The sequence below is a fragment of the Ictidomys tridecemlineatus genome, chromosome 9 (assembly GCF_052094955.1).
Source record: "Ictidomys tridecemlineatus isolate mIctTri1 chromosome 9, mIctTri1.hap1, whole genome shotgun sequence".
Lineage (NCBI taxonomy): Eukaryota > Metazoa > Chordata > Mammalia > Rodentia > Sciuridae > Ictidomys > Ictidomys tridecemlineatus.
The window spans coordinates 34,932,688-35,004,776 of record NC_135485.1 but is presented as its reverse complement, the minus strand read 5'-3'; positions in this window follow the sequence as shown (position 1 = coordinate 35,004,776).

The window sequence follows — 72,089 nt, the reverse complement described above, 5'->3', positions numbered from 1 at the left end:
AGAAAAGCATATGGTTCTTCCAAAGTCAAATTCTAACCTTAATCTTAAGTTCTTTGGGCAAACTTGTTCCTCATATGTGGGTGTTCTGTGCTTGGCCAGCTACATAAATTTGAGAAAGCAGAGCAAAATAAAAATACAGTTCTCTTTATTCAAAAAGCAGAAAGGAAAACTGTTCTTGAAGGTATAAAAATATACAACTTTTTACTTTAAACATAATATAATACTTACAAAATATAATGGAGTAAAAGTGGTCCATGCAGAACAAAAATCATAAGTCTGTATTTAGTGTCATAATCTTATTCAATAAAATGAAGAATAGTATTTATTAATGTGCTATTTTTACTGATGACAAAATTTGTATGACTTGCTTTTCTAAAGATTCATTAGTTACATCATCAGAATTTGTAATTTCGGCAATTTCATTTTACCAGATGAATTAACAACAACATTGATTGCTATTGGTACACATTAAGTCAAATAAATTTTATTTTGGAAAGAATTTTTCTGCTAATGCCAATATTACCAAAACTGTTAATAATATTATTTATATGGTGCCAACATTGAGATACATTTCTGAAAAATTATTTTGAAATATAAATTTTAGTACATCTAGAACTGACTATTCTCAGAAAATATTTTTGCCCCTTGAGTGATTTTTCTAAATCCTCTAGGTTTTGCTCAGGTCTGAACTTTCAGCTCTCTACAATGGCATCAAAGGTTTCCTTTCTATAACTTACGGATGTCACACAAGGACTCAAATTGACTTTATAATCTGAATACAATTCAAACTGCCTATTTGCATATTTACTGGTACATTTTTCATCATAAGAAAAATGATTTAAAAATTGTCTTCCTTGTCAGTGACTGGTTTATCCAAAAGTTTATTTGAAAGTAGTACTTTTTTCTATCAAGTGTGATTTCTGTTTTTTAAGCCTGGGGATATTTGCTTTTAAATATTGTAGCATTTTTTTTAAGGTCAGAGATTCTAATTGATTTGAAGAATTCAAATAACTGCCTGATACATCTTAGGGCAACTTACATGTGTAGGGTTTCAGTTTTTAGTATCTTACTAACAAAATTTATTGACTGAGGACCTGCAATTTCTGACCAAACACTCAAGTGGGGAATAAGTATTTGTATAGATAAACCAGGGATGGGTGTGGGGAAAGAAGGGCCAGTTGGCCTCCCACCATGATCGATTCTGTGGCTCTTCATGCTGCTTCCATGCAAAGACCCTCCTCTCCTTCTTGGAGCTGTGCAGCTTCTTCTCCTGCTATGGCTTGTTACCACGGCCAATGGTAGCCAGTTGCTTTGGGGTCCCTCAGTGCCGCAAATTGACTCCAGATAAGCACATTGCAACCTAGGTATTATGGTTTGTATGTGAGGTGTCTCCAAAAGCTCAAGTGTGAGACAATAAAGGTTAAAAGGAGAAATGATTGGTGTACTGATAGGATTGAGTGGCAACTGAAGGTGGGTAGGGTGTGGCTGGAGGAAATGGGTCATTGGGGGCATGCCCCTGGGGTAGATATTTTGTATCTGGAGAGTAGAGTCTTTCTGGTTATCATGTGAGAAACTTACCTCCACCACACTCTTCTGCCATACTTGACCTCAAGTCTGGAGGAATGGAGCCTGCTGCATATGTGGACTGAGACTTCTGAAACTGTGAGCCCGAAAATAAACTTTTCTTCCTTTATAATTGTTCTGGTCAAATCTTTTAGTCACAGCAGAAAAAAAAAACAAAAAAAAAAAACCTCACTAAAACTGAAAGGATAAAAGAAATTGAAATTGAAATGTAAAGGACCAGGTTTTGCAAAGTTTCTAAGCTGCACTCAGAACCTGAAATTCCTGTGGCAGTTAAGACAATTCCCGGAACTGCCCATTAGATGTGTGTTGAAATCTTCTCTGACCACCTAGTTACTTAACAACCCCCTCCCAGAAACCGTGCAGCTCAGCACGTATACATCTCAGGGCTTCAACCAATCAGTTTAAACGTATACCCCTTCTTAGGACTGACCAGTCACCCCCGCCCGACCTGTTCCCGCCAGTGAATGTGCTAATCATGTTTTAGAGTTGTTATTTGATTTTCCCGCAGTATGTGATGATTTGCTAAGGGATGCTATGATGTATGTAAAGTCCCTGCCCTCTCCAAAGAATGTATATAAACTCTGCTTAAGTTGTTCTCGGGGCTCTTTGTTCTCTGCTCTTCTGAAGTGAGCTCTGAGCCCCAGCATGCTGGACCCCCAATAAACCCTTTGCTGTTGCATAGGACGGTCTCTTGGTGGTCTTTTCCTCCAACGTTCGCCAGACCTTTTCAAAACAATAGGTGATCTCTATGGCTCACACTCTGGCTCCATTATCTTGTCAGACTTCATTTACCAAATACAAGTTCAGAGACCAAATTATCAAGAAGGTCTTCATGGTGTCAGTAGACCATCAAATCAAGCATCACGTACCAAACATGGGGCCTTTCTAAATTGCTCAGGTCACATCTGCAAAGACAACTCATTCTATGGCAAGAAAACAAACAGATGATTAAAAAAAAAAAACAGAATTATTTACAAAACAAAGGCAAAAGTCTTTTACATTAAATGTGTTATATTTATTGTCTTTTGTGTGACTGAAAGGTTACAAAAGATCAAAGACAAGTAAATTTAGTCATTAGTACGCCATCATTTGTTGATGAACGAATGATATATGTATTAGAAATAAAAACATAATAATTCAGAAATGATGTTATATATTCATTTCATAAATTTTTTAAACTTCTTTTCCACAAATATTTTTGTTGTTATAATCATGATTTGCACATGATCTGTTTTCTCTCAACAATAATGTTATAAAACATTAATATACAATATGTAATTTTTTGAAAAAAGATACTCAGATTAAACATTTTTATCCAACTTTAAAATTAAAATATAAGTAAAAACAAGGATTATTTTCATCTTTATTTTCTCCAAAAGGCAATTTTTCTTTTAGATATTTAAAATTATGTATTAAGATTTAAAGGCAAAATATGTGTGGTAACTCATAAAATTAAAATCTAATTGTAAGTTATTTGAATTATAACTTTTTATGCTTTTTGAGAGTTTTTATTAAATCTTATGAAATCTATTTACAGAAATAAACTTTTAATATTCAGTACCTATTTGATTTTCATAGAAAGGATGGGTATCACACTTTACATGTTTTTGCTTAGCCCTTTGGTTAAGCAGAATATTAATGATCTCATAAGGTAAAAGGTTTCATTGCTTCTTTATTTGCAACTATTGTGAATATCCCACTAATTTGAGTACACTTAGAACAATAAATTGATATAGGAAGAAAATGAACATTTGGCAGTCCCCAAAGACACAATAGATTATGCAAGAATGTAATTGCAATCTGATTTCTGAGAGGAGGGTATGACAAGTTCATACATTTGTCTTTTCTTCAACCTAAGCCCATTGTGCACAAATAAACCACACCCTCAATCAATGTGTTTCAGACATTGATAAGCACAAGTCCCAAACCTTCCTGACATTTGGGCAGATTTGCTTCTGTTTTGTGATCATAGGACAATCAATGTTGAACCAGTGCTACTGATACGCAAGGTCATGCAAAGTCATGTGTAATCTGAGAATCAGGGTAGTAAGTCCTTCTAGCATTTCTAAGACTGGAAATCTTTGAGTTTAAATAAGAATGGCAGTATCCTACAGAGTTTTAAAAGTCAGTCAATTCTACTAACTTTTCAGAAACCCAATCTCTTATTTGTAAAGCAATCCATAGAAAGGAAGATGGTAAAGAATACTATTCTAGGGATTCATTCTTAAAGGAACATGACTGCAAAACATTTAGATTTTTATGTAGCTTGTAAATATTTGCAGAAGAGATGACAGAGGAAATCTCTAGCAGATTAGATGAGACTGTAAATATGAGTTGATCTCAAACAGGAATTCTAACTCTGGATGCCTAAGGTTCCATTCTTTGTTTTAGCATACACAAGAATATCCTGCTCTTTAAAGGAAAGATTGTTCACATAAATAAGTTGCAAGAAACTGAAGAGCTTATCAAGCTACACATGGGGATTACTTTCAGACTACAGATAAGAGAAAGGTGGAAAGAAAGAAACGTTCTGAGATAGAGTAGGAAGGAATCTAGTGTGCTCAGCTAATGTTCACTTGAGCAGTGGTTGGTATTTGACAGGTGTTGGCCATTTTCCCAGCTCTGGGTAAAGAAGTTGAACAGACTTATCTTGCTGATTGCATTTCTGTAGGCCCCTCCAAATTTGAATAATCTCCTTGCTCTCTTCCTCCTCAAACAAACAACCATGTCTCTGACTTGAGCAAACTTTTTGCTTTCTGTCTATTCTCTTTTTATCCCATTTTTTATGGAGTAAATAAGTTTTGTATGTCATTCTTTCAGAGTTTTTCAGACATTTTTTTCCATATGATCACAAGGAATGTTTTTTAAATACTGCTTCAGAAATAAACCTCAAGGGCTCATCCTAGGTTATTGTTAAATTTGGACATTACTTTTTAGTGTCAATACTATGTCCAACCTAATCTTCTCTGAGGATTCAATTAGGACCCCCTAATTGAATAATGTACTAGGAAATATGAAAAACAAATGTATGTTAAATATTTTAGTATCTTCTTTTAGTACTCATAATTAATTATGATTTCATGGTGGCAAGAAGCCATAAAACCTATGATTCTGCAAAGTAGAAGTATAATGGGGACTTCTTCCTAGATACCTCTCAAATATTTCAAGGTGATTTGCTTGATATCTTCATAATTTTTAATGTGGAAAATAAAAATAGCTTAAGAGATCACCTTTTAATTTGTGAGATGACTGAAAAGAGGTCTAGACTTTATTTTGTATTTGTATCCTAAGCACCTAGCATACTATCTGATATGCCCACAGTGTATAAAATATTGGTTAAAGAGATCATGATAATTAGTGTTAATAATTAAGCAATGTGTGTATATATGTTTATGTATATCAAATCATGACATTGTACAGCTGGAGAATATAGAATATTTACTAATTAAATATTTTAAAATAATTAAAAAGTTTATGAGTTGACAGTTAAATTGAGTGATTTAAGAAACTGTGATCACTGTAACATGTTTCAAACTGTAGAGTGCACAGGTCAGACTATATTTTACAGAATGATAATGCAGCAAAGGTCAGGGTCTGCCATTTATAAAAAATGGTTCTTGTCAATCCCTGAATTTGTACCATGTACACTGTGTGGAGTTTATTCTCTGTTGCAAAAAAAAAAAATTTCCAATGTCCCAATGACTAAGATTATTTTATTCACATCATTTTTACTTTATTTTGTTTTAAAATTATAGCTTCTTTAAAGAAAGAAGATATATCTTTGTACCACAGGGCTGAGTAAAACTTTTAGGTCCTTATAAATTTATCCCTGCTGAGAACAATGCTTTTGGAATGGGTCCTAGAAAACACTTGAAACATGATTTTGGAATAGGGAAGGGAGTCAGTGAAAAATAAATAGTAGGAGGTTTTCAAACAAACCAACAACAAAAAAATATCTTTCATTTTATTTTTCTTGTGTGATAAATTTCCCTTGAAGAATCTATTCTCCCTGAAGGTTAAGTCATAAAGTTCTTTAAAAACAATCTTTTAAGTGAAAAGAACAGATATTGCCATGATCTCTTTCCTCAGATGGGTAGAAGAAAGGGTGCACCGGCTGCTCCAGGGAATGGTAAACCAGGATCAGAAATTCTCACCCCCATCTGCTGCTGTCAGCGGTGCTGTCAGAAGAACAGTGCTTGCATTCTAGGCAGCCAAGGTGCATCAGTCGCGTTTAGACAACGGAGACAGCCGCTCTTCCTGCTGTTTAGGGAGTTGCTCATTTGATTCGCTTCCTAGTGCCCTTCCTGCTTATGGGTCCCATAGTACTGCCTGTTAAATGCCTTCTAATAATCTCACTGGATGGTGCCCTCGTGGAGCATTAATTACAGGCACATGAGCAACTCAGATAGCTTGAGAAAACTCTAAATGACACTACTAGTGATTATGGAATTGTTAAGGAACCCCAGAGAAACTTCCAGGAAACACACTCAGCCAGAGTCCTGAAACTCTGAGTCCTCTAGAGCTAGAAGAAGGCATTAGGAGAGCTCTTGACACTATCCCAGAGGAACACACTGAAGCCTGACATCAGACTCCTTTTATAAAGCAAACAGAGTTACATAGATCAGTTTGAAAGGTTGAAAGTCCAAAATGGGGTGGTCCCATCTACCCAGCCTCTGGTATTGGCCCCTTTGGCTGTGACACAACAGGGCAGAGACCCAAAAGGGAAATATTCTGCTGACATTTGAAAGAATCGTGGCTACCACTTTCCCAAAGGTGTTACAGATGATCAATTATGATGTGCATGAATAACTTTGGAGGACTATGAATTATGACATAACTGTGAGAAAATAACTGTGGTAGGGAAGAACTAGCAAGTAGTTATAGTACCATCAAGAGAAAGATGATCACAGCTTCTTTGCTCCTTGTATTATTATCGTTTTTTTTTTTTTTTGTAAGGCAGACCCTGTACTTTTGAAAATTCTCCACCCATTAATTTACCACAAAAAAAGAGCTCATTTAAAAAATTTAATCTCTTTATTGAACTTTGCAGCCCTGAAATAAAATCAGGTTAACAACAAAGAGGAAACAGATCTCTGTCTTATGTCTTAATTTGAAAGTGCATTCAAGTCTTCACTTTGTCTAGTATATATTTTGGGTTTGATGCTAGGTATTATCGATTCTTCCTTTCTTTTTTGTAGACAGAATTCTTGAAATGTACTAGTAGACATAGTCACTTTTTCCACCCTATAATTCCTAAACTATGAGTAGCTCATTCATCCCTATAAGATCTCACACATTCATCGACTCCCTCCTTACTACCCACAAAGGAACTAAACTTGGATTTATTATATAACATTATAAAAAGATTTGACTTAATTGTCAAAATGCCCTTAGAATCTTCCCATGACAATAACATCTACAACAAAACAAAACTGCTGTAAATCCACCTTTTTCTTTCAGGTCCAGCCTGACTAACATCTTTGGTGGCACATTTTGACTAGGACAAGAAATAGAAATCATATTCTGTTTCCAAGGAAGACCCTGAGGGGAAAGTGAGAAAATATAGAAATATATTGACTAAAATATTCAAAAATACTCCCTTAAAAAATATTTTTAGGAGAAATCCAGGGATTTAGGCTCCCATTATATATATATTCAACTTGAGTAACTTTGTTTTTTTGCATGTAATTGCATTTGCTTTTATATCTATAAAGAAATGTTGAAATGTTTTAAAACTGATTTTCATCTTTATTCATAAGTTAACTTTGGAATGAAAGGCCCCTAAAGTATACAAGCTGCCTACTTCTGCCTGTGGGCTTAGAAAACATTCACATAATGAGGATGCCTCTGCTGTCTTCCAAAGTGCCACTCTGTGGTGCTCCAAGTGAAATTCTAGTGATCATGTTTCAAGGTTTGCAGTAAATCCATTTTTGTCCAAAGCATACAATTTTCATTCTTCTCTTAATAAGGAAATAACTTCAAGTAGGAAACTGAGACTTTTGATCAAATGTAATGTTTACTGCTCTTTCAGACTTCAAATGTAAAGAATTGTTTCACAAATTTATCTGTGAATGAGAATTTCCAGAATAGATATTCTAAGGTTCTACTTGTATAGATTTTGATTCAGTAAGTCAGATTTGAGGTTCAGGAATCTGAATATTATCAGAAGGGAACTTATCACGGGTGAAGTGGGAAATAATGAGGCATTTTAAAATTATATTTGTGTAAATATTTTAACATAAGATACCATGTAGCTTATTGCTTGAGAACATGGTCTCTGGTGTTCAAGACAATTTCAAAACATGGCACTGCCCTTTGGTTATTCTATGATGTTAGTTAAGTTTCCTCATAGGATAAAAATAGTGCTACTCCATGGGATTGCTGTATGACTTGAATGAGATAATCCATGAAAAGTACAACAAACAAGCACCAAATAGTGGTAATTAGTAATAGCTAACCATAGTCCTCTTGTTATTGGCATTATCACTACTAGCACAATCTTGAGCGCATTCCAGTTACTTTAGATGCCCTATTAAAGAGATAACAATAAAGTCATAGTTCTTTGCTAAAAGGTCAGGATCTTACCTGAATAATGAGAATTTGTGCTGCAGGGAAACCATCAAAACAGCTGTATCTCTGAAAAGGAAGATGGAATAGTCAGGAAAAACTTTAGGCAGGCTTCAGAATGGAAATAAAGTGCTCTTGTCTTTGATAAAATATTAAAATATTTGTGGAGGAGTCTTGATTGTTGAAATGTAAGAGAAAGAAGAAGAATAAAAAAAACCATTGTTATTGACACTGTAATTAATTGCCGCAGTCCGGCTGCAGCAGAATAACGGGGGGGGGGGGGGGGGGGTGTAACAACTTCTGTACATTGATACAGCAGGAATGGGAGCCATTTATTGTAGGACAACAGAGCTATTTATACATTCCACACAGCTTATCTAATTAACATAAACTAGATACATCAGTCAACCAATAAGGAATCTCCACACTTAATGGTTCGATTTTGTTACTTCTCAAACCACTCCCTCTGGCATTTTGCCAGACACCATCCAGACTTGTTTACGAACTCTAACATTCCCCTGGCAAAATACCAGGTGTTATTTTGACTTGTTTACAGACTCTAACAATTAATGTTCAACTTTCACTGATTCTGATAATGTACAGTTGGGATGAGTGTGGATATCCTTATTGAAAACAGTCAAGAAACTTGTCTGAGTTCACATGAATGTAGTAGAAACAACATTTCAGCTATAATTTTCTGAAAGGCTTTTCCTTGGTTCATGTATTTATTTTTTAAAGTTAAATTTGTAATTTGTTTTTAATTAACAAATATAAATATTGTATATTTTTTTCAAAAATGATATTTCAAAAACTATATACATTGTGGGATGGCCAAGTGCAGGTTACTAACCCTAGATTCATCTACTAACTTATCTATAACTTATCTACTAACCTCATAGACTTATCAATGTTTTTGTAGTAAGAACACTTAAAATTCCTTCTTTTAACAATTTTCAAGTATATGATACCCTTGTAATCAATTTTCTAGAATTTTTGAGAGTTTTCCAACTTGAATGCATTTGCATATGGTTGGAATTTGGCACTAAATTACATGAGAAAGAAAGCAAGGTGCAAGCCATCTATTTTAATGGTACACATTATCACTTGGTTGCATGGGTGAAGCTTCCTGCTGCCATAGTTTACATGGCTCCATATCAGTTCTCCACTTAGTGGGAGAAGCAGTGAGGTTCTGGGGCCTGATTTGTTCTTGAAAGTACAATTAGAGGTCATCCAGTGGATTTTATAAGCACCCCATATTTTTCTTCTTTAATTATCAGACACTTTCTTTTGTTTTTAACAGAAACCATAAAGATATACTTGTTTTTTTTTATTTTAGTTTTTTTTTTTTTTTTTTGCAGAAGATGACATGAGACCTAGAGAGTTTAGTGAGTCGCCTAAGAGCATTTCACAAGCACAGCGTACTCTAAGAGATGTCTCATGACAGTAAGATTAATGACAGCCATAAAGCTCACTTAAGCGTCTTACAGGCTGATACTACATGTCTCTCAGCAGTATGATGCAACCTGGCAGAGGAATTTCCACCAGACAAGGCCACTTTAAAACAGATGAACTCTTTCTAAATCTTAAAGCTTTACCTTAAAAGAAGAGCTTGAAGTCCTCTTACAAAATAAATACTTGGTAACTGACTCTGAGTATAGGTATAACAAAAAGATAAGAATCCCTCAATCTCTGAGAAGGGTATCCATATTGAGATGTTCCTAGTGAGAAGGTCATCAGATCCACTGACCTGGTCTGGCTCATGCTACTGGCCTGCTCCCACTATCTATCTTTTAGGAGTCCTTGAACATCACATAGTGTCTAAGACTCATATTTGGTTCAAATTAGACCAAAAGAGAGAGAAGTTGTGCTTGGGAAACTGGTCAAGTTGGGACTCTCAAACCTGGGAAGTTGTGAACACTAGAGAAAGAATATAACTATGTCTGCATGCTGAACCGAAAGTAAATCTCTTTATATTCTTGTCCTAGGAGTTTAAAGGGAAGTATATTCCTAAGAATTTGTATTTTTGAATCCAGCAGTAGTTAATCATTTGTGAGAGTATAGTAAACTGTAGAAAACTGATATTGAAGTATTGGACAGCTCAATCTTTGCACTTATAGATTTCTCCTCCAAAATCAATCATATAAAATGCTGAATTTTGCTTTATTAGCAATTGGAGTTTTCTGTTATATTCTTACTTACTTGGGACAGCATTATTATGCCTTGGACCTTTTTCTTGTTTTAACATATGATGATAACAATTCAATGGCTTCCATAATCTCCTTTGATTTTTTTCCCCAATAGAAGAAAATTACATATGAAAGTCAATGTAGTATAGTTGTTTAAGTTCTCCTGAGATGAACACAGTTAAGAGAACATTGAGTGATTTAAACATAAAATGTGGAATTAAGGCATGAGCCCTAGTCCTAACTTTATGCTTTAAAACACACATAATCTAAATTGTTACCTAATTACCTTGACAGTCTGTTTTCTTACCTGTATATGGAACAATGATGTTGTTGACTTCAGGTGTCAGGTGTAAATTACGTAAGTGCTATATAAGCTTCACATCCATGCACTTCTTATTGCATATACTTCCTTATAAAGAATGAGAAAATATAAAATTATCAATTTAAAATCATATAGCATTGCTGTCTCCTTATGAAAGAACATTTTTAAAATTATCTCATTCTTTTCATTGTCATTTTAGTGTACCCAGACATAAATTGTAGGGTGGTGATTTTAAACGTACATAGAATATTAAGACGTATCAACTGTCAAATTTGGTACAATAGATACAAAAGTAAATAACTATTTATCTTAGTCCATTTAGACAACCAAAATAGAATACCATAAACTGGATGATTTACAACAGCAGAGATTTGTTCTTCACAGTTATGGGGTCTGTGAAGTCTAAAATTCAGTGAGTGGCAGATTTGGTATCTGGTGAGAACCCACTTCCTGATCAGATTGTGCATTCCTTTGTGTCTGAAAAGGTGGAAGAAAACATTATGGGTCTCTAGTATTCCTTTTATAAGAGTATTAAACACATTTCATGAGGACTCCATCCTTATAATCCAATTACCCCCAAATCTCCCACCTCTTGATAACTGCTACCTTGATGATTAGTTCTTAACACCTGATTCTGTGAGGAGATGAGTCTCCAGTTCACAGCATCATTCAATATATGAGGCAAAGAGAAAAAATAAATAAATAAAGCCCTGACAAATAGAATTATACTGAATTCAGTAGGTTTTCAATGAACATGCAAATAGATTCCCGACTGTGTAAAATGCTATTGGCAGTTTCTTTAGTTCAAACACAATGACAAAATCAGTAAATTATTGCTCATTAATTAAGAACTATATTGTTAACACTTAAGAAAAATGTCTATTGTTACTTCCAGTTTGTTGTACATCAGAAATAAATTGGTTGGAATCAATACAAGAGCAGACATGTCTTTTTGTGTGAATGTGTTAGTTGAAACAAATAGGACAATTATGTAAAAAGACATCCAGAGAAGGATAATGATTCCGTGTTTCAAACAGCCCAGGACATATTGTTAAAACTGATTGAGCCTTGCTTTATTTTATAGTTAATTATCATGAATGTGCTATCAGTAATTTAGGAACATGTTTCAGGTTTTCAATAGAGGTAGCTCATTTTCAATAAGAAGCATTAGACATTAATTGTCTAAACAAAGAAATAATTTTATGAAAAGAAATTAGAAATATAAAATAGGGGAGAGGGAGTATAACATTTATTTTGCATGTATCCTGGATGCTTTACCTCATTTAATTTTCACAACAATCCTTTTTGGTATAGTTCGAATTAGGTCATTTACAAATGAGGAAACTGAGCCTCACATTGTTAATAAGTGATACAGATAATTTTTTAACCTAGGTCTCTCAGGTACCAAAGCCTTATTGTACTCATCATAGGACCTTGCCTTTCTTAAAAGGTAGTCTTTGGGCCTAACATGAACCATTTTCTTTCCTGCAAGAACATGATCATACATTATTTTCAATGTAATAAACTCCACAAAGGACTAACATAGTGGCATGCTTCCATTACAGAATAAACTAGTTTTGGAAGAAAACATAATATTAAAAACTGGAAAGGACAACAAGGATCATCTACACTTACTGTCTTAATTTTTATAAGAAACATTCATGTATTAGATCATTCTGTTGAAGGACACTTCTCTTGCTGGACATTCTGCTAAATACTAGGAGGCCTAGATTGGTGAAGGGTATGTGTAAGTAATTAGGACAGACATCATTACAGGAACTGAGTTCCAAATCACTGCCTTATGTCTCTGGTCTCCAAGTGCCTTCTTCACCTGAATTCAGCTATCAAAACCTGTGAACACTCTTGCTTCTTAAATATACATTAATGCATGTATATACAAATATGCAAACAAGGAGTTATGGCATTTTATGTTGCAACATCCTAGTTTTGTACACAATCTTTTATTACTTAATATCTATATTAATATATGCTCACCATTATTACTTTCCTTCTCTGTGTGTATCTAAGTATGTATGTATGTGTGTTTGTGTGTGTGCATATATAGATATACCATAATTTATATATACCTGCAAAACAGAAACATATATTTTAATACTCTATCTGCTTATCAAGAAATTTGTTTATTTATTCAACATTCAGAAGTATTTACTGAAGAACTGTGTCAGATGATATTCTAGGTGTTTTGGGGAAATTCAGTGAATAAAAACAGAAAAAAACTCTTTCCTCTTGTGAAGCTTGAAAAGTGTATGGAGAATAAGTGGTCTGAGTGAGAGGTGGGATTGCAGTTTTCATAGGTGGTAAGTGGAAACATCTAGTGCTGAGTTCCTAAGAGGAAAACATATTTAACATAAATAATTGGTATGGAATTACAAAAAGACTAGCTAACTTATTAAACTTTGCCCATAACTATAGAGATGGCCATATTTTTTCCTTTTGTTAATTCCTATCCTTAAGTAATCACAGGTAAAGTTGTTAAGAGGAGATGCTATTCATAGAAAACAAGCATGCTTTGTGCATTTTGGAAAAATAATGGGTCAATTTGCCTTACAGCACCATCTGGTTTCTAGTTATTTAACTCATTTAATCATTTTGTTTATATCAAAAAGTCGCAATATTTTGAATCAAGGTATATGAAACACAATGCAAAGTGACATTTAAAATTCTGCTTACATTAAACATTTTGCGTTGGATTGTTTTAAAATGTTTTGTGCATTTTGCAGTATAAGAAATCAGGCTCACATATTTTAATTGTCTTAGCCATTGGAACCCCCTTCTAAGTGTAAGAGTACCAAACCTTAATAGTTTTATGCTAAATCATTTGCTCTTTGCACTACTTCAGAGAAATGTTTCCTCTGACACTTTGGCTAGAGGTATATTTTTTCTTCTACGTATTTTTATTTTTTTTAGGGAGTACATTTTGTCTTCAAATACTTTCACAAGTACATTTAAAAGGCAAAAACACAACAACAACAACAAAAGGGAAAACAGATGGTGCCTTCTTTATAATTCCCTAGCTTTTCAAACCATGTCAAAGGTATCAGGAGACAAAATCTAGTATGCTCTATATCTATAAAAAGCAGACATTCTGGAGAGTTTTCATAATGTTCCCTTTTGAGTTTACAGTTCCCCAGATATTCTACATTAGAATGATTGTTCATAGGTGTTATTCGAGATGAGAAGAACCTTTTATAACTACTTAAAAACACCAATTTTTATTTTTCTAATTGTATTTTTATTGTACTATATAGAGGCAAAAATAAATAAATAAATAAACAGCATGTTTTCCAAATCTCAACCACACTGAAAGCTAGGCCATAAGATGAAACTGAAACCTTTTATAATTTTCTTTTAATGTAGATCATTTTATGATTAAGACTGCAGTGGGTACATTTTTGAAGCACTAAATTTACATATATGTAATATATAAATAGAGAATAAATGTAGACATATATTGTGTAATTTCTTCCAATGTGTGTCAGTATGCTTTCAGGCTTAAAGGATAAAACCCCAACTCAAACTGACTTGTACTATGAAGAAATGTATTATGTGACATAGTAAGTGTCATGCAGTTCATGAGTTTTGAGTTTGGTTAAGTAAGTTAACGAAATGATGTCCAGAAAGATTCATGCTTCTTTTATTAATTTATGTATTTGTCTGAGCTCTCCTCAGAGTTCTAGCTCATTATTCATGGTAGTGAAAGGAATGCTGCAGCTCCAGATACCACATACCTACAAAGCAATAAAAGCAATGGTCAGGCAAATCTCTCTTTCTCTTTTTCAGTGCAAATACAGGTGTGAAAAAGAGTACAGATATTAACTATACAAGTGATTTGGAGAAACACATACATTGGTGTAGTTCATTCGCAAATGGCAAATGGTATAGAACATAGTAATGACCTCAACACACTCACCAAATTAGCTTTCAGGTAATTCTGACCCCAAAGATAAGAAATTATTTTCTTCTGTCACCATAGCTTAGTTTTGCTTATTCTTAAATTCACTTTAATAAGTCATATGACAGATTTTCTTTTGTATCTGGCTTTTTTCCCTCAACATATTAGATTAATTTGTGTTATTGTATATACCATTATTATATTCTTTTTTTTTAAATTGCTAGGTGACATTCTATTCTAGGAATATAGAATAATCTAATATTTCTTTACCTGTTGCTTTTGTTTGTGTTGTTTGCAAACCAAATTATAAAAAGTTATTGTAAAGAAAGATACTATACATATTATTATATATTTATTTTTGTAAAACTGTGTGTCCACTTCTCTTGTGCAAATATGTAGAAATGAAATTATTGTAGAAAAGGATAAAATCATAATAAATAGATGATTAAACTAATTTCCAAGGTGATTTGCTATTTTGCACTTCCACCAGCACTATGGGATGATTTTGGCTTATCCAACATCTTTGCCAGCTTTTCTTGTTGCTTTTACTTGCAATTATTGCTGATAAGTGACTTTGATATTTTGTTTGGTTTTTTTTAATTGTAAGACCATATGGTTAATAATGCTGATCATTTTTATAAATGTAACCATTAAGTACGTCTTTTTTTGTGAAGTTTCTGTCTTCTGTAGAATTTATTGAGTTGTTTGTCTTATTAATATGAATTTTTAAAAACACATTCTACAGGATTTTAAACTGCAAGTGCTTTGTCAAATACTTGTGTTATAAATCATTTTCCCAGTATGTGTCTTGAATTTTCATTTTCCCTTAAAGTTTTTTTTGATGATAATGTTTTTTAATTTTATGAAATCTAATTTATCATTTTTTTTTGCTTTCTGTTTTATGTCTAGGAAATCTTGTCCACTACAAGGTAATAAATAGGTTCTTCTATATTTTTTTCAGGTAGTGCTATATTTGATCTATACATTTAGTTCTGTGGCCATCATAAATTAGTATTTTTATGTATAGAGTAAAGTAGAAGTCAATATTTAGTTTTTTAAATTTGTCTCATATTTCTTGAAAGCATTTCTTATTCTGCATTAACTTACATGATATTTTTGTCAAAATTAATTAACCATTTATATGTGGCTATATTTCTAATCACTTTTTTTCTGTGTCAGTAATTTACTTGCCAATAAATCAACTTACAACAACATGGTGTTGTTTAAAAATAAGTATAGAAGTGAAATAGTTTCTTCTTTTTAAAGTCAGAATTGCTATTATAGGTACTTTGAATTTCCTTATTTAAGAAACTAATTTTCAATTTCAATAAAAAGATGGGATATTTACTGACACTATATAGCATCTGTAGATCAATATTAAGATGCCTCATATCTCCCAGTGATCCATCGTTTATATGATCACCACCCCTTGAATGTGGGTAGAACCAGTAAATAACAGTAATGCTTATTCTATGATTATTCTAAATGGCAAAACTGCAGATAGTAAGCCCTATTCAGTTGATTTTGAGTTAATCAGAAGGATAAATATTGTGGGTGGGCCAAATTAGTCAAGCTAGCACTTTGAATAAAGATTCAGCCTTCTCTGAACTCAAAGAGATTTTCCTGCTGATGTGTAAACAGCAAGTCAACATCAATTGCATAGGTGCAAGGAAATTAATTCTGCCAACAGTTATATGAGTTTGGGTGAAGATTGCTATTCTCAAATAGATCTCAGTGTCCCTGGTGGACGCTTTTACTATAGCTTTGTGAGACCCTGAGTGGAAGATCCAGTTAGGTCTTGCCCTGATCCAGGATAGTGTATGGATGTTGTTGTAAGCTGCTAATTTTGTGGTAGTTAGTTAAGCAGAAAAAGAAAATTAACAATCAATTGTCTTAGATAGCAGGAATCTTAAAGTGGTAATATCTAGACAAGATGGCAGGATCAAGAAAAAATTCGTAGGTGTTGGACATGGCAAATTATGAAGCTTGCTAAAAAATCCTGTTTTTTTCAGATGGAAAATAATTAAAAGACTAGAATATGAAGAAAATTTGTGAAGTTTTCTGGAAAAGCAGAAAATACATAAGAAATCAACTTGATCTCACAATAACCCATGATAGATTCCAGTTCTGTGTGTGATGCTGGACATGCAGAAGAATAATTAAGAAACTGTTCTGCTCTAGGATATGAAAATTATTAGCTTTATTTAAACGTGGGAAATATGGGTTCTTTAGCAGACACAGAAATAATTGATGCCATTTCTTTCAGCAGGAAGAAAAATTACTTTAACACTTTCATGCTGCATGAAGGTGTTAGAAAACATGTATGGGGACTACAAATGGAGAAAAATATAGAATGTAGAATAGCTGACCTAGGAAACAGTACTATTCCTATATAATATAGAGAAGGCAGGAACATGACTGAGTGAAATGAATTAATTACTTTATAGTTTTAATTCTTACCTCTTTCTTCACCAGAAGAGGAAACAACAGAGGCTCCCCACTTTTTACTGGAAAGTTGAGACAAAAAACAAAACAAAACATTTCTTCCTCCATGTATTTTAAGAAAGATTTCTTGTTACCATAACAAATACTGGAAGCAGGCAATTTATGAAGAGACTTTAGTTACCTTGCAGTACCTGAGGCTCAAGGGTATGGCGTATGTGTGGATTCAGCAGTGTTCCAAGCCTTCTCACTACATCACACCATGGCAGATAGTAATGATTGGAATAGCATTGTGGCAAGCGATCATATAACCAGACATGAAGCAAGAAGGCTGGATGAGGCCACACTCAAATTTTTATAATAACTCCTTTGTGAGAAGAGCCAAGTGGCTGCATGAGAAGCACTGTAATTCCTTCTCAAGAGAGTGCCCTGCATTGACCTAAATACCTTCCAAATGCACTATCTCAGAGTTTCCACTCATCACCCACCAATACACTGGGAACCAAATCTCCAACTCATAAACTTTTGGGGGACAATCTGTTATATCCAAACCATAGCAGTTATCTACAAAAAATATTTGGAGCAGACTATATGGCAGGGGAAAGTGGTAATGTCTCCTGAGGGCAAGGGAATCAAAAACTCAACCAACATATCATTTCAAAGATCTTTTAGAGAGTGCTCCTCAGGTTGCATATTCATGAGGTCTGAAATTAAAATTAAAATTTAAGAGTTTTTCAGAGTCATTAAGAATCATTCATATAATACTTAAAAATGTGTCTCTGGGATTTCGATTGCAATTACATTACATTTTTGTATTACTTTGTAGAAAATTTATATTAGTTCAGCATCAAGTACCTTACCAGAATAAAACATCCAAAAAATCTTTACGTTTCTTCTTAGGTATCTAAGGGAAAATATAATTTTATTCATATTTATATTTTTGTTCACTTTTGTAATATTTTGGCTGCCTTTTGTTTTTATTATTTTTTATTGTTGATATTATCCAAAGCATTTTTTCACATATAATCTTTCATTCATTATTTAGTGTATTTCAAGTATCTCCTTGAAATCACCAGAATTTTGAAGTAAAAGGTAAAACTCTTGCAAATAGTATAATTTTTAGATTTGATTATGCATATTCACAAATTTTGTCATTTATTTAGATCACTCTTAAATTATAACAGTGTCTTGGTACATAGTAATGGGGATGATGTGAATACTTGCCTTTGTATTTTCTTTCTACTCAAGATGATGGCTTTTGTAATTGCCTACTAGATAAAGGCTAGAAAAAATATTAGTCCTATCAAATTTTATATAGATTAACTAGAATCAAGAAACTATTAAAATGTTGATGTTGACTTTTAGAAGAAATATAACCTATGTTAGGATCTTTTTAATTTTCAATTTGTAGGACATTTTAAAAAATAGTATAACACACCTTTATTGAGATGAATTATAAACTTTATAATGTATGCAATATGTTAATATTAATGTTCACAGAGTTTTATGACCCTCAATACTAACAATTGTTAAGGTCCATGGACCTTTGAGTTGTTTCCATTTTTTAACTATTATGAAGAGTGCTTCTATGAACATTCTTATCTAATTTTTGAATGGTTTCATGTTTTTACTTTTGTTGAGCATGCAACTATGAGTAGGATTTCGGGTCACATAGCAATCCTATATTTAGAATTTGGAAAGAGGATTTGCCATTTTGTAATCAACAGCAATGTATGATACTTGTGGTTTCTACAAGTGTTTGCTATCTTAACCTATTTTATTTATGTTTTTAGTTATATGAGTGTGAAATTATTGCTTAATTTGATTTTGACTTGGAAATACCTATTGGCTAATTATGGTAAATATCTTTGGGTATGCCTAAAGGCTATTTTAAAATATCTTCTTTTGAAAATTATAAATTTAAATACCTTGCCCATTTTAAATAGATTATTCTCCATTATATTGTTGAGTTGTACGAGGTCTTTATATATCCTGGGTTCAACTTTATTATTACTATTTTCAAATATGCTTTCCCATTCAACAGACTTTCTGTATATATTCTTAATGGCATCGCATGAAGAATTAGTTTGATTTTGATGTACCACAATAAATCTTTTCTTTCTCTCTTCCTTTCTCATTTTCCTTTTTGTAAACTGTTTTGGTAGTATTGAGTTTGGATCTGTAACATCCTTCAAAGCCTCATGCTTTGCACATTTGGTGATATTATTAAGGAATAGGAGAAACTTTAGGAGGAAAGGTATATAGTTGGAGGAAGAAGGTCACTGGAGGAATGTTGTTGATGGGTATATGTCTTTGGTCTCTTGTCTTTGGTCCCTTTCTCTGCTCTCTTTCTTTGCTTCCTGGCCTCTAGGAGATAAGCAACTTTGCTCCACCATGTCCTTCCGCCCTGATATTCTGTCATAGGCTCACAGCAATGGTGCCAGATGACCATAAACCAAGACCTCTGAAGGTAAGAAACAAAATAAATATTTTCTCCTTTAAGTTTATTTTCTTAGGTATTTTATCATTGTTGACAGAAAACTAATAGAAGAGTCACACCTAAGATTACCTAACACAAAGTCACAAAACTTTACTCCTTTTCCTTCTACAAATTTTATAGTTTTAGTTGACATAGTTTAGTTTATAATTAATTTCAAATTTAATTTTGTATGTAGTGTTTCTTTTTTTCTTCTTTTTTCTATATAGATAATTAGTTGTCTCAGCATCATTTGTTGGAAAGACTCCCCCTCTCCACTGCTGAATTTTCTTGTGCTTAGTCAAAAAACAATTTTAAAAAGACAATAAATGGAAGGATTTGTTTCTGGACTCTCAATCCTGTTATATTGATATTTATATTTGTTCTTCCACCAGTACTATGATTTCTTGATTACTATGACTTTGTCATAGGTTTTTAAAATGTGAAATGTGAAGTCATCAAGTATTCCCTTTGCATATATTTTTTAGGTATTCTGGATGTCCTGTATTTCCACAAAATTTTCAGAATTAACTTGTTATTTTCTTTAGTAAGATAGATACAAATTTGCTGGGATTGTTTTGAATATAGCGATAAATTTGGGAAGAATATCCATCTTAACTATAATATGTCTTCCTATCAATGAATGCAAGTCTTTAAACTTATTTAAATCTTTTTTTTTTCTTTTAACCATATTTTATTTTTTCAGGCAACTGTTCACTAAGTGAACTTTGATAAAGAGGAAACAAATATTTAACATAAAAAATACTCAAGCACAGTTTTTTTTTTATTCTCATCTTTTCTTCATGACCTTTCTGGTTCCTTTTCAAATCTTTGCCACACTTTTCCTTCCTACCTGAGAATTTCTTCCCTTTAAGGCTACTTCAATTTGGATTCAAGTTCACCTGCCTATTTCTTTGATTTTTCATTTGTGTGCTTCTATTTTTTTCCTTTTTGTTTGTATACAAATAACTGAAACATTAATTTTTTTCTCTCTTCATACCCATTCATACTTTCCATGAGGTCCAATTCTGATAGACACTTCTGTTTTCACTGGGCTCAATTTTGTACATGTTTTACCTTTTGCTCTTCCAAAAGCTGTATCAGCACAGTCATAGACTCTTAAATGTGAAATCCCAGAACAATTTGTATTAATGCTTCAGAAAAAGCTTACACAAACATGATGCCTTTGTACTCTCTACTCCATAAAGTTAATTCAGGCCCCCATCACAGTTATGCTAGAGATTACTATTGTTTTATTCCATGTCTTTTTCACTTTGAACTTTTCTAAATTGTATTTTTTTATTCTTATGATTTTTTAAAACATTTTTTAAAAAGTGTAAAAATAATAAAAACAATAATATCTGTGCACCCTACATTCAACTTTCAGCAGATCTTAACATTTTGAAATGTTTGCTTAAGGCTTTCATGTTAAAATAGGTATTTAAAAATAGTGTTGAGGTGTGCATAGTGTTACATGCCTATAATCCCAGTGGCTTGGGAGGATGAGGCAGGAGGATTACAAGTTCAATGACAGCCTAATCATTTAATGAAGCCCTAAGCAACTTAGAGTTTTGTCTAAAAAAAATTAAAAAATAAATAAAAAATAAAAAGGCTGGGGATGTGGTTTAGTGGTTAAGCATCCACTTAGTACCCCCCCCCCAAAAAAAAAATACAGTGGAAACTTCTCTGTCCCTTTCATAATCTCATTATTTAAACATAAAGTTGGTGTTTTTATTTCATCTTCATGTCATGTACGATTACTTTGTGTGTGAATCCACTCACATACAGTTTCTGTGTATTTCAACCTTTTACTAAATAATATAATACTATCTAAAAATTTAGCCATGAATTCAATTCTTATTTAGAAATTTAATATGTGTACCTAAGTTAATTCAGTATAACTACTGCACTTCATTGTATAAATATGTTACACTATAACCAGTTTCCCACAGATGGCTGTATAAGTTGTTTGTGAAGGCAACCACTACTTCAATAAAACAAAACAAAGAAAATGAAACCCTCATATTTTTGCTATTATTTCGAAGAATAATTTTAAGCTTTTTACTTGAAGTAATTTCATAATTTTAGGAAATTTACAAAAATTGTAAAAAGTAATTCTTTGTATCTCACTCAAATTTGAGTGCCTTTCCTAACCACAGTAAGGGTGTCTTTCCTAACCACAGTAAAATGATCAAAACCAAATCATTAACATCTGCACCATATTAACAAAACAGGGAAGCCCTTCAAATTTCCACAATCTTTCCACTGAAGGACTTTATCTTTGCCAAGACAAAGTCCAAGATCCCTTATTGCATTTCATTTTCCTATCTTTTCTAGTCAGCTTTTTTTTTTTGCTGTTCTGACTAACGGATCTGACCAGAAAAACTGTAGAGGATAAATAATTTATTAGAGGGTTCATGGTTTCAGAGGTCTTGGTCCATAGAAGGCCGGCTCCATTCTTTGAAGTTGAGGTGAAGCTCAACATCATGGTGGGAGAGGTGGCAGAGGGAAGCAGCCATATCAAGGTCATCAGAAGCCAAGAGAGAGACTACATTCTCCAGATTCAAATATATTTCCAAAGCCACGTCCCAATTCCCACCTCTCCCAGCCATACCCTATCACTTCACTTGCCACTCAATTAATCCCTATCAGGGGATTAAATCATGGATTGGGGTAAGACTCTCACAACCCAATCATTGCCCCCTCTTAACCTTCTTTCACTGTCTCACATGTGGGTTATTGGGGGACACCTCACATCCAACTGTAACAATATTTTATTCATTTCTAATCTGTGACATACCTCACAGTTCCCTTATCTTTCATGACCTTGAAACTTGCTTGGATTATTGGCTACTTATTGAGTAGAATGATGTTCCACAGTTGGGATTTTTTATGGTGTTTACTCATGATTAAATTGAAACTTTGTGTTTTTGGCAAGAACACCACTGAAGAGTTCTGCCCTTGTTATGTGCCTTAGATTAGGAAGTTTATTATGGTGTCAATTTGTGTCAGTGGTGATATTACCTTGATTTCTTGTTGAAGTGGTGTCTGCCAAGTTGTTCAACATTAATGTTCCAGGATTCATCTGGAATAAATGTCTTAGAAAAAATATTTCTAGAATGTAAGTATTCTATTTTTCTCAAACTTCCAACCACTAATTTTAGTATATGGCAGTGGATTTTACAATTATTAGTGTGATTTCTTAATAATGATTTTCCACTTATCTCATCACTTCTGTACTTATTAACTGTTCTTCTAAGTGGACAGGCTCGGCTTCCTTCTTCCCTCTTTTTATCCAATTATTTATTTATATTAGTATGGACTCATAGATATTGGACATTTTGTTGCATGAGTTATAGTCTATTATTATGGTTTATTTTTACTATTTAAATTTTACTGATTGTTATTTGGAGTTATTGCAGGTGACTTTTTGTGTTTCAATTTTTTTTCTTTTAATTTTAAAGCAGTACACCCTCTGCCTATCTTATTTTCAAAATAATTTTCTTTACTCTCTGGTACCACAAGTTCCTCTAGGATTATTATGTGTCTTCTCTTCCCCAGCTTTGAAACCATCCTAGCGAATTCTGCTTTCTTTGGTTGGATAATCATATTCTATTTAGAAAACGAAGAGTTTGATGCTAGATTTGCAAAGATATTTAATAGGTGTGTAGTGCTACAAATGGACTTGCAGTCTCTAAAGCTAATGAATGTTTTCAATTTCATTACATATAGTTAAATTGCTAAGCAAAGTAGCCCTATAATTCCTTAGGAAGTCTGGAAGGATGCTGCTTGATCTATAATTCCATCAACATTTCAGATTATCAGATCTAAAATATTTAGCAATGTAATAAGTACAACCTTTCCTTTATTTCTTTATTTACCTGAAATAAACATTAACCATTTGATTTTTTATCTTCTATACACTGCCTTTATATCTTCATATTGCCAAAAAGTGTCTTTGCCAACATACTTTCATTGCACTGTTAGTCTTTTAATTATTGCTTTTCAAGTATTACCTATATTTTTCCGGGTAAAAAATGTTTGTTAATGTAGTAGGATTGGAGTTATATACATGAGAAACTTTATAATAGTGACTTATTGATATTACAAATTTACTTATTTTTATGCAAAGAAGGCTGAAGCTGATTCTATTGGCATGTATGATGGATCCTATATAAAATAAGAAATGTATCCATCTTTTTTTTTCACTCCATTATTCTCAACACATGGGTGTCATCATCAGTATATTTCATGGTCCAGATGACTTTTGGAATTCCAATAATCAAAATCATATTCTGAGAAAGACAGCAATTTAGAAACAAATGGTTTAAATATTTCTTTTAAAGGAGATTTCACAAGGATATCTTAACATTTTCCCTGTTATATCTTATTGATACTGGGAATGATTACCTTTTAGATGAAATGGAGTCTGGGAAACATAGTCTTTTGTTTTGAGGGGAAGATACCCACTAAATACCAGAGTTCTCCTACTAAAGTGTATACTGTTTATAATTATTGGGATAGAAAAATAACAGTCGCTCCACAATTACCTGTGTTTCCTGTCAATTACCTAAATATCTCACAAAAAAACACCCCAAAGCTTATATCCTGAATTCAGTACCTTTATATTAGGTTATGATTTTTGGGGATGGTTATTTGACTATGATCAGTTGAGTTCTGATTTTGGTTACTCAAGTATTGTGATTAGCTTAGCATAACTAGACAGCTCTGCTTTCTGGTTGTTTTAGTCAGATTTTTCACTACTGTAACCAAAAGTCCTGACAAGAACAATTTTAGAGCTGAAAAGTGTATTTGGCGGCTCACACTTTCAGAGGTCTTGGTCAATAGATGGCCTATTCCATTGCTCTGGACCAGAACGGAGCCAGAAGAATGTAGAGGGGGAGAGCAGCTCAAAATATGGCACCAGGAAGCAGAGAGAGAGAGCACTCTGCTTAAGAAGGAAAAAATACAAGACCTAAAGGCAGGCCCCCATGGACTCACTTTCTCCAGCCAAACCCTTTCTGCCTGCAATTACCACCATGTTAACCCTTATCAGAGAATTAATGCTTTGACGAGGTTAAAGCTCTTATAATACAATCATTCATCTCTAAACCTTCTTGGCATTATCTCACACATGAGTTATTTGGGGACACCTCATCTCTAAACCATAACATCAGGATTCTCCCCTTCTAGGAGGCCCCTTATATCTTCTTCATTTAGTCTTTTATTCTCTACCCCAAATTTCAGATTCTTTCACATATAAGCATCAGATTTCCCAGAGAATGACCAAAAGTGTTCTAGTCCATTTGAGGCCCATGCTCAGACTGCACATCTTCTGTTTCCTTTCATTTTGCTTGACAACACATACTACAAAGTCAGACTAGAACCAAGAGTTCGAAAATATACTCTGACTCTTTATTGAAGGACCTGCAAAGTCCCATTTCTAGAGAATAATAATGGGTAATTATAGCCATTTCAACAGTGTACTACAATCACACACCAGCTGCTGAAACTATGCATGTTTGGTCTCCTAAGTTTGTTTGTAGCTGTTGCTTCCTTGCTCTTACTTAGGTGTCTTTATAACTAATCTGTTGTCTCTCTCTTATCCCCCAACCAAAATAGTACCTGTAATTGAGTTCAATTGATTATGTATGTATGTGAGTGACAACACATACAAGAACACATAGATAACAGAAGATTTTGCTCCATAACCTTTGACAGTTTGCAAAGCATTCCATTCCTTTTTCAAATATATGTGTTTATGTATATTATATATATATATATATATATATATATATGCATATTTACATACATATACATATGTGCCATATTATTAATAGCACTCTGTTTATACACACATATATAACAGGACAACTCAACTACAGGTACTTTCTTAGAGTGGAGGGTTAGGGAGGAAAACTGTTTTAATAAAAGGAGACAAAGAAATAATCAAAGCAATATATATGTGTGTATGTATGTGTGTATGTATGTGTGTATGTGTGTGTGTGTGTATATATATATATATATATATATGTATAAGTGTATATATATTGACAACAGAATGCTATGCTTTGCAAATTGTCAAACATTATGGCATGGAAATTTTATTATTCATGTTATGTTTTACCATGTACAAGTTATAATCATCCCCTAGAAGAAATCGAACAACAACAACAACAGCAAAATAATTATGTACAGAATTACTTCTTTATGGGTCAATTAGAGCTTAGGTTAAAACTCTTAGCAGATATATGTCCAGGGTTATTTGAAAAATATAATTTGAAATTAGCTAAATGACTTTCATGACATTTCAAAATGTTGTTTTGAATAAGCTCAAGAAGCATGGTTATTAGCTGGTAGAGTAGATGCCTAATGACTTAATCAATATCCTTCATTTACCTTTTAAAACATAAATCTTTTAGTATTGGTAAGGAACAACCAGATGGTTTTTCTCTGCTTTGTTTTAGTTTGTGTATTTCAGAGATGATGGCTTCTAGGAAGAATCAGAGAGTCAATGACCTGCTAAAGTCGTGTCCTCAGACCACCCATCAGGACTTTTCCAATACAAAGTTTTTCTTCTCTAATGACTTATTTCCTATCAATGTACTTATTTTTCCCTTTTTACTTGATTTGTAGAAATTCTGTTGTGCAGATATTAGATATGGTATGTTCAGAGAATTGGCAAGATAGAGAATGAGCTCATGATGAATCTTATAGGGAGAAAGTTAGTGGCATTGCCCCTGCCATTAAAAAAAATTATAAAAAAAGAAACAAATAGAAAATATGAAAATGACAATTAATTTGTATTAAAGTAGTTGATAAAAATCCATTTATGAAACAAGGATTCTGAACTTACTTTAAAATCTCTTTTAGGGATCAGGTTACTTACTCATAAAGCTGAAAGGAACCTACTCTTTCAGTCGTTATTTCACACACCTGAAGGACAAAAGTGACAATTTGTGGATTGGAAACTACTGATCAGAACCTTGCTGATCCCGTCACATTTCCAATTAATGTTCTTATCTCATTGACAATGAAAACTGTATATTTCAATATGTTTGGTGGATTCTACTTTAATATTCAACACATTGAACAAAAGGGAAGGGCTGTATACAAGATATAGTTCTCCAAGCGCATGAACCAAAGGACCCATTACTCCAATTCTAGTAGATCCCACCTCCAATAATACCTTCAGATTATTAATGCACTGATGAGATCAAGGCCTCATGATTTAATCTCTTCCCCAAAGCCCACATCTGAATGTTGCTGCATTGGTTACCAAGCCTTTTAGGGACATTGAGGATTCAAACTGTAACATAATACAGGATAGACTAGCATCTAAAACACACTAAAAATGAATTTCCCTAAAAATGAAAAGATAGCTCATGGTGTCTTACCAATCACTAAAGTAATTTTTCAATGGGGAACTGATTTAAAGTTTTCAGAATTCCAAGTAAAGGAAAACATTTTGAGCTAATCAAATTAACTGTTTAAATTGCTGAAGCAACTTAATTAAAACTACATCAAGTAATTTGCATAAATCACACCATCAATTGTTTTTCTTGAAATCTGTTTAGTTATGATTTGTATAAAGAAAATAAGTTCTCATAGATATTAGTATAATCCAGCTTCTTAAACTCTTTGTACTATTATGGAGCATTATAAATTTGTCATTACTTAAACTTGATATTTTAATGTTTTATACAATTTAAGTTTTCTATTTTGGAAAATATAGCTCTGTGCTTTCTTATTTTATGAATTTCTGAGGATAAAATTAATCTAAAAAGGGTATCATTCATCAAATAACTGAGTTGATTTACTTTATGGCATTAAAAATGCTTTGTTGCTTCTTATGTGGCTTTATATACATAAAAATATATATCAAATAAAGCTTATTATTAATATCTTTAAAGTCCTGTAGGTTTGCATTTATGTTCCTTTGGCCATTCTGACAGGTAGTTACATCTATGATTTGTGTTCATTATTACTATATTTCTTTGAACTTAAGTAATATTCATGGTGATCTCTGAAATATAAATTGTTTACATTCACTTTTTTTGAGATTTATACATACATGTAATTCATCCATTTACTCACTCAACACATATATTTTGAGTTACTTTTTTCCAATGTCTGTAGTAGAAAGAGAATTTACTATAGTAAAAATCTAAAAGTAAGCAGAATATTGTGTGAGGCTGTCCATAAATTTCATAATCAATACAATACAGAAGAAAACAGTGGACTACAAATATTTTTTTTTAAAAGTGATATTGTTTTTAAATTTTCCGGGACAAAATTTTCATATATTTTGTAATTAATTATTTGATTTGTACATATTTTGGGGCTACAATATGGTAATTCAATACATACATACATTGTGTAATGATCAAAACAAGATAGCATTTCTTTTTTTAAAATAACTTTATTTTATTTATTTATATTTTTGTGGTCCTGAGGAGCAGACCCAATGCTTTACTCATGCTAGATAAGCACTCTACCACTGAGTTATAACCCAAGCCCAAGATAGTCAGCATTTCTATTTCTTTAATCATTTATAATTTTTTTGATCAACACATCATAATTGAACATATTTTGAGGTACACTCTTAAATTCTGAACATATTTACAAAGAAAGTAAAAAAAAAAATTGAAAACCTAGAAGAAATAGTTGAGACAAATAGAGATCCATCAGGAAAGAGAACTGTCAAAAATCTCCTGACCACATTTTGGCAGTGGAGATCCTTATTGAGCAAAGATGATGAGTCAAATATATATAAAAAAATACTTAAAGATTAATGCTAGAGAGAAAATTCAGCAGGGAAGTGTGCGATAAAACTGGGGCTTTAATACATTTAGTTAGGGTGTGATGGATGTCCTCACTGAAAATGTGAGTGTTGGTTAAAGAATTGAAGAAAGTGAATGAATTAACCATGCTGATAGAGAGCAAGAAACAATGGACAATGCAAGTTCCCCAGAGTCACCTGGAGATCACAAAGATAGGCATGTTGAAAGACAGTGAGTGAGGTGGAGAGGGCCAGAAAATGTCAGCTCTGCCAGGTGAGAGTATCCATGTGAAGCCTGATAAGGAGTTTGGCCTTTCCTTAGAAGCCATTGGAGGGTTTAGAGCAGAGGAGAGCTACAATCAATTCACATTGTAACAAGATCATGCTGTCCCTGTATTAAGACTACAGAAAGGGACTTAAGCCACTGAAGAAACAAGAAGACTCATTAGGAGGTTATGCAAAATTCCACTGCTGTTTTAATCAAATTTCTTCTTCTTCTTCTTTCTTCCTTCCTTCCTTCCTTCCTTCCTTCCTTCCTTCCTTCCTTCCTTCCTTCCTTTCTTTCCTTTCTTTCTTTCTTTCTTTCTTTCTTGGTGGTGATGCTGGGGATTAAACCAGGGGCCTTGTGCATGCTAGGCAAGCACTCTACCAACCGAGCTACATCCCCAGCCCCCTGTTTTAATCAAATTTCTATCATTATGACAAAATACCTAGAAAATTGTCTTAAAAGAAGGAAAGTTTTATTTTGGCTGATGGTTTCAGAATTGTCAGGCCATAGTTAGTTGATGTTTCTACTTTGGGGCCTGTGTGTGGTAAGGGGAGAAGAGTATAACAGGGAGTAGATGATAGAGCAAAGCTACTCACCTCAAGGTGGCCAGGAAGCAAAGAGAGAGAGGGAGGTAAGGGTCCTCATATCACCTTCAAGGAACACCATCAATGATCTGATTTCCTTCCACTAGGCTCCATTTTCTAAAACTTCTATCACCTACATATTAGGATGGCAACTGAGATTTTATCATGTGGGCCTTTGGGGGTACACTCCAGATCTAAACTATGGCAACCATATGCCAGGAGGACAAACAGCAGTGGTATTGAGAAGCCATCAAATTTCAGATGTGTTTTCAGCAGAGACAACTGAGATGAGTGATGGATACAGAGTATGAGGGAAAGGATTCAAAACCTGAATACCTGGAAGAAATGTTACCTAAGTATACCACATGAGATGGCAAACCTGCAGGAGGAACTTGTGTTGGAAGGGGGGGTTATGGTAACCTGAGAGCAATAACAAGAGTGAAGACTCATTATTGACAGATGCATATATGCCAAGTAGGTGATTGGATATTACCAGTCTATAGATCATATAGAGAGTTTACATAAGAGAAATAAATTTAGAAGTCTTTGGCATATGGATGATCACTATTAATTTTTGTTGAGTTAGGCATTTGAAACTACGAATCTTCAAATGAGCCCTTTAACATTATTCAATGAATTCTGAAACAATGCTTTAATGTTATCTTTGACTTCGAAAAGTCTGCAGCTTCAATTTGTATTTATCTTTTATTAGATTATTGTTTTTAAATGTATAGGGGAGAAAGATTTTATTTCTGATATTGTCATTGATGTTTGGTTTAATTAAATTTATTGGTTTTATTTGTGGTCATTCCAAAGGGGTTGTGCCAATTTTTAATCTCATACAATTTTACATTGTTAAGTGTATGGCTGCATATTTATATTTAAAATTTGCCAATCAGTTGAATATGAAATGGAATCACATTCTAGTTTACTTCACATTGCTTTAATAAGTGTCTCTCTCATAAATAATAACAATAATAATATATATTTGCTGAACTCTGATGTAACCAAATTTATTTTTGTTTGTTTTTGTATAAACTAATCTCATCAATTTTATTACAGTCCTGTGAATTAGATGCTAGTATTATCTACACTTTAAAAAACAAATAGAACAAAGTATTTTCCAATTTTGCATGCGTAGCATGAAATTGGTGGAGCCAATACCCAAGCCCAGCTGTATTACATCAGAAACCAGACTGTCAATCTCAATGAGTGACTACCTTTTGTTCTCTGAGCGTATGTATTTCAGCCATTTGTGATTGTTCTGTGAAATTCCTGCAGGTATATTTGGGTAATTTAAAAATTTTGTTTGCTCTCCTTTATTTATGGACTCTATTAAAGTACTGTTTTGTGTTCTCAAGATATAAATTCTTTTCTGGTTATGTGTGGCAGTTTTCTATTTTTTAACCTTTGAGCCAAATAATATTTTCCACTATGTTTTGTACCCAAACTTTGTTTTCTTACTCTTCAGTTAAATATTTTTAATTAAAATATACCTGATTTTAAAAATATGTTGTGTTCATTTTTATCCTTGTAATGGAAACATTGTTGCAGTAATATTGATTTTGATCACATACTTATTTGGCTTATGTTTCACGGTTTTACTTTTATACTTTTAATTTTTTGTTATTTCTAGTGATTTTTTATCTTTAATGGCTTTTATTTGAATCATTGGGAAGATTTTATCCCTTTCTTATATTCTGTCCCTTTGATTTTGGAATTTAAACAATTTGCTTCTTTTTATTGTTATTGAAACAATTTTTATCTTTAATTCAGGAGTTAACCAATATATTTAGTCTTCTCTCAAAAAATCCAGGTACTTATTATATATTAACTTCAAATCTCCTTGATAACTTGACGTGTTCTAAATTTTAAATGCAATCTTTCCTTTCTAACTTCATTAATTAAACATTTTTGTTTTGTACATTCTTTTTTTAACCTATACTAGTATTCCTTGTTTATATATTAGATTTTCTGCACATACTTTTAATTTTCCTGAAGTCCTTCCTTCAAAGTTTCTTTCAATGAGGATTTGATTATTGTTTGCTTTCTCTTAAAAATTATCTCCATTTTGTGCTTGTTTTTGAATGTGTTTCCCTTGATATACAATTCTATGTGGAAATGTATTTACTCTCAGTTGTATAGGTCATTTAAATGCTCTCTTGCTTTTATTCTAGTCATTAAAAAGTTGATTACTTTTTTTTCCCAATTCTTTGAAATCTTTATTCTTAGATACCTTGGCAATCTTTCTGCATCTTTGACACATTTCAGCTTTGTTACAATTACATGTGAATTCATTTATCTTTATCCATTTTTTTCATTTATTAGACAACTGTTACTTTGCACTTAATCACAAAATTTCTTATTTCATTTCCATTGCCTCTTCCATTTTCATCATTATCTGCTTTTGCATTTCAAGTAGATATAGGCTTGTTTTTTAAAAACTTTATTTCATTTTTAAATCTCTATTTCAAATGCCCATCTTTTTGAGATAAATTCCACAAGCATTACTTTTTACCAAGATTTCACTGAACCTAAGTCTTTCTGTTGTTTATTGCATCCATTGAAATTTTTACTTAAATTTGTATTTATTACATTTATTATCTTTTTGAATATTTTATTTTATTTTATTCCCACATTTTTAATTAATGCATTATAGTTGCATACTGATGGGATTCATTGTGACATATTCATACATGCACATAATATACAATATAACATTATAATTTGGCCAGTATCACTTGTTAGCACTTTCCCCCTCTCTCCTCACTTGCCACTCCTTGATTCTTTTTCCTACTGATCTCCCTTTGATTTTCATGAGATCCCTCTCCATCTTTCTTATCTATTTCTTCTCTAATTTCCACATATGAGAGAAAACAAAGGATCTTTAACCTTCTGAGTTTTGCATATTTTGCTTAAGATAATAATATCTAGTCCCACCCATTTTCCTGCAAATGACTAATTTTATTTTTCTTTTATGACTGAATAAAACTCTATTGTGTATATATTCCTCATTTTTTATGCATTCCTTTTTTTGATGGATACTTAGTTTGGCTCCATAGTTTGGCTATTGTGAATTGTGCTGCTATAAACATGGGTATGCATGTATCACTATAGTATGCTGACTTTAATTCTTCAGGATAAATACTGAGGAGTGATATAGCTAAATCATATGGCGGTTCCATGCCTACTCTTTTGAAGAACCTCCATACTGATTTCCCTAGTGGATGTACTAATTTACAATCCCACAAAAGAGTGTGAAAGTGTTCTTTTTTTATCCATATCATCTTTTGCATTTATTATTATTTGCATTTTTGATAACTGCCATTCAATGGATATATTTTAATTTACAATAATTCTATGTGTTTTCATTTTATTGTTTTTAGTTAAATCAGTCTGGTGACTTTATCAGTCTTATCTGGCCTTGCTGATTTTCAGTCATGTGATATATTTCTCCACATATGAAATATACCTATTTCACCTTTGCTATATGATAACTTTTCTATTTATAGCCTTTACATAACTGACTCTTCATTTTTTCCTGTGATATCACTTATTTTCATAGAATTTCTTTTATTGTGATTATTACTATTACTATTACTTTTACTGACTTATTCATAGTGGTTTATTTTGTGCATAGTAAATTTTTTAAAAATGTGATTATTTACTAGTTAGAATTTTATCTTTGAAGAAATTTGAGATTATATTTTATAATATGTATTCCTTTGAAATATATTTGTATTTGATTTTTATAGTCACCTTGGGATACTACTAATCCAGGTAAATTTAATTTAAAAAATTGTTTCAATATTGTTTTGTATTATGTTTTAAAAACCATTACAATCATTGTAGAGATTTTTAATTGTTGTTTTTGGGTTTTGTTTTTTCCTTTGCCATCTAGAATTTGATGCTATAAAGATCATGTGGCAGTGATAGAAATCTTGATCTGAAGGCAGTGATTGACATCTTGATATGAAGTAAGGGTCTCTGGTTTGAGATACCCTTCCTTCAATCTGCCTAGGTTCCACCCAGTTTTGGTTTTTCTGCATATTACATATTAAAATTCATTCTCATTATATGCGATCCATTCTTAGTTATATTCTGTGTGTATATCTTAACATTTCTGTCCACTGAAGAATTCTGGTGCTTTTCTTCAATGAGTCCAGTTATGTATTAAAAATATAATTTAAGACACCCAACACTACCTCCATTGTCTCTGTGGCTGAACCAAAAAATCTCCTGTGAATCATCTGCAACCTGCACTACCACCACCTTTGCTGCTGCTTCTGATTCCACTACTGCCATTCTGAGGTCACCTGGAGGTCTTCTTTCTTGGTCCTGTTGCCACAGAAAATACCACTCCCCTGCATGCAACAGAAGCTGACACTGCTGCTGACCCCTGGAGATTGCTGCTGACCCGTTGCCTGCTGCCAACAACCACCACCACTACTGTTGCTACCATGGCCTAGAGGACAGCTTGGGGGAGACTCCAGGTTTGGTTGCACATGATTGCACCCATTTGGGGGCACAAGCCAGGGACAGGAACCCTGATGCCAGTAGGGTTATCACCACAAAAGCCTCTGTTTGGGGACTCCAGTCAGGACCTGTAGGTCCAGTGTGGGGGTGCCTGTGGGTTTGGAGGAGCCTGGGGCCTTCCTGCTGAGAGTGCTAGTGTTCCTTTTCTTGCTGCTGCATCTCAGGGTTGCTCCTTTGCATGAATATATCCTCTGCAAGTAGGTTTCTGAAGCCCACATCAGTGGGATAGAGACTGGGTTTGTGAGGGCTGATCTGGTTTTGGTGATCCCGAGAGACATCAGAGATAGGGCTGAAAAACTATTGAACACTAACAGCAACAGTGTGACTTCCCAGAAAAATTTATTTTAATTTATGTTTTAATTTGCTAATCTCTCTACCATATTTGGAACAGAATGTATTTTATCCATCAGTATATGGAGGAAAATGATCTATGAATGGTATTTTGAATTTTTGTTGTATTCTTATGTCTTTAATTTTTTCTCTTTGTTCATATTTTTCTCTCTCATCTATTTTTTTCTTTCCAATGTTTTTGCAAACAACAGCCAATCTTTGAAGGCTCCTCTTCCACTCTTCCTGTGAATTTTTATTGCTAGCCTCTCTCTTCCTCCCTCACAAATATCACATACTACACTACTCTGTTCTCTCATCCACCATTTGAAATTGTAAACCATTTTAACAAATTTTTTGTTTGTACTACAGCTAGTTATTGAACTCATCGTTTTAGTTTAATACGAGAAAGCAGTAGATGCCTTAGTAGAAGCTATTAGGTTTAAGATAATATATTGTGTACACTGGGTGCTGTTAATATTACTCTCACCATTAAAGGCAAAGTGCTGGAAACCTTTAGGAACACTATAGGTCTACAGGGTAGAATTTATGCTTCCTTAGATCCATACTTCTAGATGGGAAAACACACTAACAACATGAAAAACAAGCACCACAAACAAACCAAGATGCTTCAATAACAAAAGCCACTAGTAACACAGAAGAACTGTCCAAGAAGGAATTCAGATTGTACATAGTTAAATTGATATTTGAAGTAAAGATAGTATAAGGAGTGAAATCAAAGAAAAAAATATAGGAAGTTAAATATCTCTTTAATAAAGAATTAGAGATCATGAAAAAAAAGGGCAGAAATCCTTAAAATGAAAGAATCAGTAAACCAAAATAAATTCAATAGAAAGCATCACCAACAGACTAGACCACTTGGAAGACAGAACCTCAGACAATGAGGACAAAATATATAATCTTGAAAGTAGAGTTTACCATGCAGATCCTTGAACAGAGCATCCAAGAATTATGGGATAACATGAAAAGACCAAATTTAAGAGTTATCAGAATAGATGAAGGAGCAGAGATACAAACCAAAGGAATACACAATATTTTCAATGATATAATAGCAGAAATTTTCCCTAACCTAAAGAATGGAATGGAAAATAAAATATAAGAAGCTTATAGGACCCCAAATGTACAAAATTACAGATCTACACAAAGACACATTATAATGAGATTGATTAAAACACAGAGTAAAGATACAATCTTAAGACACTGTGAGAGAAAAAAATTAAATTACAAATGGGGTAAACCAATTCAGATCTCAACTGATTTAAAATATCAAAGATATCAACAACTTTCTAGAGACATATGACCTACACAACTGAATGAGGAGGTCATACATGATTTAAATAGATCAATTTCAAGTAATAAAATAAAAATCATCATCAAAAGCTTACCAAACAAGAAAAGTCCAGAACCAGATATACTCTCAGCCAAGTTGTACAAGACTTTCAAAGAAAAATTAACACCAATAATCCTCAAGGTATTCCATAAAATAGAAAAGGAAGGAACCCTTCCCAACTCATTGTAAGAGCCTAATATCACCCTAATACCAAAACCAGATAAAGACACATCAAGGAAAGAAAACTTCAGACCAATATTCCTCATGAACATACATGCAAAAATTCTCAAAAAATTCTGGCAAATTGCATAGAAACACATATTAAAAATATAGTGCACCATGATCAAGTGGGGTTTATCCCAGGGATGGAGGGTTGTTTCAACATATGGAAATCAATAAATCATCATATTAATAGACTTAAAACAAGAATCATTTGATCATCTCAATAGATGCAGAAAAAGCATTTGACAAAATACAGCACACTTTCATGTTCAAAACACTAGAAAAACTAGGAATACTAGGAATGTAGCTTAACATCGTAAAAGCTATATATGTTAAACCTAAGGCCAGCATTATTCTAAATGGGGAAAAATTAAAAGCATTTCCTCTAAAAACAGGGATAAGACAAGGATTTCCTCTTTCACCACTTCTAATCAACATCATCCGTGGAACTTTAGCCAGAGCAATTAGACAAAGAAATTAAAGAGATTCAAATAGTTAAAAAAGAACTTGAACTATATTTGCTGATGACATAATTCTATATCTAGAAGATCCAAAAAATTCCACCAGAAAACTTCTAGAAGTAAATAAATGAATTCAGCCAAGTAGCAGGATATAAAATCAACACCCATAAATCAAACATATCCCTATACATCAGCAATAAATCCAATGAATCAGAAATTAGAAAAACTACCCCATTCACAACCCATACACAATAGTCAAAAAAGAAAAAAAAATAAAACAAAACAAAACTTGGGAATAAACTAACAAAAGCGGTGAAAGACCTTACAATGAAAATTACATAATGCTAAAGAAAGGAATTGAAGAAAATCTCAGATGATGGAAAGATCTCCCATGCTCCTTAATAGACAGAATTGATATTTTCAAAATGGCCATACTACCAAAAGTGTTATACAGATTTAATGCAATTCTATTAAAATAGCAATGATATTCTTCATAGAAATAGGAAAAGCAATCATGAAATTTATTTGAAAAAATAAGAGACCCAGAATAGCTAAAGCAAACCTTATCAAGAAAAGTAAAGCAGGAGGCATCACAATACCAGATGTTAAACTATACTACAGTGCTATAGTAATAATAATGGCATGGTTTTGGCACAAACATAGACTTGTAGACCAAGGGTACAGAATAGACAAACCCACATAAATATGGTTATATCATTTTAGACAATGGTGCTAAAAACATTCAATGGAGAAAAGATAGCCTGTTAAACAAATGGTGCTAGAAAAACTGGAAATCCATATGTAGCAAAATGAAATTAAACCTCTATCTCTCACCCTGCAAAAATATCAACTCAAAGTGGATCAAAGAATTAGGCATTAGAACAGAGATCCTGCATCTAATAGAAGAAAAAGTAGACCCAGATCTTCACCATGACAGCCTATGATCTGACTTCCTTAACAAGACTCCTAAAGTGAAAGAAATAAAATCAATAATCAATAAATGGGATAGATTCAGATTAAAAAACTTCTTCTCAGCAAATGAAATAATCAATAACGTGAGGAAGAGCCTACTGATTGGGAGAAAATCTTTACCACATGCACCTCTAATAAAGTGTTAATCTCAAGGATAAACACCAAAAAAAGAAATAACCCAATCAAAAATGGGCTAAAGAACTGAACAGACACTTCACAGAGGAAGAAATACAATCGATCAACAAATATATGAAAAGTGTTCAATATTTCTAGCAATTAGAGAAATGCAAACCCAAACTACTCTTTTGTCTCATTCCAGTCAGAATGGCAATCATCAAGAACACAGGAAACAATAAATGTTGACAAGGATGAGGGGAAAAGGGTACACTCAGACATTGTTGGTGGGACTGCAAATTGGTGCAACCTCTATGGAAACCAGTATGGAGATTCTTCAGAAAACTGGGAATGAAAGCACTGTTTGACCCAGCTATCCCACTCCTCAGTTTATACCCAAAGGACATAAAATCAGCATACTACAGTAATGCAGCCAAGTCAATGTTTATAGCAGCTCAATTCACAGTAATTAAACTGTGGAACCAACCTAGGTGTCCCTCAAAAAATGAATGCATAAAGAAAATGGGGTATATGTACTCAATGGAATATTACTCAGCTTTAAAGAGAGTGAAATTTTGGCATTTACCAGTAAATGGATGGAGTTGGAGAATATCAATGTTTTCTCTAATATGCTGATGCTAATTCACAATAAGGCAGGGGGCATTAGAGAAGAAATATATTACTCAGATTAGGTAGAAGGAAGTGATGGGAGGAGAGGGGAGGGGATGTAGGGTTAGGAATGATTGTAGAATGAAACAGACATTATTACTATATGTGACTGCATGACCAATATGGTTGTGCAACATGTACACTCAGAAAAATGAGAAATTATATCCCATCTATGTATGATATATCAAAGTGCATAAATGCATTCTACTCTCATTAGACAAAAACAAAGAAATTAATGCTATAGTAATAATAATGGCATGGTTTTGGCACAAACATAGACTTCTAAATTTTTTAAAACAAAAATTTCATAAAAACAAAACTATATATATATATAATTTAAAATTATCTGATATTTTTAATTATCCTGTACCAGGAATAGCATATTAAATTCAACCAGAGATGGATTTAAGGTGTTCTCAGCCCAAATTACAACTCACACTTTGGTTTATATTTATAAAATTGTTTCTTTGTTGAAAAACTTGTGGATTTTCTTACATAGATTTAAACATTTGTGGCTAATGTATAAGGGCCTTCCTAATGTAGCCTCTTCTTAACTTCATAGCACTTTCTGGCATATAAAAACCAATTTCCCTACTTAAAAAATAATGTATACTTTTATTTTATTATTTTTTAAGGTGTCATTCTCTCATTCTTCATTATCTTCCTTTATTCTGTCACTTGGATTTCTAAAACAACATTCCATAACTTCTTTTGGTTTTCAGTTTTAGTTTCTTAAAACTTTATCTGGAGATACATTTTTGATTCACAAACTATGTTGTAGTTAGAATCTTTAAATATTTTAACCCTTCCCTCATGAGAATTTATTAACTCTTTATGGAGAAACAAGCAAAGATTATATTGTGAAAATTGTTTTAATATCACTTACCAATGATTTGGGGAATAATTATAGAATGAAACTTTCATTCTATATTTGGAAATCATGGCATTGTTAGGGAGTCAGATTTTTAAAGAATCCTCACCTGGAAATTCTAGTTTCAAATCCTAGAACTGATGTTTTTCATAGGAGCTTTAGAACTGATTTTAAATTTCTCTGAACTTCATTTCCTCATGTGTAGAACAGAGTAAATGACTGTCAATAATCTTTATTATCTATTATATTTTTCACCATCAACATCATCTGTAATTTATCAGTTAATTTTCTATTTCCAACATATTTGTGCTTAAAAATATGTGGTATAATGCACATAGTATATGAGTATTTCTGAATTTCTAATAATTTCCACCTGACCTCTGCCATGTCCTTATTTTCATGAACTTTGTATATAAATATCATTCTGTTTAGGACATTGTCCCTTTACTCATAAACTTAGTTCTAGTGCCAAGTATCCTTGCTCTAGAAATTCTGGGTTGTATGACAACCTTGTCTTTCTATCAAGCTATTCTTTTTTTTTTTTGACCATGACATTTACCTCACTGCTTATCTGCTATAGTTTTTCAAAGCTCTAGAACCACAAATTGCATTTCACAGAGTGAAAAATATGTAAATTAATTATTGTACATTCAGTATGTTGCACAATACTGAATTGAGTATGTGAATACTCAACAAATTATGAATTAGTGGAAGACTAAATGAAAATAACACTGTTTAATGATGAATGTTTAGACTCCATTCTCTGCAATAGTCCTTAATGTCTGTGGCATGGACATTGTTTTTTTAAATTTTTTTTGGTTGTTATAGATGTACAAAATGCCTTTATTTTATTTGTTTATTTTTATGTGGTGCTGAGGATCGAGCTCAGTGCCTCATGCATGTCAGGAATGTGCTCTACCACTAAGCTACAGTGTGGCTTGGACATTCTTGTCCCCACTACTAGTGCATGAAACTCTAGAAAGTGCACTAGGACACATATTTAATGTACCCACTGTGTTCCATATTTCAATGTTACCCTTTCTTAGTTGAATATCCCAACAAGAACATTTTCTGTTGGCAAAATATTATCATACTATGCATTCATTTTTAAATGAAAACATTAATTGAACAAAACTTATTCAATCTACTGTATAAAACACTTGTTTCTTTTAACTTCTTTAAATTTTAATTTATTTGGATAATAACAAGGATCTTTTCCTTTAAACCAGTCTTTATTTTATGTGCTATGGATACAAAATGCATTTGCGTAATTTTCTGGGTTTAAACAATTCTCATGTATGATAGAAAATCATTTTTTAAGTAACAAATGACATACTAATGACATTATATCACAGAATGGTGCTTAAATTAAAACTGAAGATTAATAATGCAAATGACTTTCTAGTTTTAAGTGCACATGGAGATATCTCTTTGAAGGGTACACCTCTTACAATACCATCTCAACTGCAGCCTCCTTATATTCTATCCAGTGTTCTACAGGCTGATAAACACAAGAAGAATAAGGTTCTGCAACTGGTTTGCACACTTTTGATACATTGCTGAGTCCTACTCTAGTCCTTGGATAGGTCACTAAAAGTAAATGGACCATGCTTTGACTTTCTAGTTATCAAAGTGTATGTTAACAAAATTATCGTAAGCTTCATCTTCATGGGATGCATGTTCGTTGCCTTTATTAAGGCTGGCTTTTAATATGCTCTTTTATTGCTTAATAATACAGATCAGTAGTTTCCAGAATCTCCCTCAAGGACTTGTCTGATAAAGATTACAAAGGTGAGCAAAACAGCTCTTTAAAAAAATCGGTTTTGCTTTCTAGATTTCCTGATGAGTGCCCCACATAATCTCATCAGAATCAAATATACTTTTATGAGTTTCTAGGAAATCTTTCCAAATGAAGTTAAATCTAAATTGATGATATAATTATGAGCAACAAGATTTCGATTTAATATTTACTTTTGTGGAATGAAAATTTCTGTAATACATCATTAATAATATAAAATGCATCCTTTTTTTCTCGATGTAGTTTTCTTTCTCCTCTGATTCTATTCTGAGTAACCTGAGGGTTTGGGCACTTTATGTAAAATCTGACTCTCAGCTTCCCTTGTTAACAAATAAAAGTTTGGACTAAATTTTGATCTCTGGATCAATTTTGAAGTATTAAAACCCTATGACTTAAAATGTCCAGAAACAGCAAAGAAAACAACATATATGATCACACATTCATATTAACACTATAGCAAATTTACTATTGAATAAAAAATGAAAAATAGCCTCAGATTATCGGCAGCACAGCACTGAGAAATTTTCTGTACTTTGTTATTTAATAAAGCCACTTCTCCTCGGGCTATAGGCAAAAAACCAGATGTGATGCTTCCTGTAAATCACAAGACAATTTTCCATGAGAGATGATTGACCTGAAGCCTAAAGGCAATTTAATGACTAGGGAATATTATAGCCCATGTACTCTAAAGAGTATTAGCATAACTTTACTTATGTAAAGAAATTCTGATTTATATGTGCCTCTGGGTAACAAATACATGACAAATAAGTAATTTAATATTCTAAAAAGCAATATTCAAATAACACTCTTGTCAGTCATAGATAGTGGGAATCATTATACATAATTTATAATACTGCACATTATCTTCTTTATTATAGACCATTATTGAGAAAAGTACATCATTCCATAGGCTTCAATTGCTGTCCTAAGAAATAGTAACAATGCCTCCCATTTGTTAAAAAAAAAAGTCTGAACAAGCAAAATGTAACAGTTTGAATCAAGGACATCAGAGAAAGTCAAAATGCTTCTCTAGGTAACCTTTTCAAATTGTAGAGATATAGGTCATGAAATAAAAACACGTTAGGCTTACTTCAGATTAAATGTTAGTTTCATTTTATCTCTCCATACCAGATTAAAAAAAAACTCCTTGCTTCTTACCACCCAGATATAGTGAATTTTTAATTTTTAAAATATTTTAGTCATTTCACAAAGAACTTATAGATATTAAAAGTGACTTTATTAACATGTATGAAAACTTTTTAATTTCGAGATAATTATAAGTTTATTTAAAGTTGTAAATATAATAGAGTGCACACTTCATCCATTTTCCCCTGTAAAACATCTTGCAAAAATGAAGTAAAATATTCAAATCAAAATATTGACATTGAGGCAGGAAACATACAGAGGTTTTCTATTATCACACAAATTCCTTATGTTGCCACTTTATAACACACCAGGTCCCCAATAGTCCTTAACCGTCCTCAGCCTTCTTCAAACACTGTTATCTACAGTTTTGTCATTTTAAGAATGTTTTCTCAGTGGACTCATAGAGTATGTAATCTTTTGATAATGCCTTTTTATTTCACTCAGCACAATTTTCTAATAAATACATGTTATATACAGATTGTGTATCTATCAATAGTTTGTTCCTTTTCATTTCTGAGTAATACTTCATGGTATGGATGCAGCACAGTTTAGCCATTTATCTCTTGAAGACTGAGAATGACTGAATTGTTTTTATATTGGGCTATTATGAATAAAACAGATGTAAACCTTTGTGTGTTTTTTCTTTTTACACATATAAGCTTTTATTTTTCTGAAATAGAAGTCTAGAAGTTCAATTAATAGTTTTCATGGAAAGTCCAAATTTTGCTTTTTAAGAAACTTTCGTAATATTTTAGAGAAGCTGTGCCACATTTTATTACCACTAGCAATGTATGAGTGGTCCACTTTTCTGTGGTCTTCAGAAGCATTTATTGTTGTCGTCATTTTACTTTAGCCATTCTAACAGTACACAAAAAATGCTATTTTGGATTTGATTTGCATTTCCCGAGTGGATATGATATTGAGCATCTTTACATTGCTTATTTAGTATATGTATATTTTCTTCAGTAAAATATTTTTATGGCTTCTAGCCATATTCTAGATGGATTATTTCCTTTTTTAATTGATGTGGCTTGAAATTTCTTTTTAAGCTACATAAAACTCATCATATGATGGAAAACTGGTAGCAAATTCCACTAGTCATCTTTTCTTATCTTTCTCCTAATAAGAAGCATAAGTTTTAAATTTTGATAAAGATTTACAGATTTTTTCTTTTAATGATTCATATTTTGGTGTCAATAATTCTTGTCTTGCTGTAGATAATGAGTATTTTTCCCTGTTCTTTTTGTTTCAAAAATTCATAGCTTTGTCTTTTTTTATATAATCCCATGACTTATTTTGAGTTAATTTTTGTCTTAGTTGTGAGAAGAAAATCAAGATTCCTTCCTTTATCTTTCTCTCCCCTCTTCCCTCCCTTGCTTCCTTCCTTAATTCTTTCTTAGAAATTGAACTCAGTGGTACTCTATTACTCAGCTACATTGCCAGCTCTCTTTTATTTTTTAATTTTGTGACAGGGTCTCACTAAGTTGCTGAGGCTAGCCTCTAACTTGTGACCCTCCTGCCTCAGACTCCCAACAAGGTTCATGTTGCCTATGAATATTGACTTGTTCCAACACCATTGGTTGAAAGGCATTCTCTTCTCCCTTGAATTGCTTTTTGTCTTAACATAGTCAGTTAGGCAAGAATTATTGTTTCAGCCATTCATGTAAAGAGCATAGAAGTTGTCATTCTGTCATTATGGCAATGAAAGACTGAACAGATGGAAAATTAGATTTTTCTTGGATTCCTCATAGGAACCATTATCCTGAAATCTGGAGATAAACAAATCCAAAACCAATCTTATTTTTTTTTAAATCCAGAAGCCATGCTTTCAAGAAATGAGTAAAATAAAATAATTGAAATGCTAAGAGAAAAAAAACCCCTCTAAGCTGGATTCCAGTATCTTGTGACGTCTTCCTTTAAAAGTAAAGGCAAAATGTAAACTTTTTCAGACAAAAAAACTGAGGGCATTGTGTCTCAGTCAACCCTTCTCTAAGAACTACTGAACTAAGTTAATTTAGGGGACATAAATAGATATTTTCCTGAACATGTAATCTGTATATAAAAAAGAGATTTGTTGGATGAGAAAATAAAGTATGTCTGGAGTTACAGGATAGAATGCAGAACAAGTCAGGCCCACACCTGTAATCCCAGTAGCTCTGGAGGTGGAAGTAGTTGGATTGCAAGTTCAAAGCCAGCCTTGGGAATTTAGTGAGGCCCTGAGAAATTTAGGGAGAACCTACTTCTAAAATATATGTTTTATATATATTTATATGTAAAATATGTATTATTTATATATATATATGTGTATATTTTAAATCTCTGATACAAAAATAATAAAATAAAAGCAGAATGATTTATAATAAATGGAATGTATTAAGGAATCTATGAAATAGACTTAGAAGGAAGTGGGAGGATGTTGCTGGCATAGGTAACTTTGAAAATGAGTGGCTTTTGTAATACCAAAGGTCAAAAAAAGTGGACACAAACTAAATACTTTAGTTAAACAGATTGTTTCCCTTAGAATTATTGATGAACAAGTCTGACACTTCTGTTCCTATTTTCTATAAAGAATCAGGTTTTAAGTGGATGGCCTGTAATTGTGAAACGTTCCCACTGCTGGAGGGAGAGGTTATAAATAGGCCAAGATGGAGGTCCAAAGACTTCTGGCAAGGGTGGAGGGCAGGTTCTTCTTGTGCTTTCTCTCTTACAGGGAAGAAAAAGTGGGGATTGAGACAAAGAAAAAAAAAAACAATGACTGTACAGCTAGAGAATTTCAGAGTGAGTGCAATAGAGCAGTGGAAACGTAGCAGAGATGAAGAGGAATATAGAGATTCAAGATGGCTGTATAAAGAAGGGAAAGGAGCGCTTTGTGTCTACTGCCCTATCTTCCCATTTGGGATCAGCTCAGAACCATACAGGACATCCCACAATGGAGAAAAGGTAAGAGGGAGTCCCCCAGTAACATCAGGAACACCACGCACACCTAAAATCTTTCTAAGAATCCTGCAGCCCTCAGAGGCTGGGGAACATCCAGGTAGTTTGTATTATGTTACTCTAGAAGGTGACTAGTAGTCTGTGCTCTCCTCCCACCCATGTTAGTTCTGCATAACGGCATATTGAAAGCACACCCACTTGGGGCCAAACAGTGTAATAACCCAATACCTTCACTGCATGCACATAGCTATCTGTGTCCTGAGCCCAGTTCACTGTGTCCAGAATTTCCAGCAAATCTACCCCACCTGGAGAATAGTGACCCAGCAGGCAGACTAGCCTCACAAACCCCTGCAACCTAGACCACGGCCACCATCACAGAAATCACTGATGTTCGTTATAGCTGAAGATACCTAGAGACTAACACACTCAGCTCACCCAGAAACAAAGCTAACTTATCCTAAGCAACCTGCTTCCTAAAACACATCTCAAGGAGAAAGTCTTTCACTGTAAAAATCACCCTCTAAAATTGGTAGAGGAAACGGTGATACACAAAAATCAGTGCAAGGATAGAAGAAACATGAAAAAAGCAATCTTTGATGCTTTCAAAGGATTATAATAATTTTCCTAGTAATAGATTTCAAAGAGAAGAAAATCTACAAAATGCCACAAAAGTAATTCAAAGCAAAGATTTTAAGTACAGTTGTAGAGAGTTGAAGAAGACTACAGATAGCTACTCAAAAACTTATGAAAACACACATGATCTGAATTAAAAAAAATAAAATTATAGCCAAGAGTCAAATAGAAATCTTGGAGTTGAAAAATATAGTCAACAAAAATGTAGTTGAGAACTTCAACAATAGACTAGATCAATTCAGAAGAAAAACATACTGAAGCTGAAAACAGGTCTTTTGATATAACCCAGGTACACCAGAAGGAGTGGAGTAGGAGAAGGAAGAGAAGGATGAAGACGAGGAGGAGAAAAAGGAGGAAAAAGAGGAGAAGAAACAGAAGGAGGAGGAGGAAGAGGAAGAGGAGGAGGAGGAGGAGGAGGAGGAGGAGGAGGAGGAGGAGGAAGAGGAGGAGAAAAAGAAGGAGGAGGAGGAGGAGAAAAAGAAGGAGGAAAAAGAGGAGGAGAAGAAACAGAAGGAGGAGGAGGAGGAGGAGGAGGAGGAGGAAGAGGAGGAGAAAAAGAAGGAGGAGGAGGAGGAGAAAAAGAAGGAGGAAAAAGAGGAGGAGAAGAAACAGAAGGAGGAGGAGGAGGAGGAGGAGGAGGAGGAGGAGGAGGAGGAGGAGGACTAGGAGGAGGAGGAGGACAAGGACGAGGACTACTGGATTTGTAATACCAGCAAGCAAAATATTTATATAATGGTTGTTCCAAAATTGTATCTAGAAAATTCCCAAGAATTGGGAGGCATTAAATAAAAAAGGTTTAAGAAGCTAAAGATCATTTCTGATGCATATGAGAGACAAAGGATTGAAACTCAAAAACAAAGTGAGAACTCTAGCTACAGCAAGAAAATAGTCAAGTCTCATGAAATCTGTCTCAGCCAATAGGAGCCTAAGGAGACATAATTTTAGAGGTAATATAATATCCTTGATTAGATCCTGGAAGAGAAAAAGTAAAGGAAATCTGATAAATTTTGAGCTATACTTAATAATAATTCATCAATATTGATTCATTAATCGTGACAAATGCCACATAATATATAAGATACTAATAATAGGGGAACAAGAGGTATGGTAAATAGGAGCTCTCAGTACTGTCTTTCCAATTTTCCTGTTTAAAAGAAATCAAAATGCATATTTGGTCTGTTTATGGGTTCTTTATCTTGTCCTATTGGTCTGTGTCTTTGCCTTCTCCAATACCACATCGTCTTAATTACTTCCCATATATAATGGCTTGAAATTAGATAGAATGAGCTGTCAATGACATTTTCTTCTTTTTCAAGCTCTTTTTATTTTTTTTATTGTCCATATCAGTTATAGAACAATATTTTCTATATTTACAAATCTTTTTTTTTAAAGAGAGAGAGAGAGAGAGAGAGAGAGAGAGAGAGAGAGAGAGAGAGAGAGAGAGAGAGAGAATTTTTTTAATATTTATTTATTTTTTTAGCTTTCCGTGGACACAACATCTTTGTTGGTATGTGGTTCTAAGGATCGAACCCGGGCCGCACACATGCCAGGCGAGCACGCTACCACTTGAGCCACATCCCCAGCCCCAACTTGCAAATCTTTTTGATAGTTTAGCAAGAATTGCATTAAACTTGAATATCAGTTTAGAGGAATGATGATCTTGACTTTGGTGAGTCTTCCCATCCATGGGTATGGTTTCTCCCCACATTTACCTCTGTCCTTTCTATCTTCAGTGTTTGGTAGTTTTCATTATAAAAGTCTTAGGCAAAATCTGTTAGATTTACATTTGGGTATTCCACAGTTTTTGTTTTTCTTTTTAGCAAGTGTGAATGGCAATGTGTTTTAAGGTTAGTGTCCAGTTTTTATTATGACTACAAAAAGAAATTATTTTTGTGTATTTTGTATCCTATGACCTTGATGAAATCATTTATTAGTTTTGGTAATATTTATGTAGAATCTTTGTAGGAAATAATATCATCTACAAATCAGAGTTTTATTTTTTTATATCAAATCCATATTCTGTTTCTCTCATTCTCCACATTGGCTATTTCATTGGATATAGCTTCCAGCACTATATTTAGTTAGAGTGGTTAGATTGGACATTCTTGCTTTATGCCAATAGCAGTGGCGAAACATTCAATTTTTCATAATTAAATATAAAGTTAGCTATAGACTCCCAGTTAAGATTTCCTTTATTGTGTCATTCTTATGAGAATTTTTGTCCCATAATATTGAATTTTGCAAATATGTTGTCTGCAGTCATTGATATATCATGTGATTTTCCTTCCTTAGGTTCTTAATATGATGATTATGTTGACTGAGTTTTCAAAAATTGAACCTGACTTGCATTCTTGGAAGAAGTCCCATTTAGTCATGGTACACAATTCTTTTAATATATTTCTGAATTCTATTTGGCTGAAATTCAAAATCTATACTACTACTGCCATCATTCTTTTACTTGTAGTTTACAGATGTAATATTATTACTTACTTGCTATTTATTTCCATGATATTATAATAGTTTGTATCCTCCATTTTTCAAACTGTAAGCATAATTGATTTGATTATAACCTAAAACTATTACGAGGTTTTAGCTTTTATAGAAGGATTTTCCCAAGGACATCATAACAATTTATCTGTGGGTCAAACCACTTTATACCTTTTTTATTTTCATCAATTGCTTCATTTTGAATTTAGATATGACAGTACAACTCAAGTAGCTTCTATAATGTCTTTAGAATATTGAGAAGTCACTTTTTCCAAAAAAATTTAAAATAACAATTTTTTTATAAAATAAATTTCCCTAGGGATGTATGTGTATGTATATGTATTATATATTTGAAAAATATGAGTGTAGACACGTATGGGTTAGCTTCTCTTTTGTTATCTATCACTTTTAGAGAAATGCATCTATTTTTGTGGTACAGATTGACACAGGAATTGTCTTGAATATGGACCAATCTTTGCATGAATTTTGTATTTTTTGGCAATGTCTTTTTTCTTCAAAAACTGAGAATTGTATTATTCTTCATTTAGAAATTCAAACCAGTGATCCTCCCAAGTTATCAGAAGGTGTTCTGATCAGAAGATCAGAAGTGTTCTATCAGAAGGCTAATCCTGTAGTTAGCCTGGTAGTCTGTATGCCTTTGTAGGTAACACTTTTTTCTTTCTGGTATAAGAATGAAAAATGTCACATGGTTCTTCACGTCTTTTACTCATAGCTCTAAAAACAAAAATCATATCAAAAGCTGATTTCAACTATTTTTGTATTTGCTGTAGCCCATAGCAGAGGTTTGCAAAATTGTCTTTTGTTTGTTTGCTAACATTTCCAGTTTACATGCTTGGTCTAGGGCATATTTGAAGCCTCAGTTGCTTTACATAGCACCATGATGATATCTTCACTCTTTGGTGGATGTATCTTCAGCTGGTATACCCTATCCCTAACTGCTGGATTAAGTGATAAAAGTCTGACTCTGAATTAGTTGATTTCAGCAGAACCTCTAATTCTAAGATTTAAAGTGGGATTTATAGCTATGAGTAAATCTTTTAAGCTTGGGAAAAAGTTTTTCACATTATTGTTATCAAAAAGGCTATGTTTGTTCTTTATTTGGTAATAAATGTGATTTTATAAGGCCCAGAAACTTGATTGGTTACAAGTATGCTTCTACATGTAGGCACTTGAATGCTGTGTGCTAAAGTATCAGATCTTGATAAGGTTTCTATTACTTCTTCTCTACATGCTGCATCATTCCTGAGTTTTTCTATCACATTGGAATCTCTTCCGGCTCAAATTTTAGGCCAATTCCTTTCAGTTGCTCTATCATATGTAACACAACTAAATCAAAGTCCTGAACAACTTCAAAGGTGAAGCTAACATCAATTATGAAACGCCATTGAATAAAATGAAAGATTCTTGAAATTTTAATTTTTAAAGTCACTCATACAGGCTTAAATTTTTTTTATCATGCTCTACCCTCATTAATATATACTTTAATCCAAACAATTTGTCTAGTCAAGCCATATTGAATTGTATCAATAGTTCTAAAACATTGGGCAGTTTTGCTTTCCAATAACATAAGTTTCAATATATTGATTTGCCTTTACATTTTGTAGTAATAGTCAACATAACTAGCTTGCATATTTTAGATTTTGATGTGATTCCAAGAAATTACTGGATATCTCTCCTACCTTTAGGAAATATATTCCTGTTGAGCAATAAAATAAATCCTTGTAAATGAAACATTTTAGGGATCTTAGTATTCCTCTAAGCACAGGCAGAGTCCTGTGACTGCTGCTACAGTTGGCATTGTGCTACTTTTGAAAGACATCCTGAAAAATACCTGGCAGATATGTCTCCCTAGGCCACATTTGGGAGATTAAATATGGGGGAGTGTCTGACTGCAAAATTTCAGGTATTTTCTCTGAAGTGGAAGCTATGCTTCCTATTTTCTAAGTGAATCATAGTGTCTAAAAGAAAAAAAAATTCCTACGTGGAGGAAAATGAATCTCAGTCTGTGAAGCTCTCTCTGGCTTAGTGCCAGTCTTTCTAGATGGTGATTTTTGTTTTCTTCAGGGGTGTAATGTCTTTGAGCCTTTTAATAAATGAAAAACTTTTCCACACATAACTTTCTCTTTATTCTTGATTTAGAACATTCAATGTTATTGTCATCTTTGTCAAACTAGTGAGTACTTGATGGTATAAGTTAGGCAATACTTTTAGTTTATATTTTCCCCCACTCATTTAGAGGAATACCTACTGAAATAGAGTTTAACAATGTTATCTTGTATATAGTAGACTTCAGAAATAAGACAAATAAATACATGACCCAGGGAACAATGACTTCAGTATCAAATGTCAGAATGACTACATTCTGTTACATATGAATTGTACTAGACTTTTTGAGACTAAGGATTTCTTAGTTTCCATCAAATCCACTGTCTGCCAATTGACAGAGTTAAAGCATGTTTTGTTTAGGTTAGTGCTTTATAATCATGATGATTATCACTAAATGAATGTGATTATAACAAAAATAATGACAGCTAACATGAATTGGTTCTAAAGTGCTAGCCATTATGATAATTAAGCATTAATACAACTAATGCATATGACAGCCTCATGAATTAAGTATCCTTCCTGCTGTTTATTTGAAGTAGCGCCCACCTTTATGGGAAAGTAATAAAAACTCGCAGGATCTTTACCAGTTAGATTTTGCTCCTATACTGTATTTACAACTTAAATCCTGGATGGCTTGGTTTCCCACACTTACTTTAGATGAGACTATGCATGACTTTCAAAATAATGCTTCTCTTGTATGACCTGCAGTTCAATTTTTCTTTGGTGTTTCTGTTTTTTATAAGTCAGATGGAGTCTTATGGGTGTAGTTGCTTGTTCTTACTATAGAGGCCAAGACCTAAAGGAACAGCTGCTATCTAAAAAGGTATTATCACACATACAAGGGGGCCCTAGTTAGATTTTTTATGAAAAATTTAAAAACACAGAAGATTAACCATAGTACAAAAGCCCAGGAACATAATCAGCATGAAAAATATAGACAAATGGCTCCATTTGTCTTTTATCAGGATACAACGCAAAGGGAAAGGAGCCCTTAGGAACTGTCCAGAATTTCAGTATGTCTACCACAAATAAAATTCCAGGCATCCTTATTGGGAACTTAAATATTTATCTGAACTGGTTTGGTTCAAATAGATTGTGTCAACATTTTCCTGGATGGAGTAAATACAGCAGGCACATTGTTTCCTTTCATGAGCCTATAACTTCCCCATCATTATCAACAAAACACATAAGTGAATACCTAAGTATAGACAGAAAGGATAACTTACTCTGCCTCTTCACATTGGCAGCATATAACTGTGATCATCTAATTTGTTCTATAGGTTAATAGGATATACTACACCAACATGGAAATCTAGTCTGGTCAAATCTTCATCAATCAACTTGAGAGGTGTAAATCATAAGGAAGTATACTGTCAGAACTATCGGAACGTAAGACCCAAGGTAACTAATGATATTTATTTTATTAAGGAGATATATAGTTCAAGAATGGTAAAATAACTCCCTAGTTCAAGAATGCATATAATCAGTCAAAAATTTCAGTAATAATGTACCTGTTGTTTCACATTCACTATGGATGGGAAGGAATCCATTGCATTTTGTGCTTCAACATAAGATTGTGAAACACTATTGATGGAAGATAATAGTTTGCGTTCTCTTTGTGGAGAATTTAAAATTACTTTAATTCACCACTATGTTCTACATGGATATAATATATTAAACTATGGTATTTAATTTTAAACAAATCTCTTTTTTTTCCTATTAGTTTTTAGAAATGAATACTTAGATTTCTGTTACTAAGGAAACAAATTTTTGCATAGATGTAACACTGATGTCACAGGAAACCACTAAAGTGGAAATTTTGAATGTCTTTCAACCTTTAGAGAGTAAGCAATTTCCTCTAATCAAAATGAATTCAAAGTTCTTCTCAGCATATACAAACATCTTTTTAAAATACATTTCTTTTGGTAAGAATGTTTTACTTATCTAGTTATTAAAAATTAACATAAAATAACTTAGTATGTACTCATGCCATATGCAATTAATATCTTTATAAACATAATTTACCATAAATTTAATTAAAATATTACTTAACAAAGCAGCTGTAGGCGTGGATAAGAACAAAACTATTATTTTAAAAGCCAAGCAATTTTCATTCTGAAGGAACTTATTATGACGTTTTATATGAAGGGTAAAGGTGAATGATGTGATTTATACTTTATTCCCCAGCTCAAGTTTTCTTAATAAAAAATATAAGGTGATCTAGACAGTTGGAAAGCAAAATGGTTTAAGATAACAGCAATGAGTTCTTTAAAATTGATACTCAAACCAGGAAAGGGAAGTTGAGAGTTTAAAAGCAGCACTTCAATTTTCCTGGTAATGTTTATAAGCCTCAAAAATGTTACCTCTCTGGCATTTTTTTTAATCAGTGGCAACATGGTAGCAGTTTTCCTAATGCTTTCATTTCCAGCCAGATCCAGAATATATCACGAAATGAACAGATTTTGGCTTATTCACAGCTCCTACCTTTGGATAAGTGACTGGTTATCTGAATGCATCCTTTTAAAAGGGAGAAGAGCCTTCCTTTCCAGAGATCTGAATGGTAGCACAGTGTCCTTGGGCTCCCAACAGTGGTACGGGTCCCACACATCCTTAGTAATTGGATCAGCTTCAATTGCAACAGGGCCAAAGCCCAGATCCTCTGGAATAAGACACTAAAATCTGGGCTTTATGTTTTGGATTCTTGAGGAAACTGTTCATGGTCTTTGGTTGTTGTGTGGGAATGATGCAGAGAAGTCTTTTTTTCTTTCAACCAGATTTAAGAGAATTTGAGATCAAATTATAAAATTCACAGTTTGGAAAAAGAAAAATCTCATATTTTAGTATAGTTAAATATATTTAATAAATTTTGTATTAAAGTTTTTAGTTTATGCATCTGTTTTTTGGGATCACTATAAATTTTAGTTATACTTTACTTATGGTCTCTGTCACATCTGGTGCTAGATGGGTTAGGAAACATTCTTTTCTGGCATATTAACAATACAATATTTAGGAACAGTGAAATTATTTACTATATCTCAATATATTTACAAAATTTATAAAATATGTACATGTTAGTGTTATAAAATAGAGAAATTAGATAACCTACTTGTATGAATCATTTTCTTTCACAATTGAAGCAAGAAATATCGATTTGTGTGCATGTGTGCATTTTGACATTTATTTTTTTATTCATTATAATTATTTTGCTTCAAATTTTATGACTAAATATTAATCAAATCAATTGTGTATAAAATAAGTTACTGAAAATATTATAAAATATTTGGTGAAATTTTATCCAATGAATGTTATCCAATGCTATCGTGTAGACAAAATACATTAAAGATAATAAATTGTATTTCCAAAACAATTGGTCTACAATTAGAAACACAAAGTAATTCAAAATAATAAACAACAGTTTTAGATTTCTCCTCTTGAACCTTTAAAAACAGCCTGTGTAATGTTCTTCCCAATTAATCATTGATTCTGAGGTGCTATTAACATATGAAGTGGCCCTAGAAAAGTGTCTTAAAATAAGGAAATTTTAAAATTACTGTTGCTTAAGTGCTTGTGGGTTTAAGAACAAAATGTTAAAGAATGCCAAATAGACTTGGTTTCTCAGTGAATCTCCACTGAGAACAGGTTGCTACATCCTGTTCTAGCAATCTCTCTCTCCCTCTTGCCACCCCCCTCCCTTTTTCTCTCTCTCTCAGGAAATGTTTCAAGTGTGCCATCCCTTTATGTCTATGCCTTCTCTTTACCCTTTCCCAGGGTCTCAGCTTTCACTTTAACTTCCTTTTTTTTTTTTCTATTCCAGGAAATAATATAAACTGCAAAGTATGGAGATTGGCAGCTGAATAAAGCATACTGTCATCCAACAGGTCTCTGGTGGAAGCCTGCCTCTTACTTACTAATCATGTAACCATGAACATGCTAAGAAATCTCTCACGCTCCATCTTCTCATTTGTGAGCGAAGATTAGAAAAATATTTACCTGCTGGTGAGATATGCATGTAAAGCCAGGAGCCAAATGTCTGGCACATAATTAATACAATAAAAGATAGCTGCACTGATGATGATCTATGCATAGCCATGGAGTAACACCCTAGATAAATCAAGCGGTTGTAAAATCCTGGCATTAACTCCTATGTGAAGGATTAAAATGAGAAAAATAAATTACTAAAATAGATTAAGATAAAATCATTCCAGACCGTCTTTAGATCAAAATTTTTTTTCCCATTCTAAAATAGAAAAGAGGTTGAATAATGTTATACAGGTTATCAGAGATAAAGAGCTTAGCAAGCTTTTAATTAAGTTATTCCAATGATGGGAACAATGCACTGGGGTGCAGAAAGTTTATCCCTATGTTACAACAAAGGACCATTTTCTATTGCCATGCTATACCACATTTACCTATTCTACAGTGATATCAGTAAATCCAGTGCTTTAAAGGGACATGCATTAAAGTAACCCTTGCCCTGATGGTAGAGTTACAAAAATTTTGAGGAGCAATGGTAAGTGTGGGTAGGAGAGTATTTTGAGTGAAAGATATGAAATATTTTCTCAAATATTCAAAATAAAACATGCAAGATTTTTTTATGCCAGAACATTCTGCCTTTTAGTATGCAATTCATGGTACTAATAAAGGGGGGTGGCAAGACAGAGGGAGAGATTGCTAGAGAAAAAAAGATATATATATATATATATATATATATATATATATCTTTTTTCGTTACTGATGTATCTTAATTTTATTTATTTATTTATCTACTTATTTATTTTTTGTTTTTATATATGTATGCAGTACTAATAATTGAACCCAGTGCCTTATACATGTTAGGCAAAGAGCACTACCATTGAACCACAACCCTAGGCCCTAATAAAGTTTTGACACACTTGCATATTAACATCAAAATATACTTTATGCTGGGCAAAGTGGGCTGAGTTTGGAAGATTGGAGTTCAAAGGCAGCCTCAGCAAAAGTGAGGTGCTAAACAATTCAGTGAGATCCTGTCTCTAAATAAAATTGAAGATAGGCCTGGGGATGTGGCTCAGTGGTTGAGTGCCCCAGAGTTCAATCCTTGGCATCCCTCCCACCAAAAAAAAAAAAGAAGAAGAAGAAGAAGAAGAAGAAGAAGAAAATTAAGGTGAGGATATAGTAGACCAAAAACTAGCATTAATATTCAAGAAAATTAGTGAAGTCTACAATGAAATTAACCAAACTACATTGTGTATATGTATTAACATATCAAGAATGGATTCATATTAATAATTTCCCCTTTTATTTATAACTATAATGTGCCAGTTAAAATAAATAAAAAGGAAAATAGTAAAATCTAACAAAAATATATCCTAAACTGATGTTGAATAACCGACCTCCATATTATACATTATTTTGATGGCAGTACTTTGTGCTCTCCATTATAGACCCATTGATCTAAAGTAAGACTCATTACAGAACAAATTTTATTTAACTATTTCATGTGATAAAATTGACATTTGAATTTTAATCCATTTTAAATACCATAGGAAATCATTTTAATTTGCTATTTGGAAATATTTGCTCTTTCCTCTTATATTAGGTTTGAAGTGTGTTTCCATAGAAACCACTCCATCAACGAAGAGCATGAACATTTTTTTTTTAACATAAAATGGGCTTTATCATCTCTCTTCCTATAATGGAATACATAACCCAAAATAGAATTCAAAAAATTTTTACACATAGACTGCTGTTTACAATGCAGTCCCTGTGGTCAATAGCCAGAAAGTTCATGAACTAGTTCTTTAGTGGTATCTCAGCATAATTCTTGGATTTAGAAGTTGTCTTGACAGTCTCTTCCCTCCCTCCCCACCCATCCCCACTTTCTCTCCCTCTCTCTTGATCTTTCTCTCCCCTGCCCCGATCTTGTGCTGAGGATCTAACATAAGGCGTTGTGCATGCAACACAAACAACTGAACTACTAAGCTACATCCCGAGTCCCTTTTTTTCCTTCTTCTCTTATTCTTGTTATAATTTCCTAAGGTGGCAATAATAGATTTATATGATTCAAAATCTGGTCATTGTAAAAGCAAAGATTCTTGCAAAAGAAAAAAAAAGCATTTACAATTATGCCTTATTTAATGATAGAGATGCATTCTGAGAGGTGATCATTAGTTGATTTTGCTATGGTATAAGCAATGTAGACTGTACCTTTTATAAACCTAAATCCTATAGCCCACTGTGCAGCTATGCTCTATAATGTATAGTCTGTGGTTGATCAAAATATTGTTACGCAGTACATGACTCTATTCATTTGCACAATATACTTCTTATAAGTGGGTAACACACTTGGTGTTTTAACACAACATGAATTTATTTTCTCTTTTAGTTGTAGAAGGCAGAAATCCAAAATTAGCTTTTCTGGAATGAAGCCAAGGCATAGTGGCCAAGGCTGGTTTCTTATGTAGGCTCTAGAGCAGAAAATACTGTGCCTTATGATCCTTGACTGGTGATCCCTTTCTCACATGGTTTCAACCACTTGCTTCTATTATTTCTACTGCCACTCTGCTCTTCTCCTACCTCCTACAAGAGCTCTTGTGATTTTATCACACCTACCAGAAATAGGACAGCATAATCTCCAAATCTTAAAATCCTTAATTTATTCACATTGGCATAGTCTCTTTTACCATATAAGGTAACAGTCAAGGTGCTCAGGATTAGCACATGAGCCTTTTTAGCCTTTATTCTTATTTTTCTATTTTTTTCTGGAAGTCTTTCTTTTTTTCTGATAAAAAATAGAATTCCATTGATTGTTCTAACTGGCCAAGGAAAAAGGTTTATCATATAAACTTTTAATGCTTCACAGGAAGCTGGCATAAGAAATGATAAAGAAAAAAATGGAGCTCAATTTTGGATTTGACTTATTTGGAAAGCATTAGATGTTTTTATACCACAAACATATTAAATATTACCTTTTATCTCTATTTAGTTTGTGTAGAAATTTAATTTATATCAAATTTTAGATTATTAAAATTCTTTTTTTTTCCCTGAGATGCTGAGGATTAAATTCAGGTTTGTTTGCATACTATCCTACTAACCAAGCACTTTAGAACTGAGCCGCTTTCCTAACCCTAGATTATTAAAGTTCTAATGGAACAGAATTGATTAGAATTGAGCTGTTCATTTAATGAGCTGGCATAGTATAATAGTGAAGAGTACAGGTGTGTAACCAAGATAAAACTTGTTTCAACTCCTGCCTCTTACTAGTATTGCATTTATGAAGTTAGGAAAACTGAACATACCCTGTAGGGCTTGGTTTCCTATAAGCAGATAGAAATATTACTTACTCTTTCAGGATTATTTAGAGTTTGAATGAGGTAAGAATAAGTGTTAAGTATCTGACCTGGGATGAAGGCACTTAGGAAAATTCACTTTAAGAAAGTTTTAATAACTATGAGAGTGGAGAGAGAGGATAAAGGGAAATTGGATAATAGGTATTAAAACACAATCAGAAGCAAATTTTGAGGCTGAGTGCAGTGGCACACACCTGTAATCCCAGCGGCTAGGAAGGCTGAGGTAGGAGGATCATGAGTTTAAAGTCAGGCTCAGCAATTTAGCAGGGGCCTGAGCAACTCAGGGAGACTATGTCTTTAGATTAAAAAAAAAATGGGCTAAGGATGTGGCTCAGACCCTCCTGCAGGTTCAATCCATGGCCCCCCAACCTGCAAAAAAAAAAAAAAAAAGAGAAAAGAAAAGAAGTAAAGTTTGATGTTCCACAGCATAGTGGGATGTCAGTAGTTCACAAGAATCTAGTACATATTTTATGGAGATCTAGAAGAAGGGAGCACAAAGGATCCAAACATAAATAAATGATTAGGACATAGAAATGTTAATTACCTTGATTTGATCATGGTAACGCATGTTTTGAAATATCTCACTGGATCTTATTAATATATACAACTGTCATGTTAATAAAAACAAATTAAAAATTAGAAAAAAGAAAGCTTTAAGAAAAATGATGACACTCCCAAGATACAAGAAGATTAGGAAGACAGTTTTTCTACCTATCTAAACTTTTCTTTTGATCTAAAAACACATGAGAATATTCATAACAATATTAAAACATACTGTATTAATACTAGAAAAATCAAGAGTAAATTCACAAGGCAAGAGCATCTTAGATGATTATAAACTGGGGTGTGCAAGCCTCTGTGAATAGTTTAACTGAGTTTTCTTATTCATTACACACAGAAGCCCAATTTTTAATGAATATGTCAAAACACTCATAAAACAAGATATCTTCTGAAGATAATATTTATTTCTCAAATCATTCAATATTTTAAATCATTCAATATTTTGTATCTTCTAAAGGAAAAGAAAAATTAGTTGATATTCACAGTGGATAGAAACTCAGTCATTACTTTGTAGTTATGATCTAGTATTACTATATTGCTATGTTGTATAGTCCAAGAAACGCTTGTTTGAAAAGAAATCTGTCTAATCAAATGTTGTATAGACAAGTATTAATTTTTTAAAACGTCTATCATAGGTCTTTGTCTTCAGTAGAATTGCTATAGATTACATATTTTTTTTCATTCATGACCATATATACTTTTAAGTAAACCAGGCAAATATAAAAATACAAGAAGTATTATTCAATATTAACTAAAGAAATGAATACTATAATAACAGATGAATTCTTGCTGAACAGGAATTTTAGAAATATAATCTTTAAAAAGAATAAAAACTTGGAGTGCCTCTATATTTTACTAAAACTGCCATGTTTAACTTTGCATTTGAAAAATGTGCCATTAATGTAATGCTTTATAGACTTACCAAATTACTCATTCTCTGTTCTTTTAGACAGCAGACTAAGTAGTTATGGATAATGATGTTATTATTCAAGGACAGCAGGAAAGTGAAAATTTTATAATCATGTTACCCTGAGGCAAGGTAAGAGAAATAAAATCATTTTTATTTGGGTAGTTCATATGCATTAAATTCTAAATTACTAAGGCATCAGATCAATTCTCTGTTGAGCAAATTTAGAAGTGGGTCAAGAGAATTAAGAAAATTATGTTTACAAGTAAAGAATCAAGGAACAAATTAAAGTACTTATACAACTTTCTACAGCATATTTTACAGGAGAAATGTGTGAAGCCTATAAGAAATGTAGACTTGTAGTCATACATAGGGTTCTTCAATCCCATATTGGGAGACAGAGCACCTACACAAACTCCATTAGACCATCTGATTATATCTCAAAGTCTGTTAGCAAGAATATTTTTTGTATTGTTTTCAACTCTATTATCAACTAAAAAAGTGATTGTTTGGGTTGGGCCTTCTAAATGAGAATATTTTCACTAGAATTTTAAATATAAAATAAAATGTTGAATATAGAGATGATTGAAATACAATTGTAATTTGTAGGAAATCACTGATTAGCATTTAAATTGATATTTTTAAAACCCAAAATTCTATACACCAAATTATGTTTGAGTACTTAGACTGCTAAAATGTTATTGGTATGAATAGGCATTTAACATGATGTTAACTCTTCAGGAAATTAATAAGAGATCAACATACACTGTTTATTGTATTTGTTTTGGGTTTGACTACAACTATATGCACATCTACCTATTCATAAGATATAGAAAATGAACATAAGCAATTAGCCTAGGTGGAGAAAACTATTTGAACTTATGGTACTTTGTCTAAATTAGTCATTTTTAACCTTACCTTCAAGCTTTATGGTATCATCCATGTACAAAGAAGATTGGATTTTATATGAATATAGGCCTCAGACACCCAAACTGATTTTCTATACTATTCTATATCATAGTTTTTATAACTCAATAAGAGCTTAGGTAACCCCGGAAGATGAATTCTAAGTGATGGTTTGTATACTTATATTACTCCTTTAATAGGGAGTGGAGTTTGAGATCTAAATAGTAAGAGAACTTGAAATGTCTTAGAAAAAAATTTGGAGGAAATGGATGAGAAGGAGAATAAGTCAGACAAGTGGTATAAAAGGTGGCATTTCTGCCTTAAGACAGAATAATTTATTTAAAAATAAATTATTTTCTAACACAACAAAGAATCTGGAAGTCCTCAGTGCTGAAGGCTTCTCTAGGCCATTCCCTGGGCTTGTTGACTTCTAGCTGCCAGATGACTGTCATGGCACCAAGATGCATGTTGCATTCAGAGATAATATCTCAGAAAGTACTGAAATTACTCCTTTCATTTTAAAAATTTTTAAACAAGAAAAAAAAAATGTTTTCTCCCACAGAAATTCTTTTGCATCACCTAATAAGAATTGTTACTTCTAAAATAAGAATGGTTACTTCTAACTGCAAAAGAACAAGGATTTAGCTATCCGATTAAAAACTGAGTGAGGAAAAGAGATTGAAAAAAGATTATTCAGGCTTCTAATGTCTCCCCCTGCCCGGTGTCGTCCAACATATACTGTTTCCATATGTCCCCATTAAGTAAAGATATTCATTTAGCTGGTTGTGGTGGGATATGCCTGTAACTGCTGGGACTTGGGAGGCTGAAGCAGGAGGATTACTGGTTTAGGGCCAGCCTGGCAACTTAATGAGGCCCTAGGCAATTCAGCACCTCTCTGTCTCGAAATTCAAAAAGAAAGAAAGAAAGGGGCTAGAGATGTGAGTCAATGCTAAAACACTCCTCAGTTAAATCCCTAGTACAAATAAAATAATAATAATAATTTACATACCTTTGTGTTATTTCATCAAGGTTGAGATCAAGAATCAGGACTCAGCAGTCTAAAAATTAAAACAAGCCTTTACCTATCCCCCTAATATGAAATTGCAGAGATGGTTAAGTCGATTTGGACCAATTCTTTCCCTTAATTTGGCAAAATAATGTGAAGACTTTCAGCAAACCCTGATAAACTGCTGATCTTCCCGTAGTAGGCGTACCTCAAGTGACAGTAAGATGAGTTTAGAGACCTTTGTTTTTTTCTTATTGATTCTTTTTAGTTATGCATAACTTTGTATGACATTATTATAAAAGCAGGGAGTATAATTTGGTCCAATTCAGTCCCAGTACTTTCCCTTTCTTTCCCCTCCCATACTGCACTATTCCTTTCCTTCTAGTCTATTTATACTGTTTATTTAGTTTAGTTTTTTTTTTCCTAATTACTGTCTTGTGGCTGTACATGATAGTGAGATTCACTGTGGTGTATTCATATATGTACTTAGTATTAGGTCAGATAATTCCACTGTTCTTCCCTTATCTTGTCCCTCTTCTCTCTAGCTTAAACCTCTTCACCTCCTCCATTGAGCTATTGATCTTTCTTCTATTTTGATAGAATTCACCCCCTCCATTCTCTCTCTTTCTCTCTGTCCCTCTCACTTATTTAAGACAAGCTTCTACATATCAGAGAAAAGTTCAGCCTTTGACTTTTTGGGTGAGGATCATTTCATTTATTATAATAGTCTCCAGTTCTAGCCACTTACTGGCACATGCTATAATTCCATTCATTTTTATGAATGAGTAATATTCTTGTTGCTTTTATGGATGAATAATGTTCTAATATATATATATATATGTGTGTGTGTGTTATTATACATATATAGTGTGTATGTATAATATATATATTCATCTGTCGAAGGGCACCTAGATTGGTCCCATATCTTGGCTCTTGTGAATTGTGGCTGCTATAAAAAATATTGACGTGGTTGTTTCCCTCCAGTTTGTTGATTTTAGATCTTTGGGATATATACTGAAAAGTGGGATAGCTGAGTCATATGGTGGTTCTGTACCTAGTTTTTTGAGGAATCTCCATACTGCTTTCCAGAGGGGATGAACTAATTTTCAGTCTGGCCAACAATGTATCTTTCCCCCATATCCTTACCAGCACTTACTGTGGAGAGCAGGGATCTAAACCATGGCTTGCCTGACTCTCATGGCTACGCTTTACATTGGGAGCTGCCAGTGCTAAGGTGCAGGTCAAGATGCCCCGGTGGCTATGTGCGAAGGTACATTGATCTATCAGTTAAGGCCTTGTGAACAACATGACCCAAATGTCTTGCCAGTCTTTGTGCTTCAGATTGCCAGCTTGGCTGAAACTTTCCCACAAATATCTTTTGATGAATCCTATATAATAAAATTGCTGAGCCAACTCTGGAGTCAGTCAAGCCTCCCCAGGGTATGGCCATCCACCTGGCCGCAGCTTTTTCAGCCTATACGTGTCTTTGTGTCCTTTCTTTAATTCCTGTTGCCCCATGTCTCATATTCCCTTAATTAATGGGCACAGCTGAGAGACATGAGAGGGTCATAGCAACTTACTATTATTTGTATTCTTAAAAATCACTATTTTGACTGTAGGGAGATGAAAGCTCAATATAGACTTTATTTGCATTTCCTGGATTGCCAGAGAAGTTGAACATTTTTCATATATTTGTTGGCCATTTGTATTTCTTCTTTTCAGAAATGTCTGTTTAGTTCTTTTGCACATTCATTGAATTTTTTTTTTGTGTGTGTGTGTATGTGTGTTAACTTTTTCTTTTTGGTTCTTTTTATGTTCAAGATATTAATGCCCTATCTGAGGTGAGCAGGTGGTGAAGAACGTCTTTCATTCTGTAGGCTCTCTCTTCATGCTTTTGTTTCCTTTGCTGTGCAGAAGCTTTTTGAGATTTTAAATTCAAATTTATGGGGCTCTTATTCAATTTTAATTACTAAAGAAGAGTGCCTTTCCTTAATAACACAATATTGTGTGTGATTTCTGCCTTTAGACTAGTCACTCCTTTTTTGACTAGAAGGAATGAGAAATAACCAAGATACTCCAAATATACAGACAGACAGACACACACACACACACACATATTTTATTGTTTTGTAATTTTCACTAACTTCACAACACTGATGTATACATGGCCTGGATTCATACTTGAAACATGTTGCAGTTTGGCAAAATATCTGACCCCATAGTAAAACTCATCAGTTATTTAGATTAAATTTAGATTGTTGTAACTTCCTTAATCCGAACTATTTCCTCTCTTAATCTGTTACATGCAAAATTTTCCAGACTTTGTTTAAAGTTTTTCCATAGTTCTGGCTTATTTCTTTATAGGTTATTAGTATTTTGGTTGTTGTATGAATAGATATGTAGTTTCTGTATATCTGTTTTCTATTAGTAGTTTGAGGAAACAACGTGCTTATCTGTATCATTAAATACTTTTCTACTTTTAATTCTAATTTGGCTGATTTAGCATTAGGATAGTGTTTTTTTTTTTTTTGGTATTGTTGTTATTTCTTGGTAATTATTTTTCCTTTCCTTAATGTTTTATCTTTTCTAGTTTTGGCTTACATTGAGATCTATTTTATTTTATTTTATTTATTTATTTTTGCACTGTTGGGACCTCATTCATTCTATCACTGATGTTATTTTTAATTCATTGTCAGTCTCATCTTTTAACAGCCAAGCTTATTCTCAGTTATGGAAATTACTGGTAGTTTTGAATTTAGTTTCTGTTTTCCATTTTTTAAAAATGTGTTTTTGTGTGATTTTACTTTGCATCTATTTTCTCCTTTCTAAATTTTGGTAAAATCAGAAGATTATTTTTCTTTTATTTTTCCCCTGTATTGGAGTGAAACACATGTAACATTTCATGATTTCTGAGACCTGTATCATAAAACTTTCCTGTAATTATAACATGCCTACTTATTGAAATATCTTAGATTACTGGCAGATAGAAGGAAGGTATGACAGAAAATGTCTTACCTTTTTTATGAACAACCTTTGTTTTATAATTCCATATTATTACTCATTGTGAAAATTTCAAAATTAATACTCCACGTTATACTCACTTATCTTTTTAATTATATACAAAAATTGTCTAAAACTATGAGATGATAAATTTGTTTTTGAGCCACTTAGTTTATTTTAATTTGTTTTGACTGTGCAGAATATAAAAATAATTCAATTAGTAAAGTTCTCCATGTTCTTCACTTGTGGTTAAAAGAGAAATGCCCATTTTGTGTGTATGTGTGCGCACTCGCTCGCACATGTGCTTTTATTAGTACCAAGGATTGAGCTCAGGAGCACTCAATTACTGAGCCACATCCCCAGCATTTTTAATTTTTAATTTAAGTTGTTTAGGGCCTCACTTAGTTGCTGAGACTGGCCTTGAGCTTGTGATCCTCCTGCATCAGTCTTGACAGTCACTGGGATTACAGGCATATGCCACTACACCTGGCCACATATTTTCTAATAAGACAGACATCATCATATAATCAAACAAAACAGCCCAGCTTTTCTGCTCTGTTCACTGCTGAAGATATTTACTGAGAAATTTTGAACCATCTTTATTGAGCCTGGAGTACAATGAACAATTTATCACATATTTTCTGTACAAAGGTCTCATCATTTAAGTAACTTTTTAAGTAAATTACCAGTGAGAGCTGAGATCTTCCAGAGAAATTTTTTTTTTGTCATTGTAATGACCCAAAAGATTGACTGAATATTTCTTGAAATAATGGTTTTATTATGAGTAAATATGTAAAATATAAATTATGAGGCAGAATAAAGGTCAATAAACCAGATTATCCCTCTTTCTGTTCTGAATGAATAGGATGTCAAACAGGCAAATAAAGAGGACAGTACTTCTCTTATACACAAAGGTTATGTTCTAAAGTCACCAGTGGATACTTGCGATTTTGGATATTATCAATCCCAACATATTCTGTTTTTGCCTATGATGATAAATGTTCACATTTTTGTTGACAGTACTTTTGTAGTTTGAATACTTTGAATAATGTTACTTGACTATTAATACTGTTCCTATGACAGTTAATCTGCTATCAAAGATGGCTGCTAAATTATTTATGGATAGGTAATGTATACAGAGTAGATTTACTGGATAAGGGGATGGTTTACATCCTAGGTGAGGCAGGGTGGGATAGTATGAGATTTCTTTATGCTACCCAGAACTGTGCACAATTTAAAAGTTAACAATTGTTAATTCCTGGAATTTTTAATTTAATATTTTCAGGCCATGCTTAATTATGGCAACTAAATTTGCATAACATAAAATTGAAGATTAGTGGTACTACTTATATACATGTATAAATGTTTAACTATTCCTCTTCATGAGACATCATGTTCAACATGTCTTGTAGAAACTGAACAAATTAAAATGGAAGATGATGGGCATGGGCTAAAATGTACTAGATGGAAACAGAGTAGTAATTCTTTCTCATCTGCTCTATATCTTGACACATTCCATAAAATGCAAATGATGGATCTCATTAAACAAATATATTTTTCATCATTTTTGAATAGTCATATAACACATGCACAGCTGATGAAATTTTCTAAGCACAGCCATATGAAGAAGAATTCAGAGTGCCCTGATCTTTAAATCTCCAGCATGATGTTTGACCCAGAATAATTGCTTTAAGTGATTATTTTCCTATTTGACTGTGATGATTAAAAATGCATAGAAGAAAAGCACAATTGAATAAATAATGAAAAACCATTCTCATTCTTGGTACACCAAGTGAAGTTCAAAGCACTAAGAGATTCTATCTGGCCAACTTGATATCTAATTATATATTTTATAGCACTTCAAAAAATATAATGACCTGTTTTCTTTTATATTCTGAAAACAAAAAGAGAAAAACATGTTTAAAATTTAATGCTTTATCTTATTCAAGCAGACTTGAAATCACTCTCAGACTTAGCAAGTCTATTATATTTTCTTTGATAATTTTCAAGCCTTTACTTTTGTAGAAACCTGAAAATATCAAAGGTTTTGTGTAACTTAAATGATATTTTCAGAAGAAATACTGCATAATGGAAAATAAAGAAGACCTGGTGCTGCCAGATGTATGAGTTTTTAACATATTTTTAAGATTTTATTTTCTGAGACAAAAATTGATAATGATGTCTTTTGTCTTCCTTATCTATATTATAGAATACATTTGGATATTAACTGTCTAAAGTGAGAATTCTCTTTTAAAATTTTTCTTATTTTGCTGCTTATAAGAATTTCATTATCATAATAGAGAGAACATAAGCATAGTTCATTATAATAGCATAATTTTTATAAATGATTATATCACAGTTATATCTTTAGAAATAAGTCACCATATTATAAAAGCCTAGCAAAACTGTGAGAAAAATCATTTGTAGCTGACATCTATTAAAAAGTAAACATTGTATATGAAAGCTTTTTGAGAAATATTTTAACATTAATAATCACATTATTTCATGTATTATGATGGCTATATAAAATGAATTTAGCATCAACTTAAATTTTATTCATGGAGCAAGGCATGATTCTAAGTGTGAGCTTTTTCCTGTCTATATATGACATGGAGGCTTCTTCCCCCTTTCTTTTCATTGAGGAAAACAGAAATCTCCCTGAATTTATTTAGTACTTGCCCATTGTATGAAACAGCAGAATAATTCTACATCATTTTATAAATATCAGCAGGTGTTTAATTTCTTGTAAATAAGGTCAACACACTAAGAAGAGCATTACTATTTTGTATTGAATAATATATATATATATATACATATATATATGTATATACGATATATATGTGCAGACTTGTGTGATTCTTAATCAAATAACTATGTAGAAATAAAAATAAGAAGAGATTCTTGCACAATAAAGACAAAGATATTTCCCACTGCATTTGGCCTCAAGATATTTTCAAAATTAGATCCTCTAAGTTTATATTATTTTACCATAGTCCTAGTGTTGCTTTTGTGACTAGAAATTGATTTATTAATTTCTCAGTTGCACTCATCAGGGCAATTTATACACTGTGTAAGTATTCACCCCCACCTCCCTTCCCCCAGAGTTATGTACTGGGAATTCATCCTCCCCTGTAAGGATAATTACAGAGTTTGAAGTGGCCTTCCTCAGGTATCTTTTGTTTATCTAAGATAACTACTTTTTATATAATTACATTACTTCTTTTCTATAAAAAACACCCTCTTATGATCCAAAATTAAATTTTTATCATGTTTTGATTTTTACTTTATATTTTTAATGTAATTAGTTATTTTTTCCTCTTGAATCATCTTTTCATAATCGACATCTGTCTGAATTGCAAATTCTATTTACAATGAAATAAATATGGAAAAGAAAATATTCATTATTTGTACTATTTCTAAGCTAATAGTCAAATCATTTTTGTTTTTTTAGACAAAAAATTACTCAAAATATTTTATGTAATCAGCACAGTTTTTCATCATTCATTTACCTCTTTCCCACTTACAATCTGATTTCCACTACTTTATACTAATTACATTGTTTTATTGTTCTATTTGTGGGATATATATGCACACACATATATCCTTGCAAGTAAGTATACATGTATATTTTTTTTAAATTTTCTTTTTAACTGACACATAATAATTCTATGTTTGTGGAGCACAGTGTGATATTTAAATACATGTTTGGCAATTGTAATGATCAAATCAGAGTACTTAGCATTTCCATCTTACTATTTCTTTATATTTCGAAACTTCTAGCTCCTCTTTCTTAATTCTTTCCTAATACACTGTAGGTTGTTATATATAAGCTACAGTCAACTGGCCTTACTCAGTAGTGAACGTTTTAAAATTATATATGTGTACTTTTTAGGTTTCAACAATAAAATGTTTTATCATCCTCTCCAGAATGTACAATTGATCTAGAAATATAAAACATAGACAGATGGGTATCCAGTTTCATTACTAGTAAAGCAGATTGGCTATAGGGTTACAAACGACCTTGTAATTTTCCCTTCTTAGTGAAGTAGATCCCTTTAATCAAGTCACATTCAAAATATAATTTTTACAAACTTTCCTCATGTATGAAGAACAGCAAATGTATGTGTGCATACTGACCATGACTTGATTCTAAAGGTAGAGAGAAACCATCAAGGACTGTATTCATCTTTTTGCAGACATTAATCAGATATCAATACCTTCTGTGACTGAAAGAGCTGGAGAAATTGTACCTTTGACATTGGTGCCCATTTTTTTTCTTCATATGTTCATAATTTTGTCCCACCTGACATTTCCCATCTTTTGGGTTTTCATAATGTCTTACATGTTCTTTGTCCACTCTTTTTCATATTGTATAACATTAATTTTAAAAAATATCAGGTTGTTTTTCTTTAGTTCCAATGTTCTATAGCATTCTCTCCTTTTTTTTCATTCACTAGGAAATCATCTATTTCTTCTTTACTTGAGTTGGAAGATCAGACTATGCTCATTTTTATAAAAACTTTAACACCTAAACCAAAACTTTACCCATGACAGATTTTCAGAATATGCTTTTTAAATTCAACTTAAAAGAGCTCTTTTCAATATAGCATATATGTAAAGGCTCACTTATAAAACCTGTATTAAACTTCTAAACTCATAACCAAAACCACTGCTTCCTGTTATTGTCTGGCATGAAATCCCTCATTGTTTTGTACTTCCACACTGTATATTAACATTATTTGTAGAACCATTGGACTGAAGTTAGGAAGCATTTTGTTAATTATTGGATATTTAATTCAATAAATGTTTGTTGAAATGGGTTTTAATTTGAATGAAAAAAATGTACAGTTTTGATTAACTGACTTGGAAAGGGCTGATGATTAAAAAATTTGTAACAAAAATCAGAAGATAAATTTTGAAGATGCTAAGTCTGAGTTATCTTTCAAAAATTACAATAGACCAAGAAAATCGCCATAATGATTTCTGGGATATTGGGATATATGGCAATGTTCATGCAGTATCCAAAAATCTGTCTGTGTTAGCTCCCAGGATGATTAGGAATTAACTAAGATCTCTGAGTTTGTCAATGCAATTAAAATCTAAAAATCATAATAAAATTGCACTTTGGATAAAAAGATATATATACTACTACAGATTTTTCTATTCTTTAGAGTGTATACAAACATTTCCGAGGACTCTATTGAAGGCAAAACTGCAATAGTTGGAATACCAAGAGGCAGACCTTAAAACACAGGAAACTTCCCAGTGTTCTTCATTCATAAACATGTGCTGGGATGTTACATCAGACTTGAAACCACCTTTACACAAACATACTTGTCAGACTGTTGGGCTGAGAATAGCTAATCATCTATAGTAGTACTCATAATCTATAATTAGAATAACTAGTAGGCTAAAATGGTCTATTGATGAATAGTTTGAAAATAATTATCAATTGTATCCAGATTAAGGATTTCTCAAACCTGATTAAGTTCTGTAGAGATCTAAAAAGTCCCCTAACATGTATAAAATATATTCTATATTCTTGTGATTTATTGACATATTTCATATCAATAAAAACAAACACTCAATTGACTGATTCGGAACATATTAACAATTTTTAGAACAGTAATGTGAACCAATTAGCTAATGGTATCAAATTTGAGTGCAGGGAAGGAAAAATACCATTTAAAAATATATGTTTATTTATGTATCTTTAGTTTTAGATGGACACATTTTTTTTTGTTTTGTTTTTATGTGGTGCTGAGGATCGAACCCAGTGCCTCTGCAAGCTAGGTGAGCGCGCTACCACTGAGCCACAACCCCAGCCCAGAAAAATACCATTTTTGATTAAGTAAGCTAGTGGAAAGATTGACTTAATCATATTTCCAATCTTTTTAGGAACACTGAATTGTGAGTAAGCTAATTAATATTTTTAATCATTTACTAAAATAAGAATTCACATGCGTTTTTCTTTCTTGTATAACCTTAATGTGTAAAAAATAAACGGCTTTAGGACACAGTTATTGTGGAAGCAAGGATTATAGATCTGTTAAAGGGTTTTAACTGAAAGCTAATTTCTTGCCTCTAATCCTTTTAACCTCTATCTTCATCTTCTTATCAAGAATTCAAAATGATATTTTGTAGTGGTTTTCTAAAATACAATATGAAGGAGCACTGATTCAGAAAATGGGAATTATTGTCATTTCATGTTATTAATTTCCCACATTAATCACTAAGTTGTTTTCTGTTTTTACAAGTAGGCAATGTGTTCACTCAAGCATTGTATTAGCTGTTAACATGTAAATATATGCTGAGAGTAGGTTCATCTCTGCAAAAATATAAAGAGAAGCTCAAATGCCATGATTTCCTCTATTATAATTGGTGCCTTATTTTTATATACTTTTCACTTAGTTACTATTTAAACCTTGATCTAGTTTGATGATTAAGTTATGATTTTTAATTATACAGTTTTTTAAGAAGATTTCTTTCAACCTCTTCCACTTTGTATTGGATCTTATATGTAAAATTTCCCTGCTAGCATGTTTATATATTTGTTTGTTTGTTTTTCTAGTGCTGGGGATTGAACCCGGGGTCTCATGTATGCTTGGTAAGTACTTGGCCACTGAGCTGCATCTCCAGCCTCCCAGCATGTTGATAGATTTGTCAGCTCATGAAAAAATTTTATATAAAATCTGTTTTCCAAATGATTCATAATTAAATTAAAAATAAGTAAATTCAAAGTAAGCAGTTTTAGTAGGTTTGCATATTATTGTGAAGAAGCACACAGAGCTCATTCTGAAGCAAATAGTTACTCTTTATTCTTCATACAAATTTATACTACTTCCAGATTTCCATATGTTAGCATAACTCTCCTATTACCATGGGCTTGTAAATTACTCTTCCCCATCACTCTCATCTAAGAACAAAATCTACCTTGTTTGCTCACTTTTCTTTAGATCTACCATTTGATCTCCTTCTTTTTCATTAGCCTTATTCAAGTCCTCCTAATGAAAGCCTTGTCTATTCCTGGTCTCTTGGCTTCCCATCCTGCTGCAGTCCTAACTGTCTAGACTCCAGGATGAGTATCCCATAACAGCCTGTTATCATGTTTATCATGTTCTTTTTCTTCCCAAAACATTTACATGTATTTTGCATTTTATAAGATGCTCTTCAACTTTCTCAATATCTCACTCTACACTTTTTTGTTGATAACATTATATGCCTATTATCGTCTACATTATTCATTCTGGAGAATAGTTATTTTCCTGTGACAATCATCCAGAAACTAACAGATAATTAATAGAAGACTAGAGTTGCTAAATTTTACTATTTAATATATGAGGCCCATCACTAGATCCTATGACTGAACAGTTTCTTATTTAGTTAGGTTATCAATAAATAAATAATAAACAAGTGAATTAATATGCTATCAAACTGTTCCTATATTAACAACTACTTTACTTCATGTCTTCAATATTTTTTCAGATTTAATGTATTCTATCTAGTCTTTTGAAATATGAAATTAAGGGAAAAAGCCTAAAGATTTCTAGGCAATAGTGGTCTTGGGTCACACAAATGTTAAAAAGATTTACAAAATGGATGAGGAGACATTGAAGATTAGACACGCTATTTCTGAAGCAACTTTAAAATAAGCTGTTTTATTCCTTGTCCCTTCTACAACATGATAATTTAACATTTTCCAGAATAAACAAATTATTAAAATAATGAAAGCGAAAGTATAATCAAAAGTTTTAAAAAATAATACAATGGAGTTTTCTATACTTAGTGATACTACAAGTGATGGAGAGTTAAATATTTTCTCAGACAAGCAAAGGCTGAAGGAATTAATCACCAATAAACTGATCTTGCAAGAAAATTTGAAAGTGGTTCTGCAGTAAAAAAGAAAAAAGATATAAAAAATCTGAAAGTGTGTGTATAAATTTAGATAAATAACATCAGAGAAAGAATTAAGTAAAATATACATAAATTCTATATCCTTAACTGATCTAATAAATGAAATTCTAAAATAAAACCACAGAAAATGGAAAAGCAAGAGAAGAAAAAGTTTACAATTATGATAAACAAAATAGTTATAAACATTGCAAGTATAAACTCACATTTAAAATTATTATTATTTAATAATTTTAATTTAATAATAATTTTGAGTATGCATGGTATAAATACACTAATTATAAGATAGAGGTTGCACATTGCTTACAAAAATGAGACAAAAATAAATGACATCTTCAAGAAATTCACTTTAAATAGAGTGGCATATATATGCTAAAAGTAAATGGACGGGAAAAGATATGTTGTTTTAACACTGAAAAATATTAAGTTGGCATACCTACATTAACATCAATCAAAGTACTTCAGAACAAGAAAATTATCACAGATAATCAGGGAGAGTATACAAAGGAAATGGATTGATTCCCCCGAAGACATAACCATCTTCAGCAAGTACACATTCAAACATCGGGCATCAAAATATGTGAGCAAATACTAATAGAATGGTAAAAATAAATAGAAAAGAGCATACTTGAAGATACTAATGCTTCTCTTATCTTTTGGCACATAAAATATGCCAAAAGTTGCTAAAGATAAAGTTG